General features: G+C 41.3%; 3 protein-coding genes across 5 annotated transcripts in view; 1 reads left to right on the top strand and 2 right to left on the bottom strand.

The window, feature by feature from the left end:
• kctd9b (potassium channel tetramerization domain containing 9b) overlaps window positions 1-6136 on the bottom strand; it is a 13840-nt gene extending 7704 nt beyond the window's left edge. For all 3 annotated transcript variants that reach the window (XR_011909058.1, XM_072371750.1, XM_072371749.1), the window contains exons 1-8: window positions 5945-6136; window positions 5643-5764; window positions 4508-4551; window positions 3555-3648; window positions 2435-2493; window positions 2218-2346; window positions 2080-2147; window positions 1897-1992 (exon numbers count right to left, since the gene is read on the bottom strand). Coding sequence is in view for 2 of the 3 variants with exons in the window: in XM_072371750.1 (XP_072227851.1) it covers window positions 1897-1992; window positions 2080-2147; window positions 2218-2346; window positions 2435-2493; window positions 3555-3648; window positions 4508-4551; window positions 5643-5764; window positions 5945-5992 (660 nt within the window). In the remaining variant the exon portion in view is untranslated. The remainder of the gene's footprint in view (window positions 1-1896; window positions 1993-2079; window positions 2148-2217; window positions 2347-2434; window positions 2494-3554; window positions 3649-4507; window positions 4552-5642; window positions 5765-5944) is intronic.
• Window positions 6137-22645: 16509 nt separating this feature from the next.
• marchf5l (membrane-associated ring finger (C3HC4) 5, like) lies at window positions 22646-33266 on the bottom strand. Its single transcript, XM_072371899.1, has 7 exons — window positions 33159-33266; window positions 30140-30229; window positions 28903-29105; window positions 28628-28758; window positions 28370-28545; window positions 26602-26764; window positions 22646-25071 (listed from the first exon to the last, which is right to left on the bottom strand). Exons 2-7 carry the CDS (start codon window positions 30166-30168, stop codon window positions 24919-24921), a joined length of 855 nt encoding a protein of 284 aa, XP_072228000.1. The 5' UTR covers window positions 30169-30229; window positions 33159-33266; the 3' UTR covers window positions 22646-24918.
• A 5612-nt stretch (window positions 33267-38878) lies between these two features.
• actr1b (actin related protein 1B) lies at window positions 38879-56581 on the top strand. Its single transcript, XM_072371773.1, has 11 exons — window positions 38879-39079; window positions 40664-40728; window positions 40870-40945; window positions 43643-43768; window positions 43862-43986; window positions 45805-46021; window positions 46110-46202; window positions 46295-46469; window positions 51147-51208; window positions 53123-53163; window positions 55765-56581. The coding sequence occupies exons 1-11, from the start codon at window positions 39032-39034 to the stop codon at window positions 55865-55867; spliced, it is 1131 nt and encodes a 376-aa protein (XP_072227874.1). The 5' UTR covers window positions 38879-39031; the 3' UTR covers window positions 55868-56581.
• The last annotated feature ends 15508 nt before the right edge of the window (window positions 56582-72089 follow it).

The following is a 72089-nucleotide window of genomic DNA, read 5'->3' on the forward strand; positions in this document are numbered from 1 at the left end:
TTGCATGAAAGGTACTACTACTACCTACTAGGGGTCCTTAGGCAAGGCCCCCTTACCCTATCTGCCTACATGTAAGTCGCTTTGGATAAAAGCGTCTGCTAAATACATAAACATAACATTTCACTTCCAGGCATGAAAACGGGTGGGGGGCTCTGTGAGCATGTCCCCCCGGAAAAAAGTTTTGGACATTTCATATTTAAAAGTTTCAATCTGGTGCACTTTGAGAGAAAAATCAAACAGAGTTACAGGACAGTATGAATGTATAATACTAGCTATACTGTGTGTTGACCTGCACCGTCGTCTTGTGCCCTTCTGTTTGACAGTTAGCATAGTTAATGTCTTTCTGACAGGGAATACACCATGCAAACCCCTACTTACTGATGTTCCTGACCACATCTTACAGATGACAGCTCTTATCCTTTCATTGTAACTTTGCCTTCTAATTTGAGCCAAGATCAGTTCCAGCTGCACTTGATAACTGCATCCAGTTGTTTGACCACCACAGCATCATTCTCTCCCAACACACTCATTCTGGAAATACACTCTTAGTATTAGGGATAACTTAAAGTGTAATTGGTAGAACAGTGGCTGTTCACGCTTGCTTCAGTTGTTATGTTATACAGACATCTGTTCACTTGAAAAAAAATCTGATTTTCAGTGTAGAAAAGGAGTGATTTACAAGTTCAGAGAAATAAACTACAGGCCTACCCTAACCTAGAGAGTAAAACTGTAAATTGTTTTACCCATAACATTAGTCCGACATACATAGTTGGATTTCAGATTGAAAGGCAAATGTATTTACAGTTACAATATAGTACCGTATTTTCCGGAGTATAAATCGCATCAGTCAAAAAACGCATCATGAAGAGGAAAAAAAAAAAAAAGACAAAAAAAAAACAAACATACAAGCCGCACCGGACTATAAGTTGCATTTATTTAGAAATTTATTTCACAAAGTCCAAGACCTGCTTTTCAATTAACTCACAGAAACTGTCAACCTCGGCTTGGAAGTCTGCCGGCAGTTTCTGACAAACTCTGATAGAGAGGCGGTTGCGTTGTATGAAGCGTTAACACCAAGAAGGCCTGCCTGCAAAGTCATGGCACGGAGATGTAACTGCACCGTTGACGAGCCTCTCTCAGCAGTACATTGTTCAAGCACCCACCTGTGGACTCGTTCCTCCAGCTCTGGCCATCTTGCTTTCAGCCCCCGATTAGCTTTTTTTGTTTTCTTCATTGCAGTAAGAAGAACCTCTACTTTTCGCCAGTCCCTCACAAGTTTCTCACTCATTAAATGCTGCTCGATTACCATTTTCGGTTTCATATTTTATCACCTGCAGTTTCTTCTTGCGGTTGTAGATAGCAATGTTTACTCCTTGGTTTATGTCAGTCAGTGTGAATTAACATTTAAAAACAAGTTAAATTATACAGATTTTGATAGATAAGTCGCACCTGACTATAAATCGTAGGACCAGCCTAACTATAAAAAAGCTAACGTTAACTTGCGTCAGTCAACGTTATCCCAGCATCTACCCAAATTGGCTAATGAGTCTAACTGTCGTCTGCCCTTGGGTCAGCACAACCCAATCAGGTACCAGTATACCGGAATTCAGTACCCCACCCCCTCCTCACACACACACAATTATATTTTAAAGCACAGCTGTAATCTGAGAGAGCCCTGATGTTCATGATCACAAACGCTGTCATTCATTCCAAAATAAATCTACTGATTCTTACTCCCAGTGATGGAAAAGAAACTCAGCATCATGAAAATGATCAGCTCACATTGAAAGACTTATACTCACTTCACACTGCGTGACACTGTGTCTATTGTTCCGTTTCTGTGTGTGATCATGCTGCACACGCAGGTCACTTTGTGTTCACGCATTTTTTGTTTACCTGACACCGCAGCTCTGACTTTGTGGTTGTTGCCAGCAGGAATCTGGTGAACTCCTTGCGAGTCAGAGGGGAATGATCATCAGGAGGCCGAGAGGCCTGAGCAGCAGAAACAAACATGGAGATTCAATGTTTTAACACTAAAAACGTACAGAACTAAGCAAAATGCATGAAACGCATGCACACCTTTATGAGGGTCTCCAACTGCTCAGCAAGCTGTTCTATCCCAAAAAAGCGAGCTTCTTCCAGCACACCTGCATGGAAACAACCAGGTGAGAGAAAGCCAACGCAGGATGATTTGTGTATGTGTGTGTCTGTTTTTACCCAGAGGATTGATGCCTTCATTGATGATGAGCTGTCCATGTCTCAGGTAATTCAGGATGGGCTCAAAATAGTCTGGACTGCGATCGATCAGGTACGCTCCCTGAGAGTCCCGTTTGTTCCCCCAAACATCTGGACGCAAGACAAAGAAAAAGGCGTCACTTAACACAACGGAGACGTCACACTGACCTGTTATTTCCTGTGAGGACACAGCGTTCACCTTTCTCCCTGAACATGTGGGCCAGCATGCTCTCAGGCTCTTTACTGACCAGTGTGCTCCTGAACAAACACACAAACAAACACATCTCAGGTTTCTTGTCCTGAACACAACTGATTTAAAGGGGAACTCCGGTATTTTTAATCCTAGACCTTATTTCTGGCATGAAATACGTTTATCTACTCACCGAGAACAGTTTGGCGAAAGTCGGCGTCCCTCGGAAGCCATTTAGATCACTCGAGATCCGTGTATATCCATATAACGGTAGAGAGCAGGGCATAGACAATACAGCCTCTAAATAACGCATTGTGTCTTTATTTCACCAATACTTTAAGCCAAATGAATGAACAAATGTGTCCTATTGCTCTGTTAGCACATAGCTACTGTTATGTGGCTACTTGCAGCTATAGGAGAGCTAATGGAGGGAATTCTACACACACCTCTACTGGGACAACTTCATCGACAAGCATGAATGCAGCACAGCTCATTCACTCTGGTAAGAACGACCATCTTACTCAAAGTCGTCGTTCATGTTGTCAAAATCTGATAAATATCCTGCCATGTTGCACAGAACTAGCAAGGAGTAAATTAGCTGTGCTCCAGGGGGGCGTGTGGATGAAGTCGTCCCAGTAGAGTGCCTGTGTAGAAATCCCTCCGTTAGCTCTCCTATAGCCGCAGGTGGCCACATAACAGCACCTATGAGCTAACAGAGCTATAGTACACAGTTGTTCATTCATTCGGCTTAAAGTATTGGTGAAATAAAGACAATGCCTTATTTAGAGGCTGTATTGTCTATGCCCTGCTCCTTCCCGTTATATGGATATAAACGGATCGCGAGTGATCTAAATATCTTCCGAAGAATGCCGACATTTGCCAAACTGTTCTCGGTGAGTAGATAAACGTATTTCATGCCAGAAATAAGGTCTAGGTTTAAAAATACCAGAGTTCCCCTTTAACCTCTCATTTAGAATCACATGTTTGTGGTTTTATCTTTCAGCTGAAGGTGTAGACATGTGCAGCTCCGTCACTTTTCAGTGACACTGATGGTTTGAGTTTAGTCACAGAAACAGTGAGACAACGCTGCCTTGTTGAGGTTAAAACCGTGCACAACAGTCACGATTACCTTGTGGTGGTGAAGCAGCGTCCACCAACGTTGAGTGTCAGCCAATCTGTGTGAGTCTGACACTTCTCAGGTCCTCTGAGCTCCTCCTGAGGGTCTAAACAGAAAATCCCAGATTTCACCTAAACTTTGCTTTAAAATAAGTTTCTGAAAGATTAACCTACATAGTTGCTTCATTTTCACAGTGATTAGATCTATAAGCTCTGATTTTAAATATTTCATAAGACAGGAGCTCTTCTGAACTTCCGGGTATCCCAATATTGTTCTTTTTTCCCTCCTTAATTAAACTTTTACTTTGCAAACCTTTTTGAGCAGAAGATTTCATATCTCACATATGAATAGATAAATAAGTAAAGGGTTAGTTATTATTGCATCTCCCTTTTTCTAAATAAATGCACAATTAATTTCTAACATTTGTAATTGTCACATTACAACAAATATTAATTTTTATATTTCTGAATATATACTATAATATTTGGAGGTGTAATCCCTTTAGTTAAGTGTAGCTGAACTGGTTTTAGTCCTGAGTAATTCACGATGAAGTGATCACGTCTCCCTGGTTGCGTTGCTTAAATCGAGCGGTTTTTAACTCGGACTGACGTCTATCTGCATCCTTTTATTGACTTTGGACGTAATCGCACGGCCCATCCAGTTCACTTTGTCATTGTTTTGAACAGATTGATTCAATATGCACTTCTACAGAAGAAAGTCAGCTACTTTCTAACATGAACACACCCAAAAAGATGCTAAATGACCTCAAGCATCATTCTTTGGGACTGACAGAGATTCAACCTGGAGGGATGTAATTAAAAACTAACACAGACTTTAGTTTTCTCACCAGAAGCCAAGAAAAGAAAGACTGAAAAATAATATTTGAGGTGAATTCTGATGTCTTCAAAAACCCTCTTTAAATCAATTTCAGATGTGCTTTTTATCCAGACATGTATGGAACTTACCTTCAAACGACTCTCTGTCTGATACGTAGAGCACATCATCATCTCTGCAGACACACAAACAGGTTTCACTGAAACATCCAAACAAATTGGACTCACCTGCTTCAATTTGACACTTGTTTTATGATCATGAAAGAAAACAATGAAAATCTGCCAGGATGAGTAAGAATATCTTCCAAGACAATATTTCTGATGCATAAAACAGTTCTAAGTGTAATGAAACACAACATTGACATGATTTGTAATGGACATATCTAATTTTTTTTTTTTAATTAATATTAACTATTTCTATTGAGGTCCATCATTCAAAGTGATCTGAAGGTGGCTAAGCAGGAAAAAGATGGAAAATTAGCCAATAAAATGTCCTCCATCTCAACAGTTAAGAAAAGGGCCATTTCAGAGCATTTTTGGCATCTAAACTCCCTTATATCCAGACTGGATTACGTCTCAGAGAGCAGATATTCTTCAAAATACAGTTTGTAGTTTTTTTTTAAATCTTTATTTGCATAAAGAGCTCCTCCTTCTTACCACAAAAATATATGAACAACAGGGCTGGTGTTTTAAACCTGGACATATATATATTACTTTATATGTTCTTTGGGATAACCAACCACATATTTTATCATTCTAAGCATCTTGGTTTTCCTGTTTGGACCCAGTCTAAAGATGTTTAGATGGCAGAAAAAGCTGTGAAATTGTTATTTTCTGCACTTGGAAATTGGTAAAAAAAAAAGCAAATGGAATAAAGATTTAGCTAACTAAATGTGTGTTAAAGAATTGCTATTATCTGTAGGACAATCTAGTCCATACCTAACTGTCTAATTGTTATCTGAATTTGGTCTTAAACAGCATATATCCAGAAATACAGTAAAATGTTCAATTTTTGCACCTCAACGAACAGGTTTTCACAAATCACAAATTGTGTTTTATTTAGTTTCTATCCTTTGTGTGATGCCACAGTGCAAATTAGACCAGTATGTACAAACTCTGAGAAATGGCCCTTTTCTGGATTTAACTACCGCATCGGAGGCCAAATTCATGTGGCCAGAAGTACACCTCAGACCTTTGTACATTTAAGAAATTTTTATATCCTTTTAGACCTTCAGAGAGAACTGAGTTTAGTAGTTTTTAGGCACACCTGATCAGCGATATGTCGTCGATGATGCCGCCGTTCCCGTTATAAACACTAGAGGCTCTTATCCCCAGTTTTGAACTGGCCACACTCAGTAAATCCTCCATGGAGCCGTACACAGCCACCACCTGTATGACAGCATCGACAACACACACTCCACTACGTTACGGCGTCGAGAATTAAGCTAATTGTCTGATAATATCTTCTACAAACAGCGAACATGACTGAAATTAGCCATTTTGTTTGGTCGTGCCGTTACGGACGCTAACCAACACCCCTATTTTCCGGTTTTATCTTTCACTCTTTACCTTTCCATTTGAGGACGTTCCGTTGACAAACAGCGTGACTCTTCTCATGGCAACGTACAATCAACCGAAGCGTAAACTGCTTGCACATTTATTAGTAACAATAAGTTTTGTTATTCGATAAAAACAATATCTTGGCAGCCTATTCTTCAGACTCCACTCTCATAGCCAAAACGGCGATTTTAACCAATCAGCGTGTTAGAGCTAGATACAACAGCCAATCAGTGAGCGAGGTGGGCGGTACTTCTGCGTCTACGTGAAGATGCTGTTGAATAATCCATTATTTTACTTTTGTACAAGTGACGATGCAGCACACCATCAATTATACGAATTAGTCAAAAACAATATGAAAAATTAACAAACCTTCCTGTAAAATCCTTTACAATACATGCAGGAACAAAGGTGAACAGTTTGTGAGCGTTACGTGTCAAAGTTTGAGGAAACATTCTTCAATTATATTGTATAAAACTGCAAACCTTTCAATTGGAAACGACAACTAAGAGACTTACTAAAAATGATCACTTTGAAACATTTCAGGTCGATTACATAACAATATTCTTGTCACTAAAGTTCCTAAAAATCTGTTTTGAATATAAAAACGTGACATGAATACAGGGCCGTATGCTGGGCCCAAAAAATACTGAGGTCATGAGTCAGAACTTCCAGTCGGGTTCAGGGGCATGCTCCCCTGGAAATATTTTGTTATTTCGTTATATTTATAAAATTCCGTGATTTAAATCTGGCCATTTTCAGAGTCTTAAAGGAACAAAAACAACATCATAATGACTTTCAGGCTTATTTGTTTTGTTTGTTATCAGAGAACATCAGCCTCATCCTAAATGATTTGCAAATGAGTCCCATTGAAAAACTGGAGAATGAATTTCATCAAGTCATGGATTAGGAATAAAAAGGAATGAACTGTCCTGGGACAGAGGGATAATATATACAAATGCTTCATATTTCCTTTAGTATTTAAAATGGATACCCAAGCCCTATTACACTATCATGTTGATGATAGTGCCTAATTTGTTCACTCTTGTTAAGGAAAGCCAGCTTTTGAACACATTTCTATTATAATCTTACACAATACTTCAATTATCCTGCAATATACATTTGACTTTAAAAATGTATACAGGTCTGGCATAGTCTCTTCCTTTTATAGTACCCGCTCTCCCTCTATCATTGATCCTCTTCTTGCTGCTTGGCCCAAAGATGAGCTTGGCTTGGCTCCCTATCCTGTTTTCCCTTTAGTGAAGAATATAAAAAAACTGGACTATCTCACTCACCTGCACCTCAATGCTAACATCAATAATATTGTTAATATTGTAAATATTGTAAATATTTCCACTTATATTTTAATACCCTACACTCGACACTTTTTTACTGAAGCATTTTTCTTATTTTGTGTGGAATTATTGTGCCAAGGTTTTTTTTCATTCGACATATTGATATTTAAATTCTTATCCTTAATGCTTGGTAGCAGGTAAAAAGAAAATTTCAATGCACATTGTACTATGTATGATTATGTATGTGACAAACAAAACTCTTGAATCTTGTATCTTTAAACACAGTCAAATACTAAACTGATAGAAATGAAAACAATAAGCCATTTCAACATCATGTTTTCAGATATGTCAGAAATCTTAAAAAACTTTGAGGTCGGTGCGGAGCTTTTAAAATTTGATGTAAAAATGGGGCATTCTGAGGCTTTTTGAAGGACCATTATCGTGACTCATGAAGTAAGGGCAAGTTACCACAGAAAATTATTTATTAGAATTATTATTATTTTGAAAATTAACCAGGTGTTTTATTTTATTTCTGCGCACAACTTCCTGTCCTGCACGATCTGCTCTGTGCAGTGTTGCTGCATTGTGCTCCGCATCCGCCAGAAATATATAACAGGTTCAGCATCCAACATTGACAAATCAACACTGATTAAACATTTAATTTTCAATCAAAGACGTCGCTGACATTTCAATCGCAAAATTAATGTTGACTCAACCGGTGGAAATTGATTGTCGACCGTTACTGACTGAGTTAACCGAAATTAAACTTTGATTCATGTTTCCTTGCTATCTGAGTAGTATGCTGGGCTGCAATAAAATATCTCCACATTACATTGCATTTTTTTCTCACAGTCGTCTACCACTTAAACTGCTCTCCACCTACATTTTTAGCTTGATGTACTCCTCTTCCAGTGACTGGTGTGACTGACTGACTCACTAACGGTAGCGGTAACATCAAAGTCCGACTTGTGTGTGGTAGTTACCATAGCGACAGTGCATGTTGTTGATGACGAAGCACGTATGCCCAAACTGAGCCACTGTTTTATTAAACAGTTGCGCTACTCTTGGCTCTTCAAATATAAAATCACCACAATTTAAGCAAAAAAATATATTTTTTTTAAACTACCGAGGACACTACCTTGGTGTTCTCTATGGTAGTAACGGCCTTGCATGAATACATACCTTCATGCCGAGGAGATAAAAAGATAACAAATTCTGTAAATACAGAACTGTTGATAGGATATTTATCTTCCAAGCATCCAGACTTTCATGTAATTGTGAGAATGCGATTTCTCTTTCTTGTGAGAATGCTGATTAAAGGGGAACTCCGGTATTTTTAAACCTAGACCTTATTTCTGCATGAAATACGTTTATCTACTCTCCGAGAACAGTTTGGCGAAAGTCGGAGTCCTTCGGAAGATATTTAGATAACTCACAATCCATATAACGGAGTGAACGGGGCAAAGATGATGCAGCCTAAGGCATTATCTGTCATTATTTCACCAATACTTTAAGACGAATGAATGAACGAAAATGTACTATTGCTCTGTTAGCACATAGCTACTGTTATGTTTGCAGCTATAGGAGAGCTAATGGAGGGAATTCTACACACACCTCTACTGGGACGACTTCATCGACACATATGGCTGCAGCACAGCTCATTCACTCCAGTAAGAACATCCATCTTACTCAAAGTCAAAGTTACTCAAAGTTCACGTTGTCAAAATTTGATAAATATCTGCCATCTTGCACAAAACTAGCAGTAGCAAACTCCGTGTGAAGTTAGTTGACTATCATAGAGCAAGGAGTAAAAAAACTGCTCCAGGGGGGCGTGTGTATGAAGTGGTCCCAGTAGATTGCCTGTGTAGAAATCCCTCTGTTAGCTCTCCTATAACCACAAGTAGCCACATAACAGCACCTATGAGCTAAGAGAACTATACTACATGTTCGTTCATTCATTCATCTTAAAATATTGGTGAAATAAAGACAGATAATGCCTTATTTTTAGGCTGCATCGTCTAAGCCCCGTACACTCCGTTATATTCAATTAAATTCAATTTCAATTTTAATTCAGTTTTATTTATATAGCACCAAATTACAACAATTGTCATCTGAAGGCACATAAATAATATAGTCCAATTGGAATTCAATTCATTGTAATCATAATCCAATGAAATCCAATTAATTAATTTAAAAATAATCCAATTAATTAATGTAGAGCCAACAATATTAAGGAAACCAACACTGTGGGGTCAATGCTTGTTCAATTCAATTCAATTCAATTCAATTTTATTTATATAGCGCCAGATTACAACAATTGTCATCTCAAGGCACTTAAGTAATATAGTCCAATTCAAGCCAATTGGAATTCAATTCATTGTAATCATAATCCAATTAATTCATATAGAGCCAATTCAAAAATTAATATCCTAGCTAAGGAAACCAACAGATTCCACCGAAACTTGTCTTCAGTCCAATCTCCTATCCTGAGCGTGCCTGTGGCGACTGTGGAAAGGAATGACTCCCTTTTAACAGGAAAAAACCTCAGAAGAGCCAGACTCAGGAAGGGTGGCCATCCGTCTCGACCAGCTGGGGTTTGAGAAGACAGAAAAGAGGGGGGAAAAAACACCATAACACCATTCAAAGGATACCTGTTGGAACATGGAAACACAAGTTAATAGCCACAATAATGTCACATGTACATAATATCATTTGAGAAATTAAACAGGGGGAAAAGAGAGCAAAGTGAGGAAAGGTGTGACAGATGAGGCCACCCAGCAGTCTAAGCCTATAGCAGCTTAACTATGGTTTCAGGATCACCTGAGCCATCCCTAATTATAAGCTTTATCAAAAAGGAAAGTTTTAAGCCTAATCTTAAAAGTGGAATGGGTGTCTGCTTCCCGGACATTTACTAGCAGCTTATTCCACAAGAGAGGGGCCTGATAACTGAAGGCTCTGCCTCCCATTCTACTTTTAGAAACTCTGGGAGCAACAAGTAAACTTGCTGCTTGGGAGGGAAGTGCTCTGTTAGGAAAATATCCTACAATGAGATCTTTAAGATATGATGGAGCTCGGTCATTAAGAGCTATATATGAATCTTAAATTCTATTCTGAATTTAACAGGGAGTCAATGAAGACAAGCTAAAACTGGAGAAACATGATCTCTCCTGTCAACACTGGCTGCAGCATTTTGGATCAGCTGGAGGCTTTTCAGAGAATATGTGGGACAACCCAATAATAAAGAATTACAGTAGTCCAATCTTGAAGTAACAAATGCATGGACTTGTTTCTCTGTTTCACCCTGAGACAGGATGTTCCTAATTTTGGCAATATTACGAAGGGGAAAGAAGGCAGTCTTAGAAACTTGTTTTATATGTGCGTCAATTGATAAATTCTGGTAAAAAATAACTCCAAGGTTCCTCACTGTACAACTAGAAGCCAAGGAAATACCATCTAGAGTAACAATACAACTAGACAATTTCTCCCTGAAGCGCTGAGGTCCAAGGAAAACAACTTTATTTTTGTCTGAATTTAGAAGCAGACAGTTCTGAGTTATCCAGGTCTTTATGTCTTTAAGACAGGCTTGTAGTCTGACCAACCTATTGGTTTAATAGATAGGTACAGCTGAGTATCATCAGCATAGCAATGGAAATTTATACCATGCTGTCTAATAATGTTATCTAATGGAAACATGTATAAAGTGAAAAGAATCTGTCCAAGCACAGAACCCTGAGAAACTTTGACTTACTCTGGTGTGTGAGGAAGGTTCTTAATTTACAAGAAAAAAATGGAATCTATCAGATAAATATGACTTGCTGTAATCGATCGTATCAAATGCGGCACTGAGATCCAACAGGACAAGCACAGACACAAGTCCGCTATCAGAGGCTAAGAGGAGATCATTGGTAACTTTAACCAGTGCCGTTTCTGTGCTATGATGCACTCTGAATTCTGACTGAAACTCTTCAAACAGATTTTCAAATGTTTCAAATTTCAATGTAAATGATCACAAAGTTGAGCTACAACTATTTTTTAGTTTAGACAAAAAAGGGAGACTGGATATAGGTCGATAATTAGCCAACACTTCTGAATCAAGAGTAGGTTTTTAAAGTAAAGGTTTAATTACAGCAACCTTAAAAGTCTGAGGTACATATCCTGTCAACAAAGACAGATTGATCAAACCCAATATGGAAGTTAAGGGGAAAACCTCCTTGAACAGTCTGGTTGGGATTGGGTCTGAAATACAAGTTGATGGTTTAGAAGAGACTATTGCTGTTGTTAGCTCAGAGAGATCAATTGAACAGAAGCCGTTTTTAAAGATACATCTAAAGCTGCTGCACTTGATGATACATCAATAATAATAGTGGGAAGGATTCCATCAATCTTCTCTCTGATAGAAACAATTTTATTGATAAAGAATCTCATGAAATCATCACTGCTGAGAGTAAAAAGGAATACATGGCTCAACAGAGCTTGGACTCTTTGTCAGTCTGGCTGCAGTGCTTAAAAGAAACCTGGGATCATTCTTATTCTCTTCTATCAGTGATGAATAATAAGCAGTTCAAGCTTTACGAAGGGCTTTCTTATATGTTATTAAACTATCTTTCCAGACTAATTGAGACTCTTCTTAATTAGAGGAATGCCACTGTCTCTCCAGCTTTCTTCAGTCAGCTTTAAAGCATGCAGCTGTGAATTATACCACGGAACCAACCTCTTCTGACTGATTACCTTCCTTTTCAGAGGGGCAACATTGTCCAGTGTTGTACGCATTGAAAGTATAGTGCTGTTAACAAGAGAGTCAAGTATTGCTGGAGTGAAATTTAGGTAGCCGTCCTCTTTCATATCTGCACATGGCCGTGAAGAAAAGGATGATGAAATCAACTCTTTAAAATTGGTTACAGCGTTCTCTGATAGACACCTTCTACATGTAAAATTCTTCTCAGAAGCCGGATAGTCAAGTAATATAAATTCAAAAGTTATCAAAAAATGGTCAGACAAGACAGGATTTTGAGGGAACACTGTTAACTGTTCACTCTCAATGCCATAAGTCAGCACAAGGTCAAGGGTATGATTAAGGCAGTGAGTAGGTCTGTGAACACTTTGAGAAAATCCATTAGAGTCTAATATAGAATTAAAGTTAATATTTAGGCTGTCATTTTCAACATCTACGTGAATATTGAAGTCACCCACTACAATGACTTTATCTGTACTCAGCACTAACTGGGATAAAAACTCTGAGAATTCAGACAGGAACTCAGAATAAGGGCCAGGTGGAAGATACACAACAACAAACACAAGAGGTTTTTGTGATTTCCACTTTGGGTGGGAAAAACTGAGAATCAGAGATTCAAAAGAGCTAAAACTAATCTTTGGTCTGGGACTGATTAGTAACCCTGATCTGAAGATAGCTGCCACTCCTCCTACTCTGTCTGTGTTTCGAGGAACATGAACATTTAAATAGACAGAGGGAGTAGATCCATTAATGCTAACATGATCCTCCTGCTGCAGCCAGGTTTCTGTAAGACAAAATATATCAATATGATGATCACAAATCAAATCATTCACTAACAGAGACTTCAGAAGGAGAGATCTAATATTCAGCAAACCACATTTAATAGTTTGATGTTTTTGTTCAGTTAAAGTTTTTGTTTTAAAATTTTTTTGCACAAGAGGATTTGCTCCTTTTGTGTTTTTTGATTGGGGGGGGGCATCAGGTGGGAAGCCGCAGAGAAGAGTGTAAGACTACAACTCTGCATCCTGGTCTCAACCCTGTGTTGTCATGTTTTTGCATGAGTAATAAATTCGTCCATATTTCTGGAAATGAGAGCCGTTCCTTCCAAAATGGGATGGATGCCGTCTCTCCTCATCAGACCAAGTTTTCCCCAGAAAGATTGCCAATTATCTATGTAGCCCACGTTGTTTGCTGGACACCATCTCGACAACCAGCGATTGAATGAGGACATGCGACTAAACATGTCATCACTGGTCAGATTTGGCAGGGCTCCAGAGAAAAGTACTGAGTCTGACATTGTTTTGACAAAATTACACACCGATTCAACATTAATTTAAGTGACCTCCAATTGGCATAACTGGGTGTCATTACCGACGACATCAATCACTATTTTACTGTATTTACGCTTACCCTTAGCCAGCAGTTTTAAATAGGATTCTACATCGCCCGTTCTGGCCCCTGGAATATATTTGACTATGGTCGCTGGTATCGCTAATGCCACGTTTCTGACTATAGAGCTGCCAATTACCAGGGTTTTGTCCTCAGCGGGTGTTTCGCTGAGTGGGGAAAATCTATTTGAAACGTGGACAGGTTGATGGTGAACCACGGGCTCGATTTTAGGACTATGACTCCTCTTCCTGACAGTCACCCAGACACTATTAAGTCCCGGCTGGTCGGGATCTGCTAGGGGACGACTAATAGAGCTAGCTAGGCTAGTTGGCTCTGCACTGGCCTGGCTCGCTATCGGGTGGTTTTCAACAGTGCAGAGCCGAGCTTCCAATTCAGATAACCTCGCCTCCAAAACTACAAAAAGACTACATTTTTTAGATGTACCATAATTACTAAAGGAGGCAGAGGAGTAACTAAACTGACACATGGAGCAGGTGAAAGCAGGAGATGGAGGAAGAGAACTGGTAGCCAGGCTAAGCTAGAGAACCCGACACACCACTAAAAAGTGAAAAATAAAGACTAAAGATCTGTAAGAGTGAGCGTTAGAATATAACAAGTATGTGATAGAGTTAACTATGCAAAATGTGTAAATTATAGGGAGAAATAAGGTGATTATTAATAGTGATTAAGAGGAGCAAGAAATGTCACAGTACACACACAAGGCAACAGGAAGTGATGCAATACGTCTTACAGCAAAGTAAAGCCGCAAAGTCGCAGATTCTCCACCTCGCGATATATGGATTGCGAGTTATCTAAATATCTGTTGAAGGATGCCGACTTTCGCCAAACTGTTCTCAGTGAGTAGATAAACATATTTCATGCCAGAAATAAGGTCTAGGTTTAAAAATATTGGAGTTCCCCTTTAAGCATTCTCACTATTATTTTTCTGTTTCCCTTTATTATTATTGTGAGAATGCTGTTAAGGCTATGACTTTTGGTGTTTCTAACTTTTATAGTTTTTAAAATATTAAGGTTTTTGTGCAAGTTATTCTCCCTTTAAAAGTAATGGTAAATCATTTCAAATCATTCAAAGAGCTTCCTCCTCTTTCAAACTTAACTACTTCAGCATACTTTCAGCTAGAGACACCATTCAAACTTTAAAATGTTCACAAGACTTTCAACTATTAGTGCATGATGCAGCTTTGTAAAATATTCAGCCAGTTTTGAACTATCACAGTTTAAAAATTGCAAAAAAATTCCTTGATGATGATTTTTTAGTTAACAATGCACTCCAACTGGCAGAATGGAAGAATACAGAAAGATTCTGCAGACAAAAAGTTTTTAACCTGTCATGGTTTCCCAAATATTTAAGCCACAGAATTTTTTTTAGCATTAAAGCATAGGTAATTTTGTCCTCTTTTAGCCAATGTGACTTCTATAGCCTTCAGGACTTTACTGTTTTAATTAGAAGCCTCTAAATTACATCAGTACCTTCCAATTGCCAGTCCTTTTTGCAATTTTCTTCTCTTACCTGTACTTCTCTGCCTTTATCTACCTCAACCTCCTTTCAAAAATACCTTTCACAGCAGTACCTTCCAACTGCCAGTCCTTTTTTGCATTTTTCTTGTCATTTCTGTAGTTTTCTGCTTTCATCCAGCTCCTTTCAATAATACCTTTCAGGTCTTTTGAAACCTCAGAAAATGACTTTCTACTAAATTTTCAAATTCTTCTGCATTGTTTCTCTTTTTTCTGAATTTTTCAATTTTTGTTTTGCATTTTCTTCTCTTTTATGTAGTTTTCTGCCTTCATCCAGCTCCAGGTCCTTATAAAAATACATTTCAAGTGCTTTGAAGCTTCACCTAATAACTTTCTGCTAAAATTTTTTCGCATGGTCAGCTATCCCCATTCAGCTCATCAGCATTCTCTCTGCTGTTTCGCAGGAACAGCTTTTTCTAGTCTTTTAGATTGGTCCCAACCAACAGTTCACCAGGCATTCTGAAGGTCTTTCAAAGTGTTTCTTTGGACATTTTCTGCTTTTTCAAAGATTTTCAGTCCAGTCCTTGTACCGTTTTCAGAGGAATGTGTTTTTTCTTTGTTAAGCCACTTAACTCTGACCTATGAATCATTCAAGCAGAAAAAAGGCTCCTAACTCAAAGGATGAACCAGTGTTGTGTCGACACATAACAGACAACTTAGCAAAGAAGCCATTTTAAATAGTATCTTTAGGCACTTTGTTACTCGCAGCCTGTCACAAAGACACATTATTTATTCACATTTCTTTAGTTGCATCTATGAAAAACACCAAAGATAACACAGTTTGACAGGCAGAAAATATGTTTTTTTGCAGCAACAAGGTGATTCCCAAATTATCTGAAAACTTTGCATATCTCAGCATGGTAAGCAGTGTGTCCATAAAACATTTGAGGAGACCGGACAAGTAGAGGACAAAAGAAGAAGTGTCAGGCCTAAAAAACTATCTACAGCAGATGAACAGTAACTGAAAGGGATGTCCTTAAGAAAGAGGAAAAAATCCAGCAAAGACCTGACACAGGACCTGAGAGATGCATCTGGACCTTCAGTTGATCCATCTACTTGTGGTAGTAGGCCCTGAATGCGCCATGTAAGTGCCTGTCTTCTATTGGCCACTGGACAGACTGCTGGCACATAAAGTTCCCTCCCTCACCTGTGTGGCTGTTGCCTTCTGGGTTCAGACTTCCAGGGTTGCTGATTCGCGTGTGCAAGTGAGTGCATGAACGCAGCTCCTAACATCTCTTTAAACTCTTCACGGTACGGAGCTTCTTCATATTTTTCTGTGTGTTGCTGGCTTGAGCTCAACCTCCGTGTTTTAATAGGACGCCGGTCGAAGTGGCCCGATTCTCTCCGTTATAGGAGCTGCATTGTGGGCTCAAAGTGGTAAGTGTAATGCCTGTGTCTGTTGTGTGCAATATCCTAAGTTCTAACTGTGTATTATTATTCTTCGTTCTCACTTATAGACTCTGCTGTTTGTCCTTCCTTATCCGATTGCCTGACTGTGGTCCTGCATCGTGGGCTCGGGCTTGTCCTGCGTTAGGCGGCTGCCTGTTAACACCATTTCAAATCCGAATGCTAGTGCTACTTCGTTGGGCCTCTTCTGACTGCTTGTCTCAGCGCCAGGAGAGCTGTTGTTGCGTTCACAAGCCTACTGTGACTTGGCAATATGTCGTAACCTGGACTGGAATGATTGCGTCTCTGTTTTACCATTATCAATTGTTTTGATTTAGATGCATGTACGTTCAGGTAACTGAACGTTTATTTGTTGTTTTTGCTCTTTTAACTTTTCCTTGGTGTTTGGCATAGGGCATGGCCGACTGGTGGTGGTGATGGATTTCCAGGGTGATAGTCTTCTGTTGGTTAGCGGTATATTTTCTCTTCCTTTTGTGCATGCTGTTTTGTCCTTTTTAGATTACTGCTCTGCCTGTCCCTGTACGCTGGGAGTTGAGCCAAAGAAACTATGCCCCTCTTTCTTTGTATATCTGGGCGAGTATCTGTTCGGTTTTTAATTATCCATCCATCCATCCATCATCTGCCGCTTATCCGGGGGTTGGGTCGCGGGGGCAGCAGCTTGAGCAGAGAAACCCAGACGTCTCTGTCCCCGGCCACTTCCTCCAGCTCTTCCGGGGGGACCCAGAGGCGTTCCCAGGGTAGCCAAGAGACATAGTCTCTCCAACGTGTCCTGGGTCTCCCCCGGGGTCTCCTCCCAGTGGGACGTGTCCGGAACACCTCCCCAGGGAGGCGCCCAGGGGGTATCCTAACCAGATGCCCGAGCCACCTCATCTGACTCCTCTCAATGCGGAGGAGCAGCGGTTCTACTCCGAGCCCCTCCCGGATGACTGAGCTTCTCACCCTATCTCTAAGGGAGAGCCCAGACACCCTGCGGAGGAAACCCATTTCGGCCGCTTGTATTCGTGATCTTGTTCTTTCGGTCACTACCCACAACTCGTGACCATAGGTGAGGATGGGAACGTAGATTGACCAGTAAGTAGAGAGCTTCGCCTTCTGGCTCAGCTCCCTCTTCACAACGACGGGTCGGTGCAGAGCCCGCAACACTGCAGACGCCGCACCGATACGCCCGTCAATCTCCCGCTCCATTCGTCCCTCACTCGTGAACAAGACCCCGAGATACTTGAACTCCTCCACTTGGGGAAGGATCTCATTCCCGACCCGGAGAGAGCATTCCACCCTTTTCCGGCTGAGAACCATAGTCTCGGATTTGGAGGTGCTGATTCTCATCCCAGCCGCTTCACACTCGGCTGCGAATCGCTCCAGTGAGAGCTGAAGGTCACGGCCTGACGACGCTAACAGAACCACATCATCTGCAAAAAGCAGAGACCCGATTCTGAGGTCGCCAAATCGGACACCCTCAACGCTCTGGCTCCGCCTAGAAATTCTGTCCATAAAAGTTAGGAACAGAATCGGTGACAAAGGGCAGCCCTGACGGAGTCCAACTCTCACCGGAAACGTATCCGACTTACTGCCGGCAATGCGGACCAAACTCTGGCACCGGTCATACAGAGACCGAACGGCCCCTATCAAGGGGTCCGGCACTCCATATTCCCGGAGCACCCTCCACAGGACTCCACGAGGGACACGGTCGAACGCTTTCTCCAAGTCCACAAAACACATGTAGACTGGTTGGGCGAACTCCCATGCACCCTCCAGGATCCTGCCGAGGGTATAGAGCTGGTCCACTGTTCCACAGCCAGGACGAAAGTCACACTGCATCTCTTGAATCCGAGGCTCGATTATCCGACGGATCCTCCTCTCCAATACCCCCGAATAGACCTTACCAGGGAGGCTGAGGAGTGTGATACCCCTATAGTTGGAACACACCCTCCGGTCCCCCTTTTTTAAAGAGGGGGACCACCACCCCAATCTGCCAGTCCAGAGGCACTGTCCCCGATGTCCACGCGATGCTGCAGAGGCGTGTCAGCCAAGACAGCCCTGCAACATCCAGAGCCTTGAGAAACTCAGGACGGACCTCATCCACCCCCGGGGCCTTGCCACCGAGGAGCTTTTTGACCACCTCGGCAACCTCAGCCCCAGAAATGGGAGGCCCCGTCTCCGAGCTCTCCAACTCTGCCTCTTCCGAGCACGTGTTGGTAGGATTGAGGAGTTCCTCGAAGTACTCCCCCCACCGACTCACAACATCCCTAGTTGAGGTCAGCAAAGCCCCGTCCCCACTGTAAACAGTGTTGACTGTGAGCTGCTTCCCCCGCCTGAGACGCCGTATGGTGGACCAGAATCTCTTCGAGGCCGTCCGGAAATCGTTCTCCGTGGTCTCACCGAACTCCTCCCAGGCCCGAGTTTTTGCCTCAGCAACCGCCGGAGCCGCGGCCCGTCTGGCCTGTCGGTACCTATCAGCTGCTTCCAGGGTCCCACTGGCCAAAAAGGCCCGATAGGACTCCTTCTTCAGCTTGACGGCTTCCACGTCATGCCGAGTCACAGAAAGATAAGTCTGGTTTTGCTTCATAGTCCTGTTCCTTTGTTTTTTCACAGTCATAGTCTTTTTTCATAGTTAAGTATTTTTGATCCGGCTCTGCCGCGCTTTATGTTTTTTGCCTTGTCTTGTTTTTTTGGAATAAACCTTGTTTTGGAAGTTAAAGAACTGCATCTGGGTCCCTTCTCGCACCACGCACCGTGACAGAAGGATTCTGCCAGTATGGACCCAGCAGTTCTAAAGGAGCTTCAGAGCCGACTCGCCGCCCTGCAGAATTGCTTTGCAGAGAGTGGTGACATGTTCAACCGGTGGTGGCTGTCGGGTCAGGTCCTGGAGGTGTTCCGGTGGGGACTTGGTCCGGGGACGCCCGCAATCCAGGCTGCCTGGGAGGACGTGAGAGCCATCCACCACAAGGCACTCGTGGATGTGTTCGGCGCGGATTCGGCCCAGATGTTGCACGCTCTCCGCGGGCCTCTCATTTCTCCCTTTGCATCCCTGGCTCCGTCTCCTGGCGTCGCCGTCCCGGCGCAGCCCGCTGGCGTCGCCGTCCCGGCGCAGCCCGCTGACATCGCCGTCCCGGCGCAGCCCGCTGACATCGGCGACCCGGCACAGCCCGCTGACAGCCCACCTCTGCCGGTCGTCCTGCCGCAGCCGTCCGCTGCCGCCGAGGTCGTCCTGCCGCAGCCGTCCGCTGCCGACGAGGTCGTCCTGCCGCAGCCGTCCGCTGCCGCCGAGGTCGTCCTGCCGCAGCCGTCCGCTGCCGCCGAGGTCGTCCTGCCGCAGCCGTCCGCTGCCGCCGAGGTCGTCCTGCCGGTTTCGTCCACGCCTGGTCCGGCCTTCCTGCCGGTTTCGTCCACGCCTGGTCCGGCCTTCCTGCCGGTTTCGTCCACGCCTGGTCCGGCCTTCCTGCCGGTTTCGTCCACGCCTGGTCCGGCCTTCCTGCCGGTTTCGTCCACGCCTGGTCCGGCCTTCCTGCCGGTTTCGTCCACGCCTGATCCGGCCTTCCTGCCGGTTTCGTCCACGCCTGATGCCTCGCCCACCCGCCCCGTTTCGTCCACGCCTGATGCCTCGCCCACCCACCCCGTTTCGTTCACGCCTGATGCCTCGCCCACCCACCCCGTTTCGTTCACGCCTGATGCCTCGCCCACCCACCCCATTTTTGGAACGTCTGGCAGCCGTTTCTTGAGGAGGGGGCTATGGGCGTCGTCGGGGGTGGGCAGGGTGGGGAAAGCCTTGACCTTTCCGACTATGGGGGCCCGGGTGGGCTCATCGCTGTCCGGGCCCATGGAAGCTCGGGTGGCCTCGCGCCGTCGCCGGTGGGAGCCCGGGCGGACTCACCGCTACTTGTTGCCAGTGGGGACCCTGGTTAACCCGTGGCGGACTCACCGCTACTTGTTGCCAGTGGGGACCCTGGTTAACCCGCGGCGGACTCCACCTCGGCTCGTTGCCCTGAAGGGGCGGCCGGGTTGCCGGAGATCAGGCCGTCCGCCAGACGGTCTCCGGCGCTGGGGATCGGGTCCCTGGCCGTCCGCCAGACGGGACCCGGCTTTAGGTCCTTCAGAGCCCCTCCCTCCCACCCTCGTTGGATGTCTGGGAGCCATCCTTGAGGGGGGGGGGGGCTCTGTCACAGTCCGCTATAGAAGTTTATGTTATGTCAGTTTGTTTAATCATGGTTTCAGTTGTTCTAGTCCTGTTTTTCCCCTGCCACTTCAGTTCACTCAAGTCACCTGGTTAATTGTTCACAGCTGCACCTCATTCACTGATCACTCCCTCCACAGTATTTAGTCTTCTGGTTTCCTTTCAGTCACTGCAGAATCCTTACCTCACTATCCCTTCATGCTTCCACGTCATGCCGAGTCACAGAAAGATAAGTCTGGTTTTGCTTCATAGTCCTGTTCCTTTGTTTTTTCACAGTCCTAGTCTTTTTTCATAGTTAAGTATTTTTGATCCGGCTCTGCCGCGCTTTATGTTTTTTGCCTTGTCTTGTTTTTTTGGAATAAACCTTGTTTTGGAAGTTAAAGAACTGCATCTGGGTCCCTTCTCGCACCACGCACCGTGACAAAACCCCAGTGTGCACATCACCTGTGGCACAAGCAGCGCACGGCTCCTCGCTGTGTTGCGCTCCAACGCCGGCCGCAGCTCTGCGCACAGTTCCAGGAGGATTGCCCTCAAAACGGCTGATGAGCCAGTTGTCATCATGTGCCAGCAAATCCTGTCTCTTAAAACACGCTATTTTCTAATTGCACTTCTTCTAATACCGCTAAAGCTGCCATTGTTTTTAAAGGTATGCACTGCAACACTTTGCGCATGCTTTTATATCCACTTGTGTAATTGCAGACACGTGTATTAATTGTTCGTGTGTCTCAGATGTGCACATCACTCAGTCTGAGGACAAATTGTGTTCACATTTATTTATTATAACAGTTTCCCAACATCACCTCTAAGTGTCGCCAAAGAAACAACAGCGGTAGAAAAGTGCGTACGACAGCCCTGCAATTTGCGTGAGGCACCGCACATTTCCACGGTCATTTCGCTCTTGATACATCTGATCGTTGACGTGAAAAAGTGTGTACGCCACTTTTTTGTGCGTACGTACCCTTTGTACATGAGGCCCCAGGACTTTTTCCACCTGAAGGCTCATATTGAAGAGCCTATGAAGAGGGACTGCTAGTTGACCAGCACAGTCCCTTAGAAGCCCTGACAGACTATCTGGGCCTGCAGACCTCCCTGACTGAAGTCTCTGGAGCTCAGCTCCAACCTCCTCTATAGTTAGACAGAGGTTGTAGTGGAGGGATGGCGACAGGAGTGATGTTATCAATTATAGAGATGGGGTAGATGTACAGCTGTGCCCAGGATGCATGGTGCTGGAAGGTGCCACAGAGGTGGATGTGCAGTATAGAGGAAGCCGCTGTGGGGGTGGAGGGAGCAGCAGCAGAAATGGAAAAAGCCACACTATCAAACCTGTTGAAATATTGGTTAAAAGTATTGGTTCTGTCCACATCACCTTCCACAGAGAGTTTTTCAGTCTATCTATTGATAGTCCTCATGCCCCTCCACATGTCCTTGGTGTTATTGTTCTCCAGCTGTCTCTCTACCTTTTTCTTGTACTCCACCTTAGCTCGACGTAGTGTCTTTTTAAGCTCCTGTTGTACATTCCTCCACCTTTCTCCATCCCCATTCTTGAACGCCCTTTTTTCTGGTTCAGGAGGTCTTAGATGTCACTGGTGAGCCATGGTTTATTATTTGGATAGCACCTTACAATCCTCACTGGAATCACAGTGTCCCTACAGAAGTTAATGTAGTCAGTGATGGTGCTGACCCTCCTGTCCATGTCAATGTCCATTTCTTCTTCCTCCACCAGTACAGCCCAGTCTGTGACATCACTCGCCTCTGGTGACCATTTCCTGAAAGATCTGGTTGTAATGGTTTCCATGGAAGAGTGGCTGTCAAGAAGCCCTTGTTAAGGAAGGGAAACGGGGAGTAAAGGCTTAGGTATGCCAAATGAGACAAGACATGGACTGAAAATCAGGGGCAACAGGTCTTATGGAGGGATGAATCCTCCCCAGAGCCCGGACCTCAACATTATTGAAGCAGGGATCATCTTGACAGAGAACGGAACAAAAGGCAGCCTACATCCACACTGTATTACAAAGACATAGGAAATATAAAATACCAACTAATCTTCAACTCCATCCCCCACACACACTATAAAAATATTTGAATTCACTTTCCAAACTTCTGCATTAGAAGAAAAAAAATAAATTGACCTGTAAGCATTTTGAATAATTGTTACTACCACAAAGCAAAAGTATCAAAAGATTTACTTGATTTATGAACTTTAATAAAGAAATTATTCACAGAGACATACATTAGAGCTCTTTACCAGACAGAGATTGCATGTGAATTTCGATTTTTGAGTTTTACAGTAAATTTATTTGGTAATCATAAAAACTAATAAACAGCTTCATAAACCACATCTGACCCAGGAACTCTTTTCTTTTATATCAATGTGAAAACAGCACATTTCCTGCTTAATTTTCAGTTGCTTCAATCCAGCAGTAAACAAACCAAAATATTAACACATCAGTGCTTTGTTCTGCTCCAAAAAGGCCAACAAGTGAAACCCAGATCCCACGAATGCTACTTTCCAGAGCTGTGGGAGGAGTTACCTGGCCAACTAGTCGTGTTAATATTGTCAACTCCTAAGAAGGAAAAAAACAAAACATAAACTCCCTCAAAGATTTGCCTGTGCGTGTTTGCATTAGACGTTCAGGATAGTGGAGTTAAACTGATTTGTTTGCAGGAATATTGAAAACAAACTGATTTTGTCCCACATTCAACACATAAAGATGAAAAAATGAAAACACCACAAAAGTGAGGTCAAAATATTTATCTTGCCTTCTGCGGGCTGATTGTGGAACATGTCACAAAACCTCAAAAATACACCTCAAATAAGTTATTTTAGACTTCCCGTCATAAAGTCCCCTGCAGACATTTTACTTCAGATTTATTGACTTATTGTCATCAGCTTCAAACCAATAAATAAGAAGTTTGGTATTAATCTGAGCTGACAGACACCCTCAAAGCTACATGGTTAGTTAAAAACTAACTAATTTCACTGGTGACATGAAGTCACCGATTAATAACTGAGTGGAAGCCGAAAACTGTAGAGCAACCACTGACTGGGAAGTAAATCATCATTCAGTTTAGGTTTAATGACAGGTTCTCCCAGTCATTTCCTTCTTTAATCTTCATTAACTCTGTCACGGTACAGCCGAAGGCAGAGATCTTGGCGGTTTGATCCTCAGCTACTGAAGGCTCTTGGGACGTGGAATGGCCCCTCTCTGTTGGGGAAGGAGCCAGTTGAGCGGTTCCAGCTAGATATAGTCGGACTCGCCTCGATGCACGGCTTGGACTCTGGAATCAGTCCTCTTGAGAGGGGTTGGACTCTCTTCCACTCTGAAGTTACCCGACTAGTCTCTCGACTAGGGTCCCCCTGGAAGAGCTGGAGGAAGTTTCTCTGCTCAAGCTGCTGCCCTGACCCCCGGAGATGGAGATGGATGGATCTTTGTATATAAGGGAAATCTTACTTTAAGGTAATGGGCCCCTGATTCTTGGTGTGATGCCACTATGATACATCTTTTATGTATTTGACTTGTTTAATTGTTCTGGTTATATATGAATCATGTTCCTGGTTTTAAATTGCTAGTTATGGCATCTTCTGGAGATTTAAGTCGGATTTAACAGCACTGCAGTGAAACAAGACGCTGCTTCTTTTTCAGTGCCAGACTTCCTCGTGTCTGATGAAGTGAAACTGCAACAGGTGAACAAACTCAGGTGGAAACAGAGTTATTCAGAACTCTGCAGGATGCAGAGTCAGTTAAATCTGAATCTGACTGGACAGATTTGAGCATGTTTTTCTTAATGTAACACTAAGTTCCACTGACAGTTTAACCCGAATGAACCCCAAAGACCAACAGTGGTGCAGTGATCAACTCAGTGAGTTACAGTAAGAGAAGCAGCAGGCTAAAAATGATAATAACAGGCCCAAAAGAGTGATTTTTAAGTCATGGTAACACGTAAAAATAATAAGCTTTTTATTATATCCTGTTCAGGTTATTAAACAGAGCATTTTGGGTGAATCTTTCTTTTTCCACCTTTGTAGCTTAAAGTTCTTCTTTATCAAACAGTTTGAAGTAACTAAACACAATAAAGTACAGGTTTGTTACAGAGCCGTGAAGCTGCAAGCAGAAAAGACTTCCTTTAATCACAGCTCAGTCAAGTCACCAAACAGAAAAGATTGTTATTATTACCTTCAGCTGTCTGACCAACCCTCAAAACACAAATGCACCAGCAGATTTTTTTTACGAGGTCAGCTGAGATGGAAGTTGTTCAGTGTTAGTAGATAAGGCAACGCTTCACGTTTAATTCATATATTCAATGTAAGGCAACAAAGGACCACCAGTGTGGTCAGCGCAGTACACAGTGCAGGATTTAACAGATCACGCCTTTTAAAAAACAGCACCCACCTTGCCTCCACAATGTGTTTAAGTTAAAATCCCCTCCCCGTCACCCAAGTCTTTGCTTTTCTGAGTCATTCATTCCCGCTGTCCTCTACGCCCTCGGCCTGTCCGTCCCTCTGTCTCTCTGGATAGTTCAGGATGAGTCTGTTGGCCTGAATGACGTATTGCTGCTGCTTGAAATACACTTTCAACACACCTTTTATCAGCACGAACGCGATGCCGCCCTGTTGAGATGGAGGAGGACATGAGTGGATGAAACTTAAACACAGGAAACATGAGAAGAAGTAAAGTGTCCAAACAGAAACACTCATACATACCCTCTAACTTCTGACAGGCTGCTGATTGTCGGAAAATAGCAGATATCTTATAATAATCAGTCCAACTAAAAGAGAAACATGTCTCCTTCAAAATGAAAGAAAATGGAGCAGGTGGAGTTGGTTCTTCCATCATATATGTGTGGAATAACTGATGTTCGTCACATAGAGAACATGAGAGTAGAAAAGATTCTATCTGAATTCATTGGAGCTCAGAACCCCAAAACACATTATTGGATTTCAATGTTTATTCATCAATCCAAAAAGGATTTACAGAAAGTTACAGATGTGCGTGCCTCACAATAAAGATACTTGCACACTCATACCAATGTTTGATTCCAGTTTTTGTAAAACAATCCAAAACATTCAACCTTTTCTGTTTTCTTTTGTTTTCTCTAAGGATATTTTGGGCTTTACTTTGGACAGATTAGAGAAGGTGTGACTGAAAAGTTGGACAAACAGAAGGGCAGCAACATAAAATGAAGCACTGGACCCGGAACCCCAGCTTCTGTAAATGTGACTATATGGTGAGTTTTAGAAGCGCCATTTTTAGTTCTCTCTACACGCATCCTCGACTGTCCTGTTTGGAGGTGAAAGACTTTATATTATAGTGAAAAATTCAGCTAAAAGAGCCAAACAAGAGCAGACAACACCCAGAAAACAGTGTCCGCATTTTCAGGAGACTTAGCTCCACCTGGTGATAATTTGACCAACCGACTCCTCGTGCTCATATAACACCATCAACTCGTTTCAAATTAAATCAGATTCAGGGTTAGTTTGTTTATTTGTGAGCAGGATTACTCAAACAGTTTCAGCCTGCGAGTGATGAAGTTCTTTCTTCTATCCAGAAAACTTCCGCTTTAGCTGCTTGTGTTTGTTTAGATTGTATTTCCTTGGTTTCTAGTTCTACAGTGAGGAACCTTGGAGTTATTTTTGACCAGAATTTATCATTTGACGCACATATAAAACAGATTTCCAGGGCCGCCTTCTTTCACCTTCGTAATACTGCCAAAAGCACGAACATCCTGTCTCAGAGTGATGCAGAAAAACTAGTCCATGCATTTGTTACTTCGAGACTGGACTATTGTAATTCATTGCGCTGTCCCACATATTCTCTGAAAAGCCTCCAGCTGATCCAAAATGCTTTGGATTGGATCAAAGAGAAGTTTCTTTACTGAGGCTACTTTTTAAACTGGCTGTGTGAATTGGACTCATTTGAAATTGAATTATTTTGATTCGACTGGCTCATGACTGTATTAAATTGAAATACTTTGTAATTGGCTTGAATTGGACTGAATCTTTGAAGACATGAGATGACATTTGTTGTGATTTGGTGTTTTATAAATAAAACTGCATTGAATTCAATGAAAACATTAGGTATTTCATGTTTGATACAAAAACGGTCTGTACCGAATGTCATGTGGTTTCGGGTCTACTCACCAGAACAGTGCGCTGCAGATTAGAGGAAACCTGTCGGAACAGCAGCCGCCCCACCAGGTTGGCGATGGAGGGAAAGATAAGTGCTCCACACAGAGTCCTGGACACGGACAGGTGGTCTCCGGCGCCAGTGCCATCTGTGGGCACGCGGGGCAGGTAACCGCCGCTGCCTGAGGTGACACACACGAGCTTCATAAGTCAGAAACTTTTTACATCAACATGAACTCAAAGCTGTGAGATACAGTTTGTTTTTATATTTATGGTCAGTAAAAACTAAAATGCTAACTGATCAACTCTTGACAATCAGATTATTTTCCTGGGCAGTAAACTCAACATGTTAGTTGTAATCCGTATTATTATCATCGGGAAAAAAAAACAACAACATGTTTTTAACTTTAACCTGTTTGTCTTTCTCACAGGTTCAACGGCCATTACCGGTTGCCATTTGAAAGGTCGTCGCTATTTAATAAAAGTCGTCATTGCAGAAAAATCTAACAAAAGCTGGAAAATCTCTGGAGATAAAAGGAAAAGTGATGATAAAACATAATAAAAGAAGTATTTTTATTTCCTGAGTGAGAAATGTTGGGCCTGGAATCTTTCATCAATATTTAAAACATAAAACAACGTTTTGGTCTGCAGAGAGTTGCATGTTGTTGCAGCTTAAATGTTGCTGAGTCAACGAGTGTTTTCAGGACGTTTACAGTCCGTATACCTTTATTATTTAGCTTTTATTTGCTGCCATGAAGGAACAAAAAAAAATAAAAAAATCACGACTAAAGGAAATCTTTGTCCCCATTAATCAAAAACACACAGTGGAAAATGAGTGTCTTATAATCCTGATTATTAATCTTAAACCTCATAATTGTGAGTTTCACAAAGCATTTGTAGATTTTACTTTGTAATGTAGCAGAATTCTTTCGGGATCTCATTTATTTTTTCCTTCTTGAATTCTGTGTTTTGGAGTAAACACAGAATGTTTATCACCTGTAGGACATAAGCCCACAACCTACCTGACAGATATCTAAAGTTTGAGCTATAAAACCTTGAGCCATCTAAGTTTTAAGACCCAAACAGATCCGTAAAGGTCTTAAAATGTCTCATTTAGGTCTGCATGGTGCCGTTACATCACAGTAACAGCTCAGAGTAGAATTTCTGTCACCTTCATCTTCATGAACAGTTTCACCGTGCTGCATTCACTGATTCTCAAAAGTGGGAAGTTGCAACTCTTACTTTTTAGTTTTGCCCATAACAGTTTGAGCATAATACTATAGCTCAGGTTAGGTACTGTATGCTCACTCATACAGGAATGAAGTGCGTCAAAGGCTATTGAGTTTAATTCATCAAATTTACGTTTTCATTGTAATACAAAGCTGCACCACTACTCTTAAAAGGAGGAACACCGCCTGAGGAGAGTGCTTGAGTGGAGTCAAGAGGCCTTAAAACCAACTGCTATGAACTGAGCTGTAAAAACATGGCTGAAAATTGAGCTGTCTCCTTATGCAAACAAAACCATTTTCTAAAGTTTCTAAAAAGGGAAGAAGAATTTGTTGTGCTTCAGATTTGTTGGAGCTACAGCTGAGATCAAATCAGTGTTATGAGGCCGTTATCTACTTTGTGATTCAGCAGAGGTCGAAATGCACATCTCTTTCAGTTTAATCTCAAAGTTGTGATTTCAGGATGTTGTTCTTTCAGGTGGAAGTATAAAAAAAAAACTAAGGATGAAGAAGCCAGTGATGTGACTGCTGTGTTGGAGTGATGATAGTGTGCTGACATGCCTGGCGGGAGCTTCCGTTTGTAGGAGTATTTCTGCCACAGCCTCACTAAATAATCCTCCCAGCGGATCATCTTTCCCAGGACAAGCAGCACGGGGATGGTGGGCAGACCCATGAGCAGGAAGAGCGGGTCGGCGCGCTCCATCACGTACAGACCCTTCTTATGTCCCACCACCTGCAGGTGGAAACACAGGGAGGTGAGGAGGCTGCGCACGATGGCGGCTCAGTGTTTTCTGTGCATATTTAGTTCTGTGCACCTGCATGACCGTCACAGCTCCGTATGTGACTGCCGACCAGTAGACCGTTCCAACCACCACCCCGACTGCAGCGAAGGGACTGGCCCGGGAGAGAACTCTGTCCATCTGCTGCAGGAAGTACACCAGTGGGCCTGAGCGAGCAAAGAGACCAGATCAGTCTGAGGATGGAGGTGTGTTCTTCTGAGCTGTCCAAAATGTCTGACGTCAGACTTACAAACGGTTTTCTTTGCGTTTAACAACATGTGATGTCTTATAACCGTAAACCTGTCACTAACCCATCTTGGGGAAGATGATGTGGTACTCGGTGCCGCACTGCGGGCAGCTGACGGCTCCTCCGCTGTTCGTTTTCTGCTTCTCGTCCAGCCAGCGCTGCAGACACGACTGGTGGATCCACTTCGTGCAGCCTTTACACCTGCAGGGGCTCACCCACTCCGCACTGCAGTCGTCCCGCTCGGTGGCGAAACACACCCAGCAGTGTCTGCACACACACAGAAACACACACACTGCATGTGAAAACAGAAGCAATAAAGCGCTGATCTGTTCTTGGATCAGCTGCTGTGGGTGAGAGGCTAGAAACACCCGCTTTAATGACAGCTTCTGAATCAAAGAACATTGTGATGAAGACTCATTAACATATCACGTCTGAACAGAACACGAGCTGTAGAGGAGAAGATGAGGGGAAAAAGCTAAAAATAATTGTACGATACATGTTTTCTATTTATAACTAGAATCTTTCTTTACAATACTTCTGTCAGATATTTTATATGATCAACAACATTTCTGAAAATCATTCAACAAATTTATAAAGAGACTGCAGGGTGGTGTAGTGGGAAGCAAGATATTCTCTCTGGGTTTTCCGGCTTCCCATCGTCCAAAAACATACGTATCAGGTTAACGAGGAATTTTAAATTGAGCCTCGGTTCAAGTTGTTTGTCTGTGTGTGGCCCTGTGACCGACTGCCAAGCCAGTCCATAGCAGCTGGGCGAGACTCACCACTCTAAATTGGATTAAGTGAGAATAGAAAATGGATGGATGGTTATCTAAAAACATTAATCTCTTAAAAACTGGTAAAATTTGTAGAAATAATTGAACAGATGTGAAGAATAATAATGTTCTTTAACTGTTGATAAAGAGAAAAACACTGTCAAACAATAAGTAAAATGTCCAAAAATAACATCTAACTGTTGATGATTAAATGTCTTTAAATATCAGGAAAACATTCTCAACATATATTGAGAATTATTTTTAAATAATGTTTAGATTTAATCCATTAAACTTTCTTAAAGATAAAAAAGATACTGTCAACATAACTGCTAAGATGGTGATGTTCAAAGATATTTTTTTTTAGAAAAAACATTTGAAGTTTATGTTGATAAAAGGTCTATAAAATATCTTTAAAAAATATTTAAACAGCTTTGAAAATATCAGTAAAGCTGTCAATGAAAAATATTTAAACATATAAGAAATAATGACATAAAAAGGTTGACATCTGAATAAAATGAATGCTCTTACTTCTCAGGCTGCTCCTCAGCCAGGGCCATGACGCTACTGGACAGTTTCTGCTCCCAGAGACGTTGAACCCATCAGACTCCTCATAAGAGGCTAAAAGACAAACATTTACACACTGAGCTCTGTTTTTATCAGCAGTTACATTGCAGTATTTAACCAATCAATGCACGTGAGTTTAGTAGCAACAGGCTGTAAACAATGACGTGTCATCAAGCAGTGATGCTGCTAGGTACGCGTCCTGCGTCCCTGACGCATTAAAATCTGAAAGGACGCAGTAAATTCCCAGCTCTATCTGTCATTCCCACCTGACGACCACACGGTCTCAGCACGAATCTCAGACCGTCTCTCTGACATATCAGCATGGATGAAAGCCCATCATCTCCAACTTAACCTCCCAAAAACTGAACTTCTTGTCTTTCCAGCCAAACCAACCATACAACACAGCATCTGCATCCAAACCGAATCCCTATCTCTTGTTCCATCAAAGGTTGCTAGAAACTTGGGTGTCATGATTGATGACCAACTAACCTTCAAAGATCACGTTACCTCCGTTGCTCGATCATGCCGCTTTGCATTACTAAACATAAGAAAGATCAGACCATACCTGACCCAACATGCCACCCAACTCCTGGTGCAGGCCATGGTCATCTCCCACCTTGACTACTGCAGTGCTCTCCTAACTGGTCTCCCAGCCTGTGCTGTGAAACCTCTGCAGATGGTCCAGAACGCGGTGGCGCGTCTGGTCTTCCATCAGCCTAAAAGAACACACATCACCCCTCTCTTCATTGAACTCCACTGGCTGCCCTTAGCCGCCCGCATCAAATTCAAGTCCCTGATGTTAGCCTACAAAGTGCTTAATGGAACGACTCCCATCTACTTGAATACTCTTGCAAAGGCTTATGTCACAACTCGGTCTAGCAGCTCCTACACCACGCTTAAGATAATCCAAACTCTTTTCATGTGTCGTCCCACGATGGTGGAATGACCTACCGAGCGCTACCAGAACAGGGGCGTCCCTGTCTATCTTCAAGAAGCTCTTGAAAACCCAGCTCTTCAGAGAGCATCTCCTATCCCAGCACTTACCTTGTACTTCCCTACCCCCTCTATCTCTGCACTTTATCTTTCTGCACTTCTTTCTATGCCTACACCCTATCTCTACTCTGTCACCTCTGACATAGTCAGATTAGTGGGTTCCTTCTATGTAGTTTATTGTTAGCTTTATATAGCTTGTTAAATCTTCATTTGTAAGTCGCTTTGGATAAAAGCGTCTGCTAAATACATAAACATAAACATAAATTCACTGTCCATGCGTCCGAGGGACGCACCTAATTTTTCACATGGAAAACGATACAGTTTGAACAATAACTTGTGTTTAAAATCACAGTAACTAGCAAAAAGAAACCTGTCAGCGGACCTGACAAGCGCTGTTTCAACCCATTGCGCATTAACTCAGCGCAGACATGATCCCCTTGGCTACGGTATCGCGATATGCTGGTTTAACCACTCCAACAACTAGCCAGTAACCGCGAATTTTATTTCAACAATAAAGATAGAAATTTCTTAGTTGTAAATAAACGTTTTAACTGATCTATGCTGTGTTCACTCAGGTCGATGATGTTTTAACGTCTAGCGGACGTGCTGTAATGAAATAAATAAAACATTCCGGTGGTGGCTGTGTGGCAATGAAAAATACTTTGAATGGCAGTGGCCATTTTGTTATGCTCAGACGCCGTCTGCGCATACATTCCGCTTCCCATGTGATCCAGTTTTTCCTTGAGTAAGCAGGAAAAGTAGAACGCAAAAATGCCACCTAAGAAAAATATGTTTATGTTTATGTATTTAGCAGACGCTTTTATCCAAAGCGACTTACAAATGAAGATTTAACAAGCTATATAAAGCTAACAATAAACTACATAGAAGGAACCCACTAGTGACAGAGGTGACAGAGAAAAAAGATTAAACCTATCGCTGGCCAGAAGACAATAGCATCTGTATTTTCTGCTCCAACATACATGAATATATCTGCTAATTATAGCCATATCTTACCATACCACCATTAACAAAGTTTAACACTACAATTTAAGAAATGCAATTTTTAATTGGGGACCCATTGAATTTCCCAAGGACCCACTCAAATCACCACCTGTGGGTCCCGGGTACTCACTATATTGAAAACCTATCAACATCACTGATCATGGGAGCGTTTGGTTAATTTAAGTTCAGAAAACAGTGAGAAATCTTCATGGTCATTTAAAGTTATAACAAAATGTTTGTATTCTAAATGTTTTGGCTCTAAGGAAGAAAAGATTGGTGCCCTGAAGACTTTATCCTATGACTCCAGTTCAACTTTAACACAGACGTTTTAAAACTCTAGCTTTAACTTTACATGTACACATGTTTAATCTGTGGACACATTTTTAAGATAGTCTTCAAGCCGGAACACTAAATCAGACCTTCACACAATCACCATAACTGTAATTACAACTGGACATGGGCTTTTGTGTTGCTTTTCATCACGATTTGATATGAGCGCTAAGATAAAAGTATCATTTGATTTCGTAAATGTACTGACACATTCAGAATATCTACCTCTGCTCTTCCTCCATCTACAGTAAAACCAAACTAGAGACACTAAAATTGTCTATAAACACATTTTTCCAGTCCAAAGTCTTGAAGACAAACGCGACCTTTGACACAGAACATTTACTACAAAGAGAAACCAATACTAAAATGTTCCTGATCGGGCTTATCAACCAAAACACAAAACAGGCCCAAGTTACTCACTTAATGAACTTAACTTTGAGCTTCTTTTCAGCAGCTCTGTTCCCCTCGGGCTCACCTGTCCTGTCCTTAAACTCCAGCGAGCTAAAGCTAACAGCAGATAAACAAGTTTAGCTCAGGGCGCTAACATAACTAACTACACGCTTTCATATCAGTCCACAGCCACAACACACCAAACAAATACCACTAACTGTGAATTTGAAAAGCTCATGTATGTGAACTATATAAAGCCACGACCTACCTGACAAAAATATAAAGTTTGAGCTATTAGAACCGACTTTGTTGTGTTTTTTCTCAGAAGACTTCTTCTTCTTCTTTGATGTTTAATGGCAGCTGGCATCCTTGGTGTTGCATATGCCGCCATCTACTGGACTAAATTTCTCTCTTTTTTTCCCTTCTTATTTCTTCTTTTCTATATTCTTTTAATTATTCCAGTATTTACCAAGAATCTTATTGTTATTCTCCCCCTTCCTTAGACTTAGCAGATTCTACTATGTTTTTCAAATTATATTCTGTTATTCCTGCCCTCTGCAGCCCTATCTTCATTATTTCCCTCTCCCTTCCATATCTGGGACATGCTATCAACACATGTTCCACTGTTTCCTTCTCCCCACACTTCTCCAACACTGCCCAGTTGGATGTTTCCCCATTATCTTAAGTGTATTATTCAGTTTACAATGACCTATTCTTATCCTGCTAATAATTACTTGTTCTGTTCTGTCCATAACACCCTGCCTCTCCTGCTACACTTTGTAATTTATATAAATGTCTTCCTTTTTCCTGATTCTTCCAATATTGATTCCACTGATTGTTTATTTCTTTCCACACTAAACTTTTCCCTTCTGTTTTTGATAATTTTACTTTAATTTCCACCACCTCTTTCTTTACTGCATCCTTAGCAGCTTTGTCTGCTTTTTCATTTCCATTTATTCCTACATGAGCTGGTACCCACATGAACACTATTTCCTTCCCCTGTTGCATTAACCTGGATGTTTTTAACTGTATTTCATATAAAATTTCCTGATGTGTTTTTGCTGTTCCGCTTTTAATACTTAAGAGTGATGAAAATGAATCGCTACATATTACTATTCTCCTATCCCTCACCCCCTCCATCCATTCAATTGCTATCAATATTGCACATAATTCTACTGCATATATACTTAAATGATCTGATGTTCTTTTTGAAATTGTCTTATTATAAATGGGAACCACCATTGCTGCTGCTGTTACTCCTGTTGCCTGTTCTTTGGACCCATCTGTATATTTATACACATATTCTCCATATTTTTCCTCCACATAGTTATAAAATTCCTGCACTAGATCTGCTGTTTTATTTCTTTCCTTGATGATCCACATGTTTAAGTCTACATCTGTTTCTTGTAGCATCCATTTTGGTATTACTGTCCACAGAACTGTTGGGCTGAATTCCATATGATGTATTTTTAGTTGTTCTGCTAAACCCTCACTGACCCACCCAAAACTCGTTTTTTCCTCCTTCCCCTTTTCCCAGCACATCTCCAGAACTGTCTTTGCTGGATGTTCTTCTTTGTGTCCTTTTAAATTTATCCAGTAGTTGGCTATTAGCTGTTTTCTTCTGAGCCCTAGTGTCATTTCTCCTGCTTCAACCTATAGTGAACATATTGGTGCTGTTTTTATTGCTCCGAGACAAGTTCTTAATGCTCTGGCTTGAATTATATCTATTTGCGAGAGGACTGATTTTGCTGCCGATCCTTATCCCACACTGCCGTAATCTATTCTAGACCTTATTAATGCTATGCATATATATTTTAATGCTGTAAAATCCGCACCCCACTCTAACCCAGCCAAACACCTCATAATATTCAATACTTTCTTATTTCTCTCTACAATTCCCTTCACATGCTCCCTCCATGTTAATCTAGAATCCATTATCATTCCTAAGAATCGAAAGCTGCTTACTCTCTCTAAGTTCTTTCTGTACAAGTTTAACTTTTTATTTTCACTAATTTTCTTTTTTGAGAAGAACATTACTTTACTTTTCTCCACTGAAAATTTAAAACCCCACTCTTCTCCCCATTTCTCCACTTGATTTATCCCTTCCTGTAGTTTCTTAACTATGTGATCTATGTTGCCTCCCCTCTTCCATAATGCCCCATCATCTGCAAACAAAGATCGTCCCATTCCTGCTGGTATACTGTCGAATATATCGTTTATCATTATTGTAAATAGCGTTGGACTTATCACACTCCCCTGCGGTGTGCCATTCTCTACCACATAGCTCTCTGACACCTCCGACCCTATTTTAACTTGTAGAACTCTTTCATTTAAAAAATCCATAGTCCAGTTAAACATGTTTCCCTCAATTCCCATTCGATGCATTTTAATTAGCAATCCCTTTCTCCACAACATGTCATATGCCTTTTCCACATCAAAAACACTGCTGCCACTGTTTCTCTATTTACTTGTGCTTTTCTTATATCATCTTCAATGCATACTACTGGATCAATAGTGCTCCGACCTCTTCTACACCCACTCTGATGTCTAGTTACCAATCCCCTTATTTCTATATAATACATCATTCTTTCATTTATCATTCTTTCCATTATCTTACCTATATGGGATGTTAGTGCTATGGGCCTGTAATTTATTGTCTTACTATGATCTTTCCCCAGCTTCCTAATTGGTACTATCATTGCCTCCTTCCAACTTCGTGGTACTTTCCCCTCTTTCCAGACTTTATTGAATAATGTTAATATCTTTGTTAATCCCCCCTCACTTAAATGTTTGATCAGAGTGTAACATATCCCATCTTTGCCTGGCGCACTCCTTCTTGTATTCTCTATTGCTCGTTTCATTTCTCTAATTGTAAATGGTACATCTATTTCGTTTTCTCTACTTTCTTTTCTTATTAACACCTCCCTGTTTTCGTCTCTCTTTTTCTTCCTTCCATTTCTTCCCTCCTCAGTTAAATTATTTGAACTGTGCACCGCAACAAAAGTTTTAACCATTAATTCCGCCTTTTCTTTATTAGTTATAGCCACTTCCTCTCCAGAACTCAGGACTGGATAAGTCCAATCCTTCCTATCCCCACCCATTTTCCTCAACATTCCCCATACTTCTCCTATCTTAGTTTTGCTCCCAATCGATCCACAAAATTTCCTCCAATACGACCTCTTTGCTTGTCTTATTGTTTTCCTTACCATTGCTTGTGCTTGCTTATATTGAATCATGTGTTGAAAGTTATGGTATCTTTTAATTAATTTAAACGCTTTATTTCTACTTTTTATTGCTTGTTTACATTTTTCATCCCACCATGGTACTAACTTGTTTTTCTTTCTCCCTGAACTTTTAGGTATACATCTGTCTGCTGCTGATATAATCCCCTGCTTTATGTCCCTCTCCATCATTTCCACCTCCACATTATCATTAACCCGATCCAGATTTTTTTCACTTTCCTTTGTAAATCCTTCCCAGTATTTACATCTATCCTTGTCCCTCTTCCATCATTCACACAAACCAGATTCTGTCCATCTAACATTTCTTCTACTATTTCTCCATTACTGTCATTTTTCTCACTCCCCCACAATGTATTATGAGCATTAAAATCTCCACACCACACTGTATTTCCATTGCTCTTGCCCCCCATTTCTTCCAGTTTCTTTATATCCAACTTCCTGCATGGGTTATAAAAAATTTATTATTGCCAACTTTCTCTTCCCTATCCATATTTCTATTATAATAGTCTCCATCTCAACTCCTATATCGATAACCCTGTAAGGAATGCCCTCTTTAACAAACGTGACACACCCACCTCCTACCCCTTCTTCCCTGTCCCTTCTGACTGCCATGTATCCTGTGATAATAAAATCTAAATTTGGTTTTAACCATGATTCCTGTATGCACAATATGTCTGGTTTTTCCTGCTGACTATATATGAATTGTTTAAATTCCTGACCATTAGCAATTAGACTTCTTGCATTCCATTGAAGGATTATCATTATTATTAATACTATCCAATACATGATGAATCTTGACTGGCCTGAACACTTAACTCGTCTCTCACTTCTTCCCATCGTATCCCTCTCATACCCAGATGATGCACTGCAGCTTTGACTATGATTTGTATTCTTTCGGTTTTTGATTTAACATCTGCAGTCGCATTTATGACCCCTGCTACAAATGTCACCAATCTTTTTTTCTCCTCCACCATTTTCTTTTCAATTTCTTGCCCAATATCCGTCACCACTTGTTTCTCTCTATGCTTCTGCTTATCATTCTCCTTTCCCGCTCTCCTGGCAGCTTCAGCATACGATATTTTCTCATTCCCTTTCATCCGCTGCACTGTTATCTCGTTCTTCATAACCTCACATCCCCAGTATGCTACACTATGTTCTCCTCCACAGCTACAGCATTTTGGTTTCACACCTGTCCCACATTTCCCATATTCATGATCCCCTCCACACCTTGCACACCTTATTTTCCCTGTGCACCTGCTAGCAATATGTCCGTACTCTTGACAGTTACAGCACCTCATTGGTTTTGGGACAAATTCTCTAACACTATACTTTACAAATCCAAAATAAATTTCTTTTGGGATCGTTTTTGCATCGAATTCTATAACCACTGTTTCTGATTATTTTTTCTCAGGCCCTCTTGTCATTCTTTTAACATCTTTAACTGTTGTATTTCTTACTCCCAGGTTTTCTATTACAACTTTCATACTGATTCCAAGGGGAACCCCTGTTATCACTCCCTTACATCCAAAACGTCTCTGCTCTCCAACTCTCACAGTTTTTGTAACTTTCATTTTTCCTACACTCACCATTTTCCGATCTTTTTCCACTTGTGTATCTGTGTTGCACCCGATTAGCAAGTTTCCATCTCCTAACACTTTAGCGTATTTGACTTCTCCTACTTGTGTTCTGATTATTTTTGTAATTTTTAATGGATCCAATTTTTAACTACCCCTTCACCTTCAAATCTCACTACAACATTAAGGTTTCCCTTCTTCCTATTCCTTTCCTCATCTTCCTGTCCCTCACTCTCCGTGTCTTCTACGCTATCTTTATCTTCTTTCTTTCTCTTTCTCCCACTTTCCCCTTTACCCCTTCCTCCTCTCCCTACTTGCTCCCACTCACCACCCTCTTTATCAATCTCAAACTCCTCTTCACTCATCTCCGTATTGTTACAGCTCTCTTTATCCCCCTCCATTTTACACCCGCTTACCAAAAGTAGCGCTAGGATATCGCTACCGGACCTGTACAGGCCGTCGGCCGATATCCCCCACTCTACTCTCCGTAAGTTACTTTTCTACCTACCTTCTACACTCTAGTGATGATGTTAAACACTCCTTATTTCACTTTTTTCCTCTCGTGTTGTTTTTGAATTTACCGCACTCCACCAAACTATCTTTCCCTTCTCAGAAGACTCCGTTACGATCCGTTTCTTATAAGATTGTTTCTGATTGGTCAAGAGCCGTGACGATGGGCGTTGCATTCAGGGTATGTGGGAATGTTAAAAGATTTTTAGCACAGATTTTTTAGATATTTTAAATTTAGCACAAGTTTCTTGTGTTTACTTTGAATAATATACAATCATTGTATTTTTTTAAGAAAAAAATCTGAGCTAATTTTGAATTTCCCCCACTAGGGGATGAATGAAGTATTTTTCTTTTCTATTTCTAAAAAAAGAATCAACTATTAAAACTTGAAATCTCTTCATATATCATCACTTGAAAATATATGCGTATCCTTTTATGGTATATGTACCCAGTAGATTAAAATGACAAAGTTAAAATGTCTCACATCAAGATTTTGTTGGTGTTTCCACGGTTTTATCGAATTGGCGGCTGGTAGTTAACAGCAGTTTACGCATGGCCGTTCAGTTAAACACATGATTGGTTATATTTTCTGTCATTCAGAAATCCTCTAATTTTATTGGCGGTTCTGGCGACGATGCGGTTATTGTGAGGCCGGAGGCGGGGCGACGCCGATCGGCAGTGGTACAGAGGAGCGGCGGCGTCTACACGGCGAAGTGTACAGTGACAGGGCGTTATCTTTTACATGATTAAAACACTAAACGGAGAGGAAGACGCACGCGGATCGGTAGAAACAAATCTGAAACACGCAGTCCGTCATGGAATCCTATGACATTTTAGCTAACCAGCCGGTTGTGATTGATAATGTAAGTATGATGATGTCATTTATCCACACCCAAACCGAGGCCGCTAGCTGTTAGCTCGGTTAACTATTGTGTTATAGCTAACAATATACATGGCCGACCTTTTGCACCCATGTTATTTGTGCAGCACTTACACGCATTATTTTACAATCCTTTACCTGAAAAACCACCGCTGTGGCTCATAGTTAAAGCTAACTGCAAAGATTCATGTAGCTGAAAGCGGATGCTACCGGGCTAGCTGAGCCTCGGTTTGCAGGATCTTAAATGTCTGTTTGTGGCTGTATCATCTCCGATCCTCAGTTGGGGTGTGGGAGCCCTCCTTAGGTTTTAGCTCCAAGATGAACAAAAATATTCAGCATGTAACCCAAACATGAGCAGATATCTCAGCTCTTTGTCTGTGTTTCCAGAAGGATTTTTAGCTAGAATTCACCACCTCAGTTTTTATTACTTGCTGTGTTTACACAGGCTGGACTAAAGGAAGAGGTCTACTATACGAGCAGCAGGTACTTAATGATGAATCGGAAAGTGTCCTCCTGCTGTTTCAGTTGACAACTCATAATTTTTAAGGAACACAAACCAGTGTTACTTATTCGTTGTTGAAATTGTGTGCATTTTGTGCCGCCTGCGAAACAAAAGGGATTGCTAATCAATGAATCATCTAATTTAAGAGAATGACCTACAGATTGGTTGATAGATAATGGCCACAATTGTCTGACGCACACAATCGAACAAAGTGAATTGAAAGCAAAAATCCCTAATAGATGTCATAGGATATAGTATTTGGTGCTTTACCAGAGTCTTTGTGGGCTTCTCCTTTTCAGGAACTCAGCTGCACTGACAGATCATCCTGTGATGGGATTTGAACCGTTGGTCGCCAATATCCAGCCGATCTGCTTCAGATAAATTTGATTCTGTTTCAGACAAAGTCTGTAAACACATTGAAAACTCAGTTTAAGTGTAGAGCAGCAACAGCTTCACCTGCTTCAGAGTCAAACCTCCCTGATCCAAAACTGTTGTTTCGGCACTCAAAGCCTTTGTCCAGCTTTAGTGAGGTTGGAAATTAGCTTCGACATAATCTTTTATTAGAGCATAACTGGACAAATAACACTTCTTTTAGTGCTCAACAACCCTGAAAAGAGCCATGGCTTTTGCTGTGTGGAATGTGTGATGATTAATTTTCAGTTTGATGAAAAAAGTTCTGTTCGCCAACACAAAGCGCTTTGTTGGAGTTTCATGCTGCAGTTATTTTACAGAGTTTGTCATTATTTTTATTTGTGCTCCTTTCCTGAAGTTCCGGAACACTTTGGAGGAGAATCATCTGTGTGAATCTGTCTCTGCAGTTTGAGTTAGCTTAGGGTTGACTATCGTGGAGAAATAAACTAGACAAAGTTGGATGAATGCAGCAGAAACGGACGCCGTCACTACAGTAGAGTACAAAGTGTCTGTTGAATCAGAAGACTGAGAGTGTGACTGTCGGTGGCCTCCGGCTGAGTCTCATGACCTACGTTTTTCTGAAGCTTAATGCTCTGCAGCGCTCTGCACAGTCCTGTGATGCTGAGCTCAAATATCACCTCTCTCCTCTTGTAGGGTTCAGGGGTGATCAAGGCTGGTTTCGCAGGTGACCAGATCCCCAAATACTGCTTCCCAAACTAGTAAGTTTTCTTTAAGCTCCTCCTTCAGATGGTCTGTGGGGCAAATTCCCAGAACTTGAAGATATCCTAGGAGGCTGATCTAAAGCTCTGTCAGTGTTTTGAACTGTGTGACTCTGTGTGTGTGTGTGTGTGTGTGTGCAGTGTGGGACGTCCAAAGCATGTGCGCGTGATGGCGGGAGCCCTGGAGGGAGACCTCTTCATCGGACCCAAAGCAGAGGTACCAGAAGAAAGTTTCATCATCAATCACCTCAGTAGTGTTGTTTGTTTTTTTTTCGTTAATTGTCATCAATTCTGTTTGAATTGCTATTTGAATTGTTATTTGTTTATAATAGGGCCCCATCTGTCATCTCTAACCATGGTTAGAGGTGTTTTTTCTTGTCCATGTCCCTCTGACTTGCTGTTAGCGTTGTAATTTCTACTCTCTGAGCCGAGCATTAGCAGCTGGCTGAAGAAGGTGAACACGAGTCATTTCTGACCGTCAGTAGATAGTAAAAGAGTTTAACAACCACGTTAATACCACTTTGCTTTTGCTATTTTTTGTTGAAACAGCTTTGTAGCCTACTTGTTACGAATTAAATGATGTCCTCAAACTTAACCTGAGCGTGCTGAGCCTGAACTATAACCGATTTAATCCCAGAACGTTTATGAATTAATGTAAACGCAGCTCACTGATTTAACAAATCTGAGCTTTGAGCAGAGACAGAAGCTGGATGACTAAATCAGTTACAAACAGCCTCACAAGCATCAAGTTTCCTCCGTGTCAGTGGATTTTTGATCAGTTCTACATTTATTTGGGATTTTTTTCCCCCCCTTAAAGTAAAACATCAGGTCATTTTGCTCTAATTTAATACACTTACAAAGAAATGATGATAATAATGATCCCTGGTTTCGGTTCTTTAAGGCAACTTTGCCCCTGGTTTTTTACGACACCTCACTGCAGAAACAAAAAAAACAAAAAAACACTTTTAAATATGTTACAAATAAGGAAGAAAAAACAGGAACACCAATAAACAAGTGAAGGAAAGAGTCGATGTTGTTCCTGAAATGGCTCAAATTAAGCCTCATCATGTAGTAGGTTTCTATCACTAATTTTACTTGAAATTGTCAGAAATAAAAATGAGTTTTTCGGATGTTTTCTTTGAATTTCTTCTCCTCGGACCGTCAGTAGCTTTACTTCATCTGGAACAAAACAAACCACATTTCAGTTCAGTCATTGCTTGAATGACTTTTGGTTCTGAAGTTTTCGTCAAAGCAGAATTGGCTTACTGAACATGCTCAGTGTTCTTCTCTGAAATTTTGATTCTTCATTACCATCACCATCTACTGGCCCGGCAAGTTGATCTTCAGTTTCTTCTTTATCATCTGAAATATTTTGTTCAAGCTGAAGGAAAAATATCAGTTTAAAGGTTATCTGAAGTAATGAAGTCATCAGATTTGTCCTTCAGCTTCCAGCTACAATGATAATATTGTGGCATGTTATTAGTTATAAACCTGAGAGCTCAGATTACTACACACCAAAGATGATAGAAACCTACTTAACTGGCAGTTTTATTCTCCAAAACTTGCATTGCTCTCCTCTGCAGTTGGGCCACAGCCAGCTGGTACCGGTTCCTCTTTACAGATCAGTCTTGTTGAAATGGTCCAGGTTGGAAAACACAGCTGAGAAAAGAAAGCTGAAGTAATGTGGAGGCTGGCAGGCGGCTTAAAACTGTCACATATTAGCTCCATTAACCCTGAGGTTCACCATCTCAGCTGTGTTCCTCTGTATTTTTATCCAGTTTGTAGCAGCGAATGTTAAGCTGCTTCTTACATGTTCTACTTTAAACTAAAGATGATGTCTCTGATGACAGAGGGCAGGGCATTCTTTCAACTCCTGACTGGGGAAAAACAATAAGAACACCAACTAGAAGTCAGATTATCTGGTTTGGATACAAGAGATTAAACAGACACTAGACCGCGTTGTTAGCTTTGGAAAAAGCAAGAGAAAAAGAGTTTGAAGTTCCAAATAAGAAAGTGCAGCAACTGTGGCGAGGTTTAAACTTGAGATTAAGATGAGGCTGGACAGTAATACTCACTGAATGACAGGTTTCCAGGCCGAGTCAGCCCCAAACAATATCTATAGATACACTATAAGGAGACCATGATGACCCTCAGTTGTTACTAAAAAAGGAGCAGACGTGTTCTTACCCCCATTTAAACTGCATGGATACAGAGGGAGCCTCACTCTTACCTGTAAGGAAACCGTTTACAGTGAAACATTTCCAGAAAGAACAGTAGTCAGTGAGGCTGGTTGATCATTTTCTTTAACTACTGGTTCTGATAAAACTGATAACAGAGAATGAGATATTCTACCATGTTTGGAATGTTCTGCTGATATCTGATCAGACCCACATGCTTTGTAAACCACTTCAAATCCCAGAATGTGTTCTCCCAAGCATAGAAAAAAGGGATTTCCTTCATCATATGTCTGCTTTAAAGGCAGCAGACAGGGAATGAATGAACGAACATGATGGACATGATGCTGACAAAAAGCTCAACATTGTGGTGTTCTGTATGTCATCATTTATACATAATTTCTAAAGTTTTCTGCCTCCTCAGACTTTTTGGCATTATTGAATTTTTTTCTTTGTATTTTTGTCTCCAATTAAAGATAAACATAAAACCAGCTGAAATGAAATGACTTGTTCTGGTTTCATTGATACTTCTGCGTGCCCACCATGCTTCATGATGAGGATGGCCTGCAGACTCCTCTGTCATTAGATCTCATAACGCTCCTCTGCTTTGTCTTCCACGAGCCTTCAGGCTGGCTGAGATGTCATGTGGTGGTTTGTCTCTGCAGCAGTTTTCTCTCCTTCAGCATGTGACTGAAACATTTTGTCTGCTGTCCTTGTTCCTTCTCCCGTCTGTGGATCAGGAGCACAGGGGCTTGTTGTCGGTGCGCTACCCGATGGAGCACGGCATTGTGAAGGACTGGAACGACATGGAGAGGATCTGGCAGTACGTTTACTCCAAGGAGCAGCTGCAGACCTTCTCTGAGGAGGTGAGCTCCTCTGCGAGTTGATGCACGCTTCAGAGGAGCTATCAGAGAACCTCTAACCCTTAACTGTGTTTTTTTTTTTTTTTTTTTTTGTAGCATCCTGTGCTGCTGACCGAGGCTCCTCTCAACCCCAGCAAGAACAGAGAGAAAGCAGCAGAGATTTTTTTCGAGACATTCAACGTCCCTGCGCTCTTCATCTCCATGCAGGCAGTGCTGAGCCTGTAAGATCTCCCACTTCTTCTTGTTCAATGAGCTGTTTCATGTCTCCTGGTTCGATTTTCAGCCACGTCATGAGGTGTGTCCTCCGAGTGGTTTGCCTGCAGAAACAGTGCGATCACTGTTTGTCACATCTCTGCTGACTAAAGCGTGCAGCCAGACAGTTTGTGGTGAGAGATGTGTTTGTGATGTTGTGTGACAGTCGCCCGCACTCTGCCACAAACAAAACTTAAATAATCACAGAGGGATGATTATGCACAGGACATATCAGCACATAAAGACACAGAATTTATGATCTATAAAAACAGCTTCACGGTTCACACACATGAAGTAGGGCTGGGCAGCTATCGAGGAAAACAACTTTTCCTTGATGGAGATATGAAATATGGTTAATATACTTTTCAATAGATTACATTCATCCATCTTTTGACAGACAATATGAAAAGCCAATGACAACGAGAATTACGCCGCGCTGAACCAGTCATGTGGCTGGAATAGAACCATGCCAAGCTGTGGCGTGTTTGTTTGTGCTACTGCAGCCATATAAAAGAAGAAAATGAGTGCTCTCTCGGAAGACACAGCCCAAGGCGTAAGGGATGGCATTGTTGATAAGAAGGGCCCGAAAAGTTTGGTGGTGTGGAGGTATTTTGTTAAGTCTGACACGAAACATAGTAGTGGGCACTGCAAATTATGTTGAGCACATGTTCTGACAAAGACCAGGAACCCCACTATGGTAATCTTTTTCATCACCTGAAGCAGCGCCACCTGTTTGAGCACCGAGAATGCAAACTTTTATAAACACAGCCCAGAACAAGTGCTAATCTTCCCCCAATAATTTTTCCTGCAAGTTAAGGATTAAAAAAAAAAATATGAAAGGTGTAATTTGTATCAATAAGAGCAGACGGTTGTTGCAGTACATTTGTGGATGACTTTTAGCTTTAGAGGCATCAAATATTTGTCCAGTTCTACAGGAAAGATTGTAATATCGCTGCAGGTTAATGACACAAACCCTGCGTATGAGTAAAAAGCTGCTTGGAATCTGATAGAAACGCCCAATCTACATAGATATATACAATCTAGGATCAAATTAATATTGTGTTTGTCACATCACACATAGTACGATCTGCAGTGAAATGCTAAAGAAAGTGTAAAATGAAATAAAGTAAGAAAAGCCACAATTTAAATAAACTGTATAAATCAAAAGAAATAAAGAATGTATACCATCATTTGGAGCCAATAGCTAGTGTTTGTATGTTGCTGTGTATAATTATATTTCATTTAGAAAATTGTATGTTATATTGCACGTATATGGGTGAAGGTAAAGGGGATGGGATGCGGTATTGCTTCTGGTTGATAATCTGAATAACCTGAGAAAAGAAGCTCCTCCTCGATCTCTCAGTGTTGGCCTTTAAGGAGCAAAGGCACTTCCCTGACCACAGCGTGTGCAGTTTTCCATTCAGTCCAGTCCCTCCACTCTTTCAGTGAAGCACTAGACGTGTAGATGGTGGTTCTGCTTCAGAGTCTACTCTTAACAAAACTCCTCCTTGTTCTGATGCGTCTACTTTGTCTGGTCTGAAAAACAGGCGTCCGACACAAGTTAATGAACCATGAATTCATCTTAACCTGCTCTTAAATCCTCTCCAGTGTCAAACACAATTACTATGAATGAGTATAAATCGACCTTCTGTTGTCATCTGTGATATGAAACCAAAACGTCAGCAGGTTTGATACTTTGTTGTTTCAGAACTTGAAACCCAGCATGGTGTCTGATCTGTAGCACCACATAATGTCTGACAGAAGATGCTCTGACTCTCATCACGCAGGTACGCCACAGGCCGCACCACCGGTGTCGTGTTGGATTCCGGTGATGGCGTAACCCACGTGGTGCCCATCTACGAGGGCTTCGCCATCCCTCACTCCATCATGCGGGTGGATATCGCCGGCAGAGATGTGTCACGGTACCTCCGTCTGCTGCTGCGAAAGGAAGGTTACAACTTCAACACGTCTGCCGAGTTCGAGGTCGTTCGCACCGTCAAAGAGGTGAGGTGGCAGCTGGCAAACTGTTTGAAATATTAACGTTTCATTTATGTTGGAGGTGGTCTGATTAAAGGTGTTTCTGACTTTGCAGAGAGCCTGCTACCTCTCTCTGAACCCTCAGAAGGACGAGACTTTAGAAACAGAGAAGGCCCAGTACGTCCTCCCTGATGGAAGCACATTAAATGTGAGTCCAGCGGACGCCGAGGCATCTCCAAAACCCCCCGAGTACTTCCTCCTCCCCGTCCTGAACACAAACCCTCATCTCATTGTTTTCAGATCGGTCCGGCGAGGTTCCGCGCGCCGGAGCTGCTGTTCAGGCCCGACCTGATCGGTGACGAGAGCTCGGGGATCCACGAGGTTCTGGCCTATGCCATCCAGAAGTCTGACATGGACCTGAGGCGCACACTGTTCTCCACCATCGTGTTGTGTGGGGGGTCAACACTGATCAAAGGTCAGTGAGGGTGAGGGTTCAAGGGCAGAACGTGACATCAGAAACTGTTTGATGTAAGAAAATGGTGAAACATTTAGCTTTCGTTGTATAAGAAGGATTCAGTGAATCTGGAAATGAGATCAGTGTTTCCAGGTGATTGTAACAGAATTTAACGTGAAGCAGAAACATCGCCAGTGTCTCTAATAACTCTGAATGTTTACCATCAACACACCTAATTTCTTTGTGGAACCTGAAGGCTTATTTGTATTTTCATTCATCTAAACTTAACGCATTAATCATTTTCAGACCAAAACATTTTACAAGAATTTATGGGGGAAAAAAGTTCAAAACTCACATTGTTTGTTCCTGCTCATAGAAATGACAACATCCTCTCTTCTCTTTTCTGACATCTTGTGTTTTTTGGCCATTATGAAAAATAAATTGGCTTCATGCTCAAAAATCAGGATCATAACTTGGTCAGATCTGAACACACGGCTGGGAAGCACTGAATGTAATATATGAGCCTTTTAGTTAAAGGGACGTCCCATTTGAACTGCTCGATCAGAAGGGCTGCACCATTAATCCAATTTTAATGTTGATGTTGATTTTGACTTCCTACAACTACAATGCAACACAAAGCAAAAGCAAACCAAGCGCAGGAAGGAAGGAACGAGACAAATGGCACATACCCAAACTGGGTCACTGACCCTGCTGCTCACATTCCTGTAAACATCCAGAGAAGCTGATGTTGTGTCATGTCTAGATTCTCTGTAGAATCTGACCTTTTTAATTTTTTTGGCCAATTTTTAATAGATTAGCTCAGTTTTAGCCCTTTGAAATACATCCAGTTGTGTTCATGCTGAGTTGGACTTCGTGTTTTTAGTAAAGATTTGCATTAGCAGTGGACAGATGTGTTTATGATTTAGTTATGACAAGTAGAAATACTATAAGACAGAGCTATTCAATTTCAATATCAAGTGGGCCAAATATGAAAATCACTGGGGGTTTGTGGGCTGCACAGAATATTTGTCAACTAATGGCTCAATAAATAATAGAATGACACATATCCATTTTTTTTCAACTTAAATACTTTCACATAGGGAGCTTTTATAACCAAGGTCCATATTTATATAACTGCTGCATTCAAGATGAACAAAACACAGCCATCAGACCATAAATGGGACTGTTCACAACATAACACGAGATAAACAATTCCAAACATAGCAGGACCATACCCACAGTCAAAATAATTAACATAAAAACTGTTGTCACAGAGACTGATATTGGTTAATATGTCATGGTTAGAACAAAAGTTCTTCCTCAGACTGCAAGTGCTGTTTTAATGCAAAGGAGAATTGGACATGAATCATTACAATCTGAGAGATTAGCATACATCGCACTGCTGTCATTTTGAGCTTGTTCAGGTTAGTGGGGAAAATTACACTGCCTTGACTTTGCTATATCAACAAAGTGTGGCTCATATGTAGTAAGAGCAATCCTCAGACACTCTTCTCATTGGTCATGGAGCAACGTGCCCTTGTTAGGGGTCTAGCAGTGTAGCTCCAGACACCTATTGTTTTAGCTGTTTTTCTTCTTATTATTCTTCTACTTTCCGCTGCAATTGAAGTCTATGGCAGCCCATAGAACCGTATGGTAATAAATTTTGAAATTTGGCACGTTTTTAGGACCATCCCATTAGCAAACTCAAGAATTTTCGTGCCCAAAATCTAAACTCTCTAGCGCCACCAACACGTCAAAGTTTGAAGTACATTCAGCTAAATAACTTTTGACTCGTTGGTCCGAATTTCAAAAACAAGGTACTGTTGGAATCCATGGATCATGACGAGTTCAACGCACCCTATGACGTTTTTCCGCCATTTTGGATTTTGTTGGAAACCTTAAAAAGGATTCTTCGGTCACACATTTTGACCCATTCTCATGAAAATTGGCACAGAGTATCTTTGGACCAATCCGCACAAAAATTAGGAAGCGGATTTTTCAATTTCGACTTTGTTCACCCATTATAACCAATCAAAGTTGGCGGCGACAACTCCAAACAGGACGTGAGGCCATATATCAGTAACCGGTAAGTCTTTTGACATCAAACTTCTAACACAGACTCATGACTGCTTCTTTAAGAGGCCCAAGAATGTTGGTGACCTTTGACCTTTAGAGGGCGCTATATTTAGCAAAAATGCATTTTTGCTCTTATCTTTGGACTCGTTGGTCCCAATTTCACAAATGAGGTACAGTTGGAATCCCTGGATATATACGAGATCAACACACCCTATGATGTCATTCGCGCCATCTTTGATTTTCCGCCATTTTGAATTATATCAAAAACCTTCAAAAAGCATTACAGGTCACCCAGATTGTCTGATTTTCACAGGACTTGACACATAGAATCTTCAGACCGAGCCTCACAAGAGCTATCAAGTGGTATTTTTAGATTCGCTTCCGTTTGCCCGTAGCAGCCAATCAAACTCAGTGATGAGGCACCAAACAGGACGTGAGGTCATATCTCAGCAACCATTTGATCTTTTGACATCAAACTTATAAGACAGACTCATAACCAAGTCTTCTGGTGAACTTCCACCCAGAGGGTGAAATGAATTTTGTTCATAACTTTGGAGCCGTTGGTTCAAATTGGACAAATGAGGTACCGTTGGAATCCCTGGATGAAGACGAGTTCATCGCAAACACCAAACTTGGTGTATGGATTCATGATGCCTTCCTGAGCAGCCATAGGCTTACCTGCTATTCTGCTAGACCCCGCCATTGCTGCTTGCAGCTATATTTTTTATGATGTTCGCTCTGGAACTGGCGGTTTTCCAAGTCAATTGTCCATTTCTTCGGTTTTGAGAGTGCCATGCTGGTGCCGACCTCTCTCACCCATGAGCCCTGGCAGTCTTGCAGGCCACAAAAATTTTCAAGTGGGCGGTATCTGCGCCGCTGGCCACTAGTCGAATAGGCCTGCTCTAAGACAGGATTTTAGAGGCCAGTTCAGATTCTGGAGGTTGGCATGCAGGACCACTGCAAAGTAAAGATAAATAACAGCTGAATTAAAGATGGCTTCTGTGCAGAGAGCATCTGGATCACCAACAAAGCAATTTACTCAAAATTCAATAAAGCTTGTTGCGGTTTTATGGGTTCTTGTGGCCTTTATGTGAGAGTAGGTGGACAGGAAACGGGTCAGGGGAAGACGGGCAGCACAGAACCAGGCCGGCTGAGCCACAGCCTCTGGGATACCCGCTCAACCAGACGAGCTGTACACCGCTTCAGAGACGTCATATTTACTTTATTTAAAATTGATTTAATGTGTTTTCTCTAACATCATATGTTTTCCAGATTCGTGTTATCGGTGCACCAATTGGCAACCAGGAACTAACTTCAGTCTTCAGTGAGCCAAAATGTCAAATCAGGGGGAGAAAAAGCCCATCTTTGAATTCATGACCACATTTTAAACTTGTTTATTGAACAGAAGACTTTGGCTTAGGGCTGGAAGATAAAACAATTTAAAAGATAGACCATGTTTAGCACCTCCAAATCCGAGACTATGGTTCTCAGCCGGAAAAGGGTGGAATGCTCTCTCCGGGTCGGGAATGAGATCCTTCCCCAAGTGGAGGAGTTCAAGTATCTCGGGGTCTTGTTCACGAGTGAGGGACGAATGGAGCGGGAGATTGACGGGCGGATCGGTGCGGCGTCTGCAGTGTTGCGGGCTCTGCACCGACCCGTCGCTGTGAAGAAGGAGCTGAGCCAGAAGGCGAAGCTCTCTACTTACCGGTCAATCTACGTTCCCATCCTCACCTATGGTCACGAGTTGTGGGTAGTGACCGAAAGAACAAGATCGCGAATACAAGCGGCCGAAATGGGTTTCCTCCGCAGGGTGTCTGGGCTCTCCCTTAGAGATAGGGTGAGAAGCTCAGTCATCCGGGAGGGGCTCGGAGTAGAACCGCTGCTCCTCCGCATTGAGAGGAGTCAGATGAGGTGGCTCGGGCATCTGGTTAGGATGCCCCCTGGACGCCTCCCTGGGGAGGTGTTCAGGGCCCGTCCCACTGGGAGGAGACCCCGGGGGAGACCCAGGACACGCTGGAGAGACTATGTCTCTCGGCTGGCCTGGGAACGCCTCGGGGTCCCCCCGGAAGAGCTGGAGGAAGTGGCCGGGGACAGAGACGTCTGGGTTTCTCTGCTCAAGCTGCCGCCCCCGCGACCCGACCCCCGGATAAGCGGCAGATGATGGATGGATGGATGGACCATGTTTAGATCCATCTCAGTGACGAAAATGAGACTTTTTCAGTGGATCCAGCTACAGAGTCTGCTGTGGCGTCCTCGGCACACTTAAGTCCACGAGGTGGCAGTAAGGCATCTCTGAGCTGGTTGATAACCTACAAGGAAAAACAGGACGGGAATTAAGTAGAAATTCAGCAGAGAATGAGCATAACCAAACCGAGCCACGGAAGCTGTGGTGTTAAAACTGAACTCACGTTATCTTACCCAACTGTCGAAGTGGCTGATCAAGAAATCACCACGCATCTCATCGTCTGCGACTGCCCCAAACTCCACATTGTGATCAATTAATGTGGTGATATTTTTGCCCAACTTTGATAGTAAATAAAATGACACACAAAAGGCTCAAACTGATGATGTATTTCAGTGTAACACATGTTTAACCCTCACTGACCCTGTGGTTTCTCTCAGGATTTGGGGAAAGACTATTAACTGAAGTGAAGAAGCTGGCACCCAAAGACGTGAAGATCAAAGTAAGTCCATCTCGTGTTTTTGAGCCACGATTTGTACAACTGTGTGTGAATAGATGTGAAACTGGATGTGCAAATAATTTGTTCACATATCTAAGGGTATGAGTAAGGATTAGTTCAGGTGTCTGAAATCTGCAGAAGAACTCAATCCAGAATTGGGCTTAAATGTCTTTTAGGAGAAAGTTATTAATTAGTCATCTCTTACGATTTTAATGCACAGCTACTAATCCACTGTACAGCATCCAACTCTGTTTTAGCTCCTGTCTCTTACCCTTGTAATTGATTTGACTGTTATTTAAAGCATAGTTTTAACTGTCAATCAATTCGGTTACTCTTTTAGTCTTACCTCAGTCCAAACCATTGCCACAGTTGTTTTCCTTTCGTTTCGGAATAAAAAATTATATTTTGACAGCAAAATATTTAATTTGTGGTCAGAATGACCCCAAGACATCATGAGGGTTAAGGCGCCCCTCCTGAAAAGCTCAGTCTGCTCTGACTGGCCAGCTGATCGATAAAGGAAAGGCAGGATGTGACACAAGTCACGTTTGTCCAAACAAATCTTATAAATTCAGCTTCTGAAAACCAGACAAACACACTTGTGATACTACAGTTTCCCTGCATCTCTGATCATGCTCCAAACTTCCATCTTTCTGCATCTTTTAGTAAAAACAATAAAGTGTACCATATTTTCCACACCATAAGGCACACCTAAAAACCTTAAATTTCCACAAAATTTAAGGTTTTGACTGGATTCCAAAATCTGTCACGGATACCGCCATTTTGAATTTACTGCGGGGAGCTTCGAGCATTCATCGGGGCATTAATCCCCCTCTGCGTCACTCACCACTCTCCCTTCATGTCGCTCACCGCCACGTTCACTTTTGCCATGCCTCTTCGCTCTTGTACATTGGAGAAGAATAGCAACTGGCCACCTCCGTCACTCGCTTTGCGTTCGTTGTGAATCCAGGGTTAGGCGGATCCCAGCCATTCACTCTGAATGGGGCGATTGTATGGAGCTCGTACTTAGCGATTTAATCGTGTCATCATTAATGCTTTTGCCCGTGTCCCAGTGAGTGCCTGTTCTTCAGTCTGAGATGGGTGATGCAGACCGATGTGCAGTTTATAAGTTCATAACTGTAAAAACGACCGATGTTGTCCTTGACCGTCGGACCATTTCCCGCTGACACAGGGACGTAATACATACACTGTGTACTGGCAGTGATAAACCAATCGGAGAACATTAGGTAATAAGTACGCCTTATAATCAGGTGCGCCTTATGTATGGGTTAAGTACAGAAATGGACCCCATAAATTGAGGGTGTGCTTTATAATCACGTGAGCCGGAAAAAACAGTATATTAATCCAGCTGAATTACCAATAAGACTGCTCTCATTCACACATTTTTCAGTTTCTTTAGTCAGAAACTGAGACTGAAAATCAGCCCTTTAAGATTACGTGTGAACTCACTTAAAGCATTTCCAGACTGTTGCTATGCTCTAATAAAATCCTGATTTTTATAACCACAACCTCATCTGACAGAATCACCATTAAAGTAACTTAAAGACTACGTCTGTGCAGTGAATTCAGCAGTACTTACATATACCATGATCTCCCACAGAGAGGACGACTAAAAGAAAGTAAACGAGGAAAAAACCTGGACTACAAATGGTGTGTTTCAATGAAAAAGAACTCCCTCTGGTGTTGACTTCTGGTTTTGTACATAAAAAGCTGGGAAAAGCCCATCGTGGCTGCCCTGAACAAAGAGTCTTTATGACCACATCTGAGGTCAGATCCACACAAACTGAGGCCAGACAGAACTGTGAATGTGACCCAAAAAGTATGAGCAGCTTATTCAGAAATGCTTTGTAATAATTTGTTTTATGACGTGTGATTGCTTCGTTTCTCTTCCCCGTGTAGATTTCTGCTCCCCAGGAGAGGCTGTACTCAACATGGATCGGGTAAGAACTCAGCGCAGACCGTGTTTGATGTTCACATGTGTGCAGAAAAGTTCATGAAACTCCCTTTATTGTCCTGCAGGGGTTTTCATATATATATATATATAATATATAATAATATAATATATTATATATAATATACATAATGTCTGGTTTTGATGAAGGTTGTTGTCTAATGACAGGTTAACAGAGGAAACAGCTGTTTTAAAGAGTTGAAGCTGCGGAGAGATAAACGTGAGGAACTCTGCTGTGTTGTTGTTTCATCCTCAGGAATGGTCTGAGAGACTTTCAGAGAGAAGTTTCAGTCGTTACTGATACAGTTCTGCTCACAGTCTGTCAGGAGTTTTCATCCAGCTACAAAGTTGAAGCTATTGAAAAATGGTTTAGAGTGAGTAAACTTTTTGGTCAGCAGGTGGCGGTACAGTCTATGTTCCACACAACTAAACAGTGTTGCTACCTCGAACCGGGAAACAGAACTGGGAGGAAGAAGACACAAGAAAAGCCAGTGATGTTTTTCAGAACTGTTAAAAAGGCCCGATCCAGCCCTAAGTTCTTTCTTTATTTCCAGGAAAACAGGAAACAGCTGCAGTGATTTACGTAAACATGGTCCAACATGAATATAAATACAGAATATGAGGCAGAAACAGAGTTTCTAAGGAGCTTTAAAGTGAATTTGGTATTTGGTCAGAGTACCTTTATTCTCCAGACCAGCCTGAACCCTCTTAGACAGGCTTTCTGTCATTTCTTTAAGGAGTCTTCAGGAATAGTTCTCCAGGCTACTTGAAGGACATCCAAAGCTCTTCTTTGGATGTCGGCTGCCTTTTGTTCCGTTCTCTGTCAGATGATCCCACACTGCTTCAATAATGTTGAGGTCCGGGCTCTGGGGAGGATTCATCCCTCCATAAGACCTGTTGCCACTGATTTTCGGTCCCCTTTTTGTGTCATTTGGCGTAGCTCAGCCTTTTCTCCCTGTTTCACTTCCTTAAGAATGGCTTCTTGACAGCCACCCTTACATGGAGACCATTTCTGTTGAGGCTTGGGCCAACAGTAGATGGATCAGCTGAAGGTCCAGATGCATCTCTCAGGTCCTGTGTCGTGTCTTTGATGGATGTTTTCCTCTTTCTTAAGCTTAATTTATAGTCTTCTGTAACGACATGACGTCGTCATTGAGCATTCGAACTTATGCGTCGAGGGAACACGTTGCTCTGCAATTCACCATGCCGGTAGGGAGGTGTGGTTTAAGGGGTTATAGCCGAATCCTTGCTTTTTCTTCCGGTCACAGTTAACAACAGTAAACAATGGCAACCGAGGTGGAGCAGCTGTATTTTCATTTGGAGCTTATCAATATTGAAGAACAAATGCTTAAATTTCAAATGTTGAAGCACAGGCAACAGAGAAGATGTTTGCGGGGGTGGTCTGTACGACTGGCCGAGGCTGGGAATGGGTGAATTTACAACACTGGTTGTGAATTCACTGGTGTGAATTTGGATCAACGAGGCAATTGTGAGGCAATTGTGAGGCAATTGTGTGGCAACTGTGTGGCAGTTGTGAATTCACTGGTGTGAATTTACAACCTGGATGAACAAATGCACTTTCGATAATTTCGAATGTCAACGAGCTTCTTCGCCGTATACAGCCATTAAGACCAGAAAAGGCTGCCGGAAATTACGTTCTGAGCGGACCAATCACAGCCCTTATGGCCTGCATCCACGCGACGTGTGGTTAGAAGTTTTTGGAGGTGCACGTTAGGCTACGGCGGAGGGGTCCACGTCGATGTCGTAGCTACGTCGTTGAAATGACGGAGAAGCATAAACTACGACTGAAGGACATCCCTTTCAGATACTGTTCATCTGCTGTAGGTAGTTTTTTAGGCCTGACACTTATTCTTTTGTCCTCCACTTGTCCAGTTTTGTCAAATGTTTTAAGGACACACTGCACACCATGCTGAGATATGTCAAGTTTTCAGAAAATAGCTCTTTGGGAATCATCTGTCTGTCAAATTGTGTTGTCTTTGGTGGGTTTTTTTTAATAGATTTTTATAGATTTCTATAGATTTATAGAAATGGGAACAAATAATGTGTCTCTGTGACAGGCTGCTAGTAACAAAGTGCCTAAAGATGCAATTTAAAATGGCTTCTTTGCTAAGTTGTCTGTTATGCGTGGACACAACACTGGTTCATCCTTTGAGTTAGGAGCCTTTTTCTGCTTGAATGATTCATAGGTCAGAGTTAAGTGACTTAACAAAGAAAAAACATATTCCTTTGAAAATGGTCAGGTGCAAGAACTGCACTGAAAATGAGTGAAAAAGCAGAAAATGTCCAAAGAAAAACTCTGAAAGACCTTCGGAAAGTCTGGAGACCTATTGATCAGGACCACTTTCAAGATTACCGGAAAGTCTTAAAGAAATGAGGGCTGGATGCTGTAACAACTCGGATCCTTTTCAAAGTTTCAGTTTTTATCAAACAGCTGCCTCCATCTTTCACCATGTTTGAAATAAAACTTTTTTTGGGTTTACTTTGTAAACTGTATGAATGAGCTCCATCACAGGCTTGTTTGTATTTGTGGGTCAGAAACCTGCTGACTGTAACCTCTCTCCTTTGGCAGCGGCTCCATCTTGGCATCGTTGGACACCTTTAAAAAGATGTGGGTGTCGAAGCGAGAATACGAAGAAGACAGAGCACGTGCCATCCACAGGAAGACCTTCTAGACAGGTGCCACACCCCCAGCCCCTCAGAACTGCCCTCAAACGTCCCCATCATATTGCTGGAGAACTTCCCAGACATCAGCGGGCCCTTCTGCATCATCCCTCATCACCCCAGAAACACATTTATGTGTACTGGTTCCCATATCGACCCCCTGTTCCTTCTGCTGTCGGGTGATGGTGAAGCACCCCACACACCACCCATACACTCACATTCAGAGGGCGTCAGGGTATCTCAGAGGGAGATGGTTAGCACTGTGGACTCTTATTACTATCATTGAGGCCACATTGAAGTATTGTTGTTGCTCTCTGGCCTCTGCAGCCCTGTGAGGTGTAGAATTATCATCAAATGTCAATAACCCTGAATGTTTTTTTGTTTGCTACTGTTGAAACTTCCATTCCAGACCGAAGATTTAGATTTTTTTTTAATTTTAATTTCATGTCTGTTTTATAGGCTTATTTTTTTCTCAATTAGCTCGTACACAACAAAGAAGTACAGCAGCGATATATATATAGTGCAAGTACATTAAAGATCACTGTATGATAGGTCTAAACTGCACAATTATTTCTCAACTTCAAAGCGGTTAATTTATCATCCAAATGACTTTTCCTGTCATTCATCTGTTCTGTGTAGACATGACATCACGAGTTTGTCGAGACGTTCACGACCGTCAGCATTTTGTCTCAGCTGACACATTAAAACAACATGTGGGAAATGCCTCCAGTTATTTATTTTTTGTTTGTAAATCTGTCTATAGATTCCACGTTTGCTTTTTTCAGCCTCACACTCGTAGTCACAGCCGTTCTAACTCTGCTTCCTGCTAACTGCACGCCACATCTCTGCTGTACGTAGACAGAAACCAAACATCAAGGCAGGAAAACGGTGAAACTCACACGTGTGGAGGATTCATGTCCAGGTAAACGGAAAATAATTCAGATAATTTGTGGTAAGAAGAAAAATCCAATTTTTCAAGTTTAAGGGTTCTGCTACGAAGCTAAACAAGTGCTTGGATGAGTGCGTGCGGCTGTTTATATTTTTCTTTAAGTTGATTTGGGATTCATGGTCAGATGGAACGAGAAGTCAATATCAAGTAAATAATCAGAACAAAGTAAAAATGTTAAGCGATATAAAGTCTTGAATAACTGATGAAAATATGACAAAACACATGGGTTCATTTATCTTTGTATGGAGTTTATCTATATTTATTCTTTGCTTGTATGTTGTTATTTTATAATGAATTTATCCTTATTTTTCCCACCTGCTTTTGATATTGCCTGAAGTCAGCTGCTCTTAACAGCTGATATTAAAGCAACTGGATGCTAACGGTTGAGTCGAAGGATGCTGGTTCAAAACCAGAAAGAGCAGTGGGGAAAAATAAATTAATCTAATAATTTACATACAAAAAAATAAGAATTTATACAGAAATAAATGAACACGTCGTTCCCACAGAAGTTGACTTCTTTATTCACTCGTTGCTCCACTTTTACATAAAATGAGCAGAATGTTTCCTCATGAAGCAGACGCCTTCGGATTTACTTGGATTTATTGGTTTAGCTTTTGTTTCTTGAAACTACAACACGAGATGACGAGTGCAGAGTCAGGTGGGAGTTTGAAGTCAGAATGTTAAAAAACTGTCTGGTTCTTCCTGTAAATGTTTCAGTGTTCCATCCGACCGCTGTGGTATAAAGTAGCACCACACGTCTGTCTGAAGCTCTGCTCGGTTGATGGTGTCCACTTATCAACCACAGAGACTCAGACAGCCTCTGGAGTCTGGATGGTAATATTCACGGCTGACCGTCTTCTCCTCGCCTCCAACTTTAAGTCCAGATCTTTTGATTTATTTATTTTTTCTTACCCCCCCTGCATCTCCGTGGCAGTGAAGGGATCGTCCACACCCGTGTCTGCCTTACTCCGGTGCGTCGGCGCTGGATCATCCATGTCGTCTGCTTTTGGGTGTTTTTAAAAAAGATGAAATTTAAGGAAAAGGTTGTAAAGTGTCATCAGCCTTGTGTACAGTGGAATGCTTTTCAAAAACAATCACCACAACCATAAAATAAAACCATAAAAGACTAAAAATGTACAAAAATGTTTATTCAAGTGTTTGCTTTTACTTTTCGTAAATTCAGTACAATAAATAAGTTAATGGCTGCTGCTTGGATGTCTTGTCAATTATTTATTTGCTTTCTTTAGATTTGTTATCGCTGTGTACACACAAAGAATAACTGTGCGGTGACATTTTAAAACTATTTATTCTTTCCATTTATCTTTCCAGTTTGGCCAAAATGTGACCACCTCTATAAAAACAGAAACTTTGAGAAACCCAAGAGCTACATCTCAGACTCTACAGGCCCCAGTTAGCAAGTTACATGTTAAAGTTCATGACAGTACAATTAGAAAAAGACTGAACAAGTATGGTTTGTTCAAGATTCAAGATGTTTATTTGTCATGTACACAATAACAGACACAGTGGTTATTATTGTGTCATGAAAATCTTAGTTTGCGACTTTCCAACCAAAAGAACCATGCTACTGCAACACACCACACTTTTTTTTTAAAAAGCGAATATACAAATATATATATATATATATATAGAGAGAGAGAGAGAGAATATAAAGTACAAAAGATCAGTCAAATGTCATATACAAATATTGCAGGTAGATATGGTTCTTGTCCAATAGTGGGGTTATGGTCCATGGTTCAGAAGCCTGATGGCCTGAGGATAAAACCTGTTTGTCAGTCTGGTAGGAGTGTGAACAGTTTGTGTTGTGGGTGGGTGTTGTCCCTGACAATGCTTTGTGCCCTTTTAGTGACCTGGGTGTTGTAGGTGTCCTGTAGTGGGGGGGAAGGGTTGCAGGAGAAAGCCTCTTCTCTCTATAAAGAACATGGCAGCACAGCTTATGTAACGCCTGGTTAAATAATGGAACCAGTTATTAATGTCAAATAAATAAAATTGAAACTTAGATGTGGATAAATTATTCAGAAGATTAGATTCACTCTGGAGAAATGGGTGTGAGTAAGAAAAGACAAACAAGATCAACAACAAGAGATCACTGTTGTGTTATATATATATATAAAAAAAGTAAAACAATTGATTTCAACATGAATTGATTATCTTCTTCTCGGTTTCTATACAATAAAAACACATAAGACAAAATCAAAAATACACAAACTATTCCCTCCTTTCCTTTACAAATCCACCTGTCAGTATCTAAATTTGATGTCTAATTCTTAGTTTATTGCTAATTTAGTTATTATTCTAATTATCTGATTTAATTTTAATTCTGTATTTCTAATCCCATTTTAGCGAGTATCTTATTGACAGGTGGTTTTCATAACTTATGCCTCTCTCAATCAAAACAAAAAAAAACAAAGAAAAATAAAAATAGTTACAACAGTAACAGTACGCCATACAATAGTTGATAGTCAGCTGATCCCAGCCACCGGCAACAATGCTAACGCTGTAGCCGTTGACATTTAAAATTAGCCGTTGGTAGCTAAAACACACCTTCTAAATTATGTTATCATTGTAATATTATTTTTTATCTTATTAATATTTTGAACAAAAAAAAAAACACCAAAACACACCGATGTATCTTTACATATTTACAAATCGGATCAGCTGCCACCGGCAACAATGCTAACGCTGTAGCCGTTAACATTTAAAATTAGCTGTTGGTAGCTTGCCGACGTTTTTTTTCTTTTTCTTGACAGTCACTAAGCTACTTTTTCTTTTCAGTTACAGGGCTACTTTGTGATGGGTTATTTTTTGACTCACCAAGGGTCTTTGATTTAAAACAGCAGGATTATTACTGTTCCAAGAGGGGTTTCTTCTTCTTTCTTTCCCTTATTTCTGTCAAGGTGTCTCTCAAGGTGCAGCTCTGAGAGTGAGGGCACTTCTACACAGCGTTTTATATCAGGGGACTGTTGTTATGGTTACAGTTAAAAATATATAAATGCATTTATTTCGTAAACTAGTTATTATTTATTAATTTAAATCATGTAACCTAAATATGAATCAAGTAATGTAAATTAAATTTTCATTTATTTATTTAATATGTCCAGTAACCAGAGGTTACACTTAGGTTTGCAAAGGGGTTCAAATGACTGGGGTTCGCATCTAGGCCCACCCGCATGAAAGGTACTACCTCCAGTTGGGAGCCTTAGGCGAAACCCCCATACGCTACCTGCCTTCTTACGAGAGTAAGTCGCTTTGGATAAAAGTGTCTGCCAAATGCAAAAACATAAACATAGACTTCTGGAACAATGTCCTTTGGACAGACCAGACCAAAGTAATAATGCACATGATGCACAGCAGCACGTTTGGAGAAAACCAAACACAGCATGTCAGCACAAACACCTCATACCAACTGTCAAGCACAGTGGTGGAGGGCTGATGATTTGGGCTTGTTCTGCAGCCACAGGACCTGGGCACCATGCAGTCATTGAGTCCAACATGAACTATTCTAGAGTCAAATGTGAGGCCATCTGTCCGACAGCTAAAGCTTGGCTGAAACTGGGTCATCAACAGAACAATGATCCCAAACACAGCAGCAAATCTACAACAGAATGTCTGAAAAAGAAAAGAATCAAGCTGTTGCAATGGTCCAGTCAAAGTCCAGACCTCAACCTGATTGAAATGCCGTGGTGGGACCTTAAGAGAGCTGTGTATAAAGCAATGCAGGAAAGAAGAGTGGGCAAAAATTCCTCCACAACCATGTGAGCGACTGATAACGCCATACAGAAAAACATCACTTCAAATTATTGCTGCTGAAGGTGCTTCTACAAGCTGTTGGATCATGGGGTTCACTTAGTTTTTTACACACTGACTCTGTGTTTTGTCTCAGTGTTTGTTCAATAAATAATGACCATCTGAGGTTGACCATCTCCATCTGAGGTTGGAGTTACCGGTGAGGCCTGTAACCACTTATACATCCGTGGTTATAGTCCTCATTTATTCCGTATTTTAAACTATAGGCTGATGAGGATGAAGTTGAGGCTGGATTACAAATTGAAAATTAAAGAGGAAAATAGATATTTAATTAAGCAGGGATGGATGGATGGAAAATATCTAGAGTAAGGACTTTTCCCATAATATAAATCATTAAGATGTTGGATGTGGTGTGTTTGACAGCCTGCAGATGTCAGTCTGACGCTGAGCTGACTCAGGAACACAGCTGGCTTCTCTGCACTAACAATAATCCTTTGAAACATTGTTCTTCCTTCACAAATCATCTCTGATTATAATGTTGTTATTAATATCTCTTCTCAGCCTTGAAGATGTTTTGACGTTTTTTCCCTTTGTCCCAGACTTCTGTTTACAGATTATATTCATCAGTTATTGTATCACCTTCTCTGCTTTGGTTTTGGGTCACACATTTTAAATAAATGTGATTCTGGGATGGGCTGCACGGTAGTGCTCACAGTGAGAGGGTTCCTGGTTCAATCCCCACCTAGGGCCTTTCTGTGTGGAGTTTGCATGTTCTCCATGTGTATGCGTGGGTTCTCTCCGGGTACTCTGGCTTCCTCTCTAAAATTAAAAAATTTTGAGTGTGTGGTTGTTTGTCTCTGTGTGGCCCTGTGATGGACTGGCGACCTGTCCAGGGTGGACCCCGCCTCTTGCCCAATGACCACTGGGATAGCCTCCAGCCCCCCCGCGATCCGCCCGACAGATTAAGTGGGTATAGAAAATGGATGGATGGGATTCTGGGACTTCAGCAAAGTGACAAAGCAAAAGAAGCTGATCTATTTAATGTTAACTCTTCTTTTTGTTTGATGCTTTCCAGAACTAATCCAAGGCCGTTCTTCAGGATGTGATTCCCAGTGAATTAAAATAACTGGGCTTCTTACAAACACATTTCAAACAAGCTTGGACATTTGGAGCATTTAGGGATCCCATTTAACTGAGAACAACATCAAATGTTTCTTTTTTTAAAAGTTACGTTTTAAATCTGATCATTTAATAGAAGTTAAAGGAGAACAAAAGACTTGGAAAGTTATGCTAAACAACAAAAAAAAAAACAGATCTCAGCTGATGAGAGTTAGGTTAGGCCAACCCATCCTTTGTATCTCTGTTAACATGCACTTTTATTGTCACTGACCTTAATTTCTGGCAGTTTTTAAAAAGAAGAATCACATGGGAGGAGTAATAAGCACTGATTTTCTTTTAAAACTGTTCAATGTAATGGTTACTACATCAATGCCAATTTATCCATCCAGTCATCATCTGCTTATCCGATATCGAGTCGCAGAGGCAGCAGGTCATAAATGTTTCTGATTGTCAGAGATAGGCCTGAGACAGAAAGCCACTGTCTTTAAACCAACAGGTATCTCAGAGAGACCTCTCAAAAAAAGGTATTAAAAAGTCATAACATCACATTTAAAGCAACAAATCAAATAAAAAGAACAAACTATTAATAAAATACCCAACAAAAATGTAAACAATAACACATTTTTGCAATTATGGACATTTGAATGTTAGATATATTAACATTATATTTTGTCCATACACTCTAGCATGGGCATCACAGGGAGAGCACACTCCTGGTTTGAATCATACCTCACTGGTCGGTCATTCAAAGTATCCTGGCTTGGTCACACTTCTGCAGCGCACCACCTCGCCACAGGGGTCCCACAAGGTTCAGTACTGGGACCTCTCCTCTTTGCCATATACACCACCTCACTGGGCCAGATCATCCGATCACATGGCTTCTCATACCAATGTTATGTTGATGATACCCAGCTCTATCTGTCATTCCCACCTGACGACCACACGATCTCAGCACGAATCTCAGACTGTCTCTCTGACATATCAAAATGGATGAATGCCCATTACCTCCAACAAAACCTTTCTAAAACTGAACTGCTTGTCTTCCCAGCCAAACCAACCATACACCACATACACCTTTGCATTGCTAAACATAAGAAAGATCAGACCATACCTAACCCAACATGCCACCCAGCTCCTGGTGCAGGCCATGATCATCTCCCGCCTTGACTACTGCAATGCTTTCCTAACTGGTTTCACAGCCTAAAAGAGCACACGTCACCCCTCTGTTCATTGAACTCCACTGGCTACCCTTAGCTGCCCGCATCAAATTCAAGTCACTGATATTAGCCTACAAAGTGCTTAATGGAACGGCTCCCATCTATTTGAATGCTCTTGCAAAGGCTTATGTCACAACTCAGTCCCTCCGTTCGTCCCAGGATTGTCGTCTAGCAGTGCCTACACGCTTAAGATAATCCAAACTCTTTTCATGTGTCGTCCCACGATGGTGAAATGACCTACCGAGCGCTACCAGAACAGGGGCGTCCCTGTCTATCTTCAAGAAGCTCTTGAAAACCAAGCTCTTCAGAGAACATCTCCTATCCTAGCACTTACCTTGTACTTCCCTACCCCCTCTACTGCACTTTCTCTTTCATCCATGCCTGCACTCTATTTCTACTCTGTCACCTCTAACAGAGTCTGACGAGTGGGTTCCTTCTAAGTAGTTTATTGTTAGCTATTTTTTATATAGCTTGCATATATTCATTTGTAAGTCGCTTTGGATAAAAGCGTTTGCTAAATGCATAAACATAAACATTATTATTATTAATAATAATAATATTAAGTCTTTGCAGTAAATGAAAAGAGAACAATTTATTAATCAATAGAATTACTCTGATATTTGTGTTCCCAGCAGAACGACACACTGCACACATTTTTCATGGATTAGTGATAGGATACAAATCTGCATTCTTGAGTTTTGATAACTGCAGGAACAAACCGGAGGAGTGAAGATGTGAGAGCAGGAAGTTATTTAATCAGTCTCCTCTGCCTGTTTCTGCTGCCTCCCTGTTAAAAATGCAGCAAAGATCTTTAGCTTTTTTCGTCCTGGAGAAGTGCTTTGGCACTTCGACACCTATCAGCTATGCTTTCTAATCTTTTCTCTTGAGGTGGAGCTTTGAAATCCAGCAGTTCTGTGGAGACAGATAGTGCGCCTGGCAGATAAAAGAGTCACATACACCTCACAGTCTCCTCGGGACTTTTAACATTGAATGGAAAAATAGAGAACAATAGTATTTCAGTACAACGAGGAATCTAAATATCTTCCGAAGGACGGTGACTTTCACCAAACTGCTCTCGGTGAGTTGATGAACGTATTTCATGCCAGAAATAAGGTCTATATTTTAAAATACCGGAGTTCCCCTTTAATCTGCAGAGATTAAATCTGTCTTTATTTTACTGCCCTAACAAATATCATAGACTGATATTATTTACTGTGGCAAACCAAATATTCTGTGGCAGTCAAATATGTGACTGTGGTAGACGGTCATATTTGGTTTATATTAGATTAGGAACACTTAAATTTTCAGATTTTTTTGCACTTTACATGATAATTGCTTATCGACTCAAAGCCATCTGATTTGAAATAGTTTGTGCTTATAGTTTGAACATTGTGGTTTTCACTCAGTGAGATACAGTGAAATGGTTGTTATCACTGTTCTGTTTTACATATTTTACAATCAAAGTGATGATTAGATGGCAGATGGTGTTAAATTTAAGGGTGAGAGGTAAAATCTAATTCCAGCAGTATGTTAGTGTGTTTTCACTATTTAATTAATTTTTAATTTATAATTATAAAACTGATTTGTGGTTAGATAACTGTATTTTACAGCATTGAGAATAACGCTGATGATGAAAATGTGTGGTGTGGGGGCTGTTGCCCTGTTTTCCTGGTTACAACAGCAGCCCCCACACCTTAAAATGTCTGTTCTTGGTTACAACTCAACACTATTGAACTGGTAAAGTTCCAAAAGAAAAGGTTAACTTAAAAACATAAAAAATCTCAGTCAGTGGGTTTACGTGATGAAATTAACGCAATTATAGCTATATTTGGGTTATGCTCCTTATCTAAGCAAGGGTAATTATCATTTGTTACATGGCGGTGAACGAATCGAATCAAGGCACAAAGCATGCAATACCACAGTAGATAAGTGGCGCTGTACCCATTGAAACTATCACTAATAGTCACTTCCGGTTGATGTCTTCACCACCAACAACAACAAAACTAAGGCATTCGAGATGGCGAACGAAGAGCAATATGAAGCTACATCCCTCTACATTTGTGATGAGCATGGTTATGGCACAAGCACGGTGCACAACGGCACATTCTCCATCGCGTTGTTTGTTTCTTTCTGATGGCGGCGACAACAACAGTATCATCGTCTCCTTCGACTTCCGGGTGACGATCGCGGGAAAAAATCTCGAGCATGCGCAGAACGTTCGATCCTATCCACTGTCGTCTCCAGGCACGTTAAGTGGGCAATCGGATCGAGTTATCCCAGGGTCTTAATTAGATTGTAAATAACCCAATCTGACTCAATTTCTTGTCGGATTAAGCTTGTTACATGAGCTGAATAACTAAATCTTATTGTAATTTAGTCATTAATCTGCTCTGATTGCCCGCATGTAACCACACTGAATGAAGCATGCAGGTTCTCTGGATTAATGTTCACTGTTTACTCACACTTCTCTGTGACAAATACTCTTGAATAAAGTAAAAAACATCTCGATAAGATATTCTGGTCTGGACACTGGATCTGAATGCCTTAAGCCTCAGGCTGTGCTGCTGATTGACTCACCGCCTCTGGCTGCTGACCAGCTACCCATCCTGCCATCACACAGGAACTGAATTACCTGTCAGTTTAAGGAACTCTGCTGCATCGCTGCTGTGTCTCGGGGACGACGGCGCACACATGGGGAAGGTGTCAAGTTCAAACTCCCACCTTGTGTTTCTGAACTGGACAGAAATGTACGGCAACACAACTCATTACGTGCTTAAAAGGAGACAGGTACTGAATGTTGGGCAGAGATTTTACATATTCAAATGTCTGTGAGCAGAAGTTTTAATAGGAATACTTTAACATTTGACATGGTAAATGATGTAGAACATATAAGTTGGACAAATTTAAACTCAAAGTTTTGGATTTATATCATCATTAAAAGTCACACCAAGACCAACTAATGTTAAGGACTGAAAGTTACTACAGATTAAACAGAACATGCATAAAATACAAACTTGAGTGAAACATGAACTCAAATACCAATAGAGTTAAACACATGATAACACTAAACTAAGGACTTCACAAACAAAAGCTAGAAACCAAACACGACACAAATTAAGAAGAACGAGAATATAACTGAATCTGACACTCAGAACACAAAAACCTGTGGATCATGACAGGAAGTCAGGTTAGCCTTGGGCCTCACCTGCAAAGTGATTACAAACAGGTGCAAGAAGAAACTTAGAGAGAACACATCCTCAGTCCAACCCTTCAAAAAGTTGCAAGAAATTTCATGCGGTAGTTTTTGTGGTAATTTAGACTCAATATCTGCAAGACACAGTTAGAAAGTGAACACAGACAGCACACTGCAGCTGTTTGTGGTCTGTTTGGGTCTGTAGCAGGACTTGGAACCTTGTTTACTGTTTTTTGTGAACCCAACAGGACTCATTTCTGATGATACAGAAATAATTAAATAAAAAAAGAACAAGGCCAAGCTGCTGTGAGATTAATCAGATGAAACATAAGATCTGCTCTGACTGGGAGGACAAAATGCACTGATCTGATGTGACTTTGGAGAAGGAAGGGGAGGTTCACATGTGTCTTGTCCAGCAGCTCATCCTCCCAACCTGTATCCCTCTAAATGTCAGATATAAATCTTTTCTGATACAGATTTTTTTCCGTGGAAACACTGCATCTTCCTGAGAAATCCCAGCAAATTTGAATCTTTCTGCAAATGAGCGCACTGCAACCTTACAGCTTATTTTAACTGCAGCTTGCATGTGGAAGAAGCTGCCGCTCTTCCTGTTGATCGAACATGACAAGTACACATAGATAAGATTTTCCCCAACAACTGGTAAAGTTTGAGAGCAGGGCTGCTGCCGGGGAGGTGGGGTAGAAGACTTGACTCTGCACACAACAATGAACCGACCTGGAAAAAAAAGCAGCCCTGAACTGCACTGGGATTTGCTGAGCTTGTGCACGGGTGACGCACTTTGCATACATTAGCATTACTTTGCTTCATAAAAAGAATAAACAGAGAGGCAAACAGGGAGAATTTAACTGGCACAGCTCAGGATTTTATTTCAGAAGAGGAGAGTCAGTCCTGATAGAGATTTTCCTCTCTTTTTTGTGTCTGCTTGTGGCCAAACAGTAAAACAGGATGCAGTACAGTCTCCCTACATCCCCGTTTCCTTGGTTACCTGAGATGACACACATACACACATAATATCTATTTATGAAACTTGTACACACACACACACACTCATACACACTAAACACATTGTTTTTACAGGCAGCCAAATTGTTATGAAACCAAGGCTGAACCAACTCTGAACCAAAAGCTTAACTTTAACCTGTTCTTCACAGTCAAAAGACCCAGTGGAGGAATGACTGGCTGATATATCCATACAGACCTTGAAAAATGACCCATCTCCTTCTTCTAGTTCCCTAAACCTGCCCAAATAAAGCCTAAGATCTAGAGTACTTACCCCTGTTAAACCCCACAAGCCTTAAATATCTACACACAAACCAATTCCCCATGAATGCTACTTTGCAAGTAGATTGTTTCTCAGACTTGAGCCTACTTCCTGCCAAACACGCCCTCAACAACAACAACAAAAAAAAAGCCATTTTAGCAGAGGTCCAAACAGTCATTTTTTCCATTCGACTAAATGTTCATAAGCAAGGCAACACTTTCCATACATGTGGATTTACTTCTCATCAACATTTCTGATGAACCACATGCCTCAGCCCAGAACATCCTCAAGAACACCCAAATCTGAGCAGACGTAAACCTTTAGGACCACATTCACTGTACCTAAGTTACTTGTGAAACAATATGGACCTAAAGACCTCTAGCTATCACAATGGTTGAGAAATCAGTCCACAAAAAATCAGCTACTATCAAAGAGCTTCTATATCTTTGCTACAACTGTGTTTCCAGAGGTCGTCCTTTAACAGTTGCGCATGAGAACAAATGTAGCAGCCCAGGACATCCCAGCTTTTCAACTGGAAACCTGGAAACCTGAACATGGTTATCATGGCTGTCTTACAGGAAAGGAAAAAAAGGTGTTTCCTTGATCCACAAGTGGCTACAACAACTTAACCTAAACCTGACTGACGTATTGGTTATACAAAATCGAACTTATTAAACCAACGGTCAAAAGATTCAGATATACAGAAATGTTTTTCTTAGAGGCCCAAACATGACTTTGGGATTCTACTTTGTAACAATAATTGGACAAATAAAGTTATCCTCATACAGCTGTTCATATTCATCACATACAGATGATCTATCTATTTATTCTTCCATAGAGACACGCCCTGATAGCTCTAGCAACATCATCCATCTCCACAGCCTTTACCCAGCTGGTCGAACACCGGTAAAGCCTTGAAGAATTCACCCAGGTAACAAATTTATCAGGTGTCCAAATCATTTCAGCTGTTTCCCTTAAATGTGGAGGAGCAGCAGGTCAAGTCTGACCCTGTCTCGGACTTCCAAACTTTGCACACTATCTCTGCGATTTTATCTGCAGTCTTGGTCTTTCATTGGTGAGGATGGGTACGTAAACCAACTGGTCTATGGTCATCTTGGGCCTTGTCATGGCAGAAGGGCTTGTGTTTTCTAGTGAACTCTCAGGGCTGTGTTGTTAAGGGATAAAAGGCACATGAGGGCTTCCCAAGCACAACAAGCCTGGGTTCCATGTATAAGGAAATGGTCAGAGAATATAGTTTGCCAATGAAAACCCTAACAGAACCCACTTAGGGTACATGATCAAAAACACATATACACTTTTTTTCCCACAATTGAAAATCGTTATTTATAAAAGAAGAATGTGCAGCGAGAACAATGCACACCTCAACCATTTTTCATGTCTCGCACGCACATCATTTCACATAAAGTCTGTGACAGCAAGTCTTTTGGCTCAGTGGAATTTATCATTTTTTTCAAACATCTGGGGTATTTGAATGCTTCAGCCTTCCATGAAGGTGCAAATTACCCTTCAGTCATCCTATAACATCAGCTTGCACCCATGCCATACCTTTGCTCTTAACTTTTGTGGTCTAAAATTATCCGTACCAGAGGGTAACCCTCTTATAATTCTGTAAATTGTATTATTTTGGATCATGAGATATCATGATATCACAACAGTCTATTCTGTCTATGATGTTTAATCAAGTTGCATCTTAAACTCTCCTTTAGGCCATGCAACAAATATGAACTTCAAGACCACTTTGAAATTGTCTCTTCCAGCGAAGAAAACCCAATCTTACAGGACTACTGAAACACACCAGTGAGGGGACTAGTTCCACATTCTCAAGATCCACCAGGAATAAGAAACAAGGAAGGACTCAGCTGTTTCTAGCAAACTTAGTCTTTTTTTAACTCACTTGACAGGATCAACTTTGAATTTGAAACAAATAGGAGGATTTTTAGAAATGAAAAAATAGGTCTATTTAGACGCTAGAATTGTGATTCTTTGAGCCGATCGGGTATCTCTTTTTCATTTTGCCTATTATTTTCAGAGGTTTACGTTTATCAACTCTAGAGAAGTGCAAAAACTATTTGCTTCTGACTTGTTTTGAAGCACATTTACCTTTGTGATACATATTGCCGGACATCAAGTTTAGTTTCCAGCCCTGCATCAAACTGTTTTGTTTCATGGTTGCTTGACATTTTTCTGAGCTTTATATTGCACATTTGTGGCCTTTTCACGATGACAAAAATTCATGTGTATGGCTGTACATGTGCAGGGTTCACACTGAGATTTGTTTAAGTAATACTGGTGTTATATCTCACATCTGTAGAGGGAACCAAGGAGTAAAAAAAAAAAAAGACAAATTCTTCAGTGTTACTTTACGGCTGCCATGCTCCAAACAGCTTCTTGTTCTTTTCAAAATTTCAGGTTTCAAAACCAATCTATTTTTGGCTGAAATTCCCAAAACTTTAATCTAAAACAAAGGTGAAAAGGTTGTTAAAGTTTTTTTTAACACACAGTCAGGATTAAACATATAACTTATCAGAATATTGTAAGAGTTTGTGTGACCTCACAAACCTTAAGTCTGTCTTTAATAACTTTTAGTACTCCCACAGGTTCCCTGTAACATATGAATTATTCATGTGTGAAATCACAGGAATAATCATCCTCACTGATGAGACAATATAGTATTTGCACTCACATTAAGGATCTATTAGTATCAAGTACGTGAGGACTAGACCCTCCATTAAGGTAATTTGTATTGAATAATCACCATATAGATTTATGGATTGCTTACACTTACTCTTCTTCTGCCACGGCACTCCACTTACTTGTGTGGTCACTAAGTGTAATTTAACAGTGTGGAGCAGTTTACTGAAGCTTTTATGCTCAATTTACAACACTGACCTTTAAATCCGAGTCTAATTTATTACACTCTGAGTGCTAAACAACCATTCTGCTTATTTCTGTGAGCAGAACAGCAAAATGTTGGACCCTATCCAAATTTAGGCAGAACTGCCATGCATCAAACATTAACTGCAGGTTTGTGAAAGGTGTGTCGGGGTGAGGCTCATGTTTATGAAACCCTGACGAACAACACAACAAAACTGAGCTGTACTGTGGGGATTTCTAACCATAGATGTCTTTTAGGAGCCAGAAAGTCAGTCAAACTTTTATTTGATGATTAGATGAGCAGCGGAGAAGTTTTTAAATAAAAATAAGTTAAATCAAAAGTTCAGTTGTTTTATAATATTTGTTTTTGAGTAAAGGTTTGAGATTTACTTTACTATTCCTCTTTGTTTTGTGTGTCATGTCACTACTTTAATACCTGATTCAATAAGATAAAGACAAATCAATAATTTGCAGCATGATTAAGGGATAAGTTACCTTAAACACTGTCATGTGTCAATGGTGTAATAGACATAAGGAACTTGGAAGAGCACAAGAGAGCGTAACGGTGAGGATCTGGCAAAGCGTGAAGGAAACCAGGAGTTTAAATACAGAGAAGGGTGATTGGTGAATGAGTGCAACTGAGGATCAGAATACAGGTGAAGGGAGTGGAGCTGATGACGATTTTGAAAAGAGACTGAGGAAACAAGTGAGGAAGTGACAGAGACAAGAACAGAGTGGAAAAAAAACCCATCAACATAACTATTTTGTATTGATTTAAATAAGGCACCAACAAGAATAATTGATACACCAATCCCAACAGATTCACTAAACATTTCTGGATATACTGTTTTCACAAAGTGCATCATTGTGTTCTCTTTATATCAATGTGGACATCAGAGATAACTAACTGTGTGCCTTTAGAGATTATCACGTATATCCTGAAATCCAGATATGATATATTCTTGAAAATTTGCATCTTTTTAGTCAGTACATTCAAACACTATCTCTGTCCTGTGGGCAATCCATGTAACTCCTGTAATCCTCCCATGTATCATCTCGGTGGAGTGATGAGATGAACAAACAATGAGAACGGATATGATCCTTTGGGTCAAGACACTGGTGGTAGATGAGTGGAGATCAGTGGTGGCGGATACTTCTGATGAAGCTGTTCAAGCATGAAGTCAGCCTGGACAAAACAGAAGAGAGTTTTGAAGATCAGACTGATTGGCTTAATAAGAAGCAGGCAAGAAGATGTTTGGACCAGAGTGTGAGTGGTGAAGACAAAAGTCAGAAGGAGGTGAGTCTGACAATGTGGGAAAAAAGGATGTGCCAATGTGTAGTAGGATGACAAGCTGAAATCCAGGTAACAAAACAGAAGTCAGGGAACAGATCTTCCTTATCAAACCCTAACCCAGATTTATAGGTACACTAAGTGAATGTTACACAAATCTGATTTTGTTTAGCTTTTTTGTGTTTTTATTTTTTCATTGTATTTCATTTTCAAGACTTTGGAGGCAATTTTAAATCTTCAGTGATGCTTTAGAAACCTTCAGATGTCGAACATGTTTTTAGAAACAAAAACATGAGAAGAGGCAGGAAAAGTTCTTGGAGGTAAAACAAAAAAATAAAAATGCTATAAAAGCTTTGTAGAGTTAATATTAATGAATGCACCTTTTACAGACTATAGTCAGCAGCTTCATAAAGTCAAACATTTGATCTGGCATGAGAAGAACTCCCGTGTCAGGTATTTTCTTTGACTCTGGCTCAGCTTTCTCTCTGCAGGGTGACAGCAAAATCTCTGGACAGATTTCTA

The sequence above is a fragment of the Leuresthes tenuis genome, unplaced genomic scaffold, assembly GCF_036924035.1.
Source record: "Leuresthes tenuis unplaced genomic scaffold, fLeuTen1.0.hap1 SCAF_19, whole genome shotgun sequence".
NCBI lineage: Eukaryota > Metazoa > Chordata > Actinopteri > Atheriniformes > Atherinopsidae > Leuresthes > Leuresthes tenuis.

Coding starts and splice junctions, on each gene's coding strand:
- actr1b (XM_072371773.1), top strand. CDS start 39,032: ATGGAATCCTATGACATTTTAGCTAACCAGCCGGTTGTGATTGATAAT. Junction 39,080..40,663: donor AGCCGGTTGTGATTGATAAT/GTAAGTATGATG, acceptor CTCCTCTTGTAG/GGTTCAGGGGTGATCAAGGC. Junction 53,164..55,764: donor CTGTACTCAACATGGATCGG/GTAAGAACTCAG, acceptor CTCCTTTGGCAG/CGGCTCCATCTTGGCATCGT.
- marchf5l (XM_072371899.1), bottom strand. CDS start 30,168: ATGGCCCTGGCTGAGGAGCAGCCTGAGAA. Junction 29,106..30,139: donor GCTGAGGAGCAGCCTGAGAA/GTAAGAGCATTC, acceptor GTGTGTGTGCAG/ACACTGCTGGGTGTGTTTCG. Junction 28,759..28,902: donor CATCATCTTCCCCAAGATGG/GTTAGTGACAGG, acceptor TTGCTCGCTCAG/GCCCACTGGTGTACTTCCTG.